Here is a 72,089-nt window from a genome sequence, read left to right as displayed (position 1 = left end):
GTCTGGCAGCATGGGTGCTGTGAGGCACCGGGCCGCCCGCCCTGCTGGTGCATTGTCGCTGCGGCGGTGGGTGGCGCACGGCTCCGCTCCCGTTCAGGCAGGAAATGTTAGGACCCTCTATGAGGTTTGCCGTGACGTGGCAGTGGGCTTCATACAGTCTGATCATTACATCAAATGGATGAGTTTTTGGAGGTGCGCTCCATGCTCCTTTTTTTTACATTTCTGTAAAGACTTTGTAACATTTTAAATAAACCCAGGCGAAGACATAAAATAGACTTTACAAAAGGGGCAAATTAAAAACGTATAAGGCCGAAATGAGAAACAGCCAAAAACACAGAAAACCACACAAAAATGTGCAAATGAAAACATGGATTGAGCCCAAAGTTTATTATTATAGAGGGATTGATGCCTTTACTTATAAAAAGGGACTTAAAATGGGAGTTGCATCACATCTCAATACAACCTACTTTATATTTCAGCAAATACATTAATGTAATTATAGCGGTGCATGGTATGGATGGTGTATATAAACATGCAGACAAGATGGCGGTATATTATCGTACCTATAGCGGTGCATGGTATGGTATGGATGGTGTATATAAATGTAGCACCCTGAGGATTCGGCTGCTACAGGGGTATTGCACCTCAACCCAGAGGTGTGATATTCCACTCCCGGGTAAGGATGGAGTGTGGAACTGAGCTCGGTAGGCTGCATGCACTACATACATCCCATTTCCGAGGAACAGGCCGACGGTACTCCCACTTAGAAATGTGCAGGTACGACCGAGTCTGTTCCTGGCTGGAGTGGGAGGGGGGTGGTACATCCCAGTAGTGTAGGGGCAGATAGGGGGAGCGGCCTGGGTAAAGATAGGAGCTCATTGGGTGCTGGTCACCTGAGCTCACACATAGAGGGTGTATATAAGGTGGGCACCATCAGAGAACAGGGTCAGTCAGTCAGTCTTTGCAGAGGAAGAGGAGCAGAGAAGCCCTAGAGAGAGAGGAGAAAGAAGGAAAGACCCAGAGAGGGGACAAAGAGAGGACTCTGAGAGCCCAAATCCAATCTACGGGTGAAGAGTCGGCATCAGGGTACCGGAACCCAAGCTGGTGGGGGCAAAAACACACCCCAGCCAGAGACCGGAGGCCGTGGGCAGAGTCTGCCACGGCCACCCACCACATCCACCACGAAGGCATACCACGTGGAGGGTCAGGGAACCCAAGGCCAAGGGTCACCCAACAGAAGGCCCGAGGGAGCTGGACCTGGGTGGATCAATAGTGGGGACGGCCAGAGAAAGGACAGAAGGAGAGCTCAGGGTCACGCTCCGGACTCGCTTGGGGGTTGGCTGGATCCAGGACCTGGTGGACGCAGCACGGCTCGGGAGGTCACTTGAAGCTGGAGTGACCGGAACATCAGCAGTGAGTAAATACCCTAAACTGCACAACCCGACTCTGTCGTCCTTTAACACCTATGCTGCACCACCACAACCCCCATCCTCTGCACCTGACCCCCTGAGGCTATACCCCACCCGTTGGGGGTTATACCACCAAAAGCTGCACCTACACCATCAGCCTCAGCGGACCCTGCTGCAGCGGCGGCCATAGTGACCGCAATACAACGGGTGGCGTAGTCGACAATAAAGAACTTAATAACATCTGTAGGGCTGCCACATACAACTGAGTTTGACACCCTGGGCACGGACCGGGTCACAGCCACTCGGAAGACTACAACCCCCATCTGATCCGGCTCCGGATATTCCCACTAAAGAATATGGCCCAGGGGGCGCGTCAACTTTGGCGTAGTCGGCAGGATTACGTGCCCGCAACACCCGGGTACTGCGTGCCTGAAGAAAAGTGCAAGTTTACCTCAAAAAGAAGTCTCCTGCCGGTTCCGGAGGGTCCCCGCCATCGGACTCCATCACAGGTCGATTCCCGCCGGTTGTCCGCCATTAACAGCGTTTTCCCGCCATCTGCAGAGTTACCCGCCACTGGGAAGCGATTCCCGCCATTTCCAAAGGTTTCCCGCCTTGTCAGAGCGGACGCCATTATGGGCGTGCCAGAGGGTGGCGAGAGGCCACCTCCCATCGTGGGCCAGGACCGAAAATGGCGCCAAAAGTGGAAACCGCCCCCACCAACAGAGACTGTGATGCTAGAGGTGTCTGTCAGCGTGAAAGAACAGCCCCTGGAGCTGACAGTCATCAAGTGGCCCCGGGACCGCCCTCGAGGTGGGAGGAGACGAAAGGAGAGAACAAAGATGGGTGTCGCTTGGAGCAGTCTAGAGCGAGCGCACCCGGAGGCAAGAAGCCGGGAGAAGAATATCGGAGGAGCTTACCCGGAGATGGCGAGAAAGCAGAGCAGCACCGGCCCGTTGGCCAGGAGCCTGCTAGAAACAGAGGAGGGAGAGCAGAGCAGCACCGGCCCGATGGCCAGGAGCCTGCTGGAGACAACTGTAGGAGAGCAGAGCAGCACCGACCCGTTGGTCAGGAGCCTGCTGGAAACAACGACCCCACTAGGCCTAGTGGAGGTCCTAGCACAGCTCCCCCGAGACCGGGAGTATGCGCAGACCGCTCTGGAGGGCCTCGCAAGGAGGATGGCCCTGGTGCAGCGAGAGACGTTGGCGGAGTGGAGCCGAGAGATGGCCCAGCAGACCGAGACCCGTCAGCGGAGCACGCCACCCAAGACGAGGAGACCGACCGCCTCTGAGGATGGCGCGGGAGGACTGAAGGCCGGAGACGGCGCCGAGAAGGGAGCCGAACGAGTGGAGGCAGGTAAAGGGGACGTCTATACCCCAAACCGGGAAACCGCGAACCTGCCCCAGCTCCCCGTCGCAGAGCCCGAAGTCTATCCTGCCGTGCCCGTCGCTGCAACGTCACCGCCGCAGACTAGGCCTCAAACGGGAGCCGCGACCCCTGTGACGTCACACGCCTCGACCCCGGGCGTGACCAAGCAGGAAGTACCACCAGCCTGGTCGCAAGGCCTAGTACCCCCGGGCGCCGCAATACCAACAGCGCCCCCTACCTCCGCGGAGCCCCCGGCCTGGTCGCAGGGCCAAGTAGCCCAGGGCGCCGCCGTCCTTACGGTGCCCTTCACCTTCCAGATACCCCAGGCCTGGCCGCAAGGCCCGGGCAACCCGGGCGCTAACACCACCGCGCCCATAAGACCTAAAGTGCCGCATCTGGGAGAGGACCTGTACGCCCAACACACGTGCCCGGATGGGCAGCCATTTATATGGCCACCGGAGTTCCACCATCCCCGACTCCGGACAGAGAGACCCCTGGATGAACCCCTGATCCCGGCTCCAAAGCCCGTAAAGAGGATCTCGCCCCCGCTAGCAGAAGCGCAGTTCGAGTGGGACCCCACCGGAGAAGATCTCATGGGGTTCACTCAAGAGACTCGGGCAGCTGCAGCGGAGCGTGCTGAGTGCTGCCGCCAACAGCTCGAGGACTTTGAGAGGGAGCGGAGAGAGAGGCGGGTCCGGGAACAGCAAGCTCAAGTAAGGAGCGCGGAGCAGAAGAGCCGGGCCAGGAGAGACCCCCGTGCAGCGCATAGTCCCCGCACCACCGGGACTGTGATAAAGTTTAATATGCAGCATGGGTGGGGCTTCATCCGAGACCACCGCACCCTAGGCGACGTCTTCGTGACCAGGAGAGACGTTGAGTCCCACCTACCGGAGGGACACAGAGGTCGTGACCTTTACATCGGGGACGAGGTCACCTTCACCCGGCACAAGTGTGCCAAAGGACCCTACGCCCTCCATGTGCATCGTCTGACGGAGGAAGAGCTGCGGTGTGAGGAGGAAGAACAAGAGGACCCGGACGGGTCTGAAACTAGAGCCAAAGGTAACAATAAAGAAAGAGCAGGAGGACGCCGTCGTTAAGTACAGCGAAGCAGGAGCTGTATATAGTTGCCCGTCGGGGCACCATAAACTGAAACTGAAACTGTTACTGCTGCTAATATAGTCCCCGTTGGGACCAGCATCTGTGAACTGTTTACCCGTTTATCCCTTTAATCCCACTGGCCGAGGACTGAGAGCGGTCATCCCTATTCCCATTACCTGGCCGAGGACTGAGAGCGGCCACTACCCCTGTATATAGTTGCGCGTCCTAAAGCGCCCCCTACCGGTTTTATAGGAAAACCATTTTTCTAAGAGACTGTCGCACTTTTCCCGGACACACGTTGCACAGTGTCCGGAGGAGGAACCAGAAAAAGAAGAGAGAATGTTTATATGAAAAGTTTTTATATGATGTTTTATTATGTTGTTTTATGAAAAAAAATGTATGTTTGTGGATGTTTTGTCTTACAGCCCGAGGACGTGCTGTCATTTACCAGGGGGGAATGTAGCACCCTGAGGATTCGGCTGCTACAGGGGTATTGCACCTCAACCCAGAGGTGTGATATTCCACTCCCGGGTAAGGATGGAGTGTGGAACTGAGCTCGGTAGGCTGCATGCACTACATACATCCCATTTCCGAGGAACAGGCCGACGGTACTCCCACTTAGAAATGTGCAGGTACGACCGAGTCTGTTCCTGGCTGGAGTGGGAGGGGGGTGGTACATCCCAGTAGTGTAGGGGCAGATAGGGGGAGCAGCCTGGGTAAAGATAGGAGCTCATTGGGTGCTGGTCACCTGAGCTCACACATAGAGGGTGTATATAAGGTGGGCACCATCAGAGAACAGGGTCAGTCAGTCAGTCTTTGCAGAGGAAGAGGAGCAGAGAAGCCCTAGAGAGAGAGGAGAAAGAAGGAAAGACCCAGAGAGGGGACAAAGAGAGGACTCTGAGAGCCCAAATCCAATCTACGGGTGAAGAGTCGGCATCAGGGTACCGGAACCCAAGCTGGTGGGGGCAAAAACACACCCCAGCCAGAGACCGGAGGCCGTGGGCAGAGTCTGCCACGGCCACCCACCACATCCACCACGAAGGCATACCACGTGGAGGGTCAGGGAACCCAAGACCAAGGGTCACCCAACAGAAGGCCCGAGGGAGCTGGACCTGGGTGGATCAATAGTGGGGACGGCCAGAGAAAGGACAGAAGGAGAGCTCAGGGTCACGCTCCGGACTCGCTTGGGGGTTGGCTGGATCCAGGACCTGGTGGACGCAGCACGGCTCGGGAGGTCACTTGAAGCTGGAGTGACCGGAACATCAGCAGTGAGTAAATACCCTAAACTGCACAACCCGACTCTGTCGTCCTTTAACACCTATGCTGCACCACCACAACCCCCATCCTCTGCACCTGACCCCCTGAGGCTATACCCCACCCGTTGGGGGTTATACCACCAAAAGCTGCACCTACACCATCAGCCTCAGCGGACCCTGCTGCAGCGGCGGCCATAGTGACCGCAATACAACGGGTGGCGTAGTCGACAATAAAGAACTTAATAACATCTGTAGGACTGCCACATACAACTGAGTTTGACACCCTGGGCACGGACCGGGTCACAGCCACTCGGAAGACTACAACTCCCATCTGATCCGGCTCCGGAAATTCCCACTAAAGAATATGGCCCAGGGGGCGCGTCATAAACATGCAGACAAGATGGCGGTATATTATCATACCTATAGTGGTGCATAGTATGGATGGTGTATATAAACATGCAGACAACATGGCAGTATATTATCATACCTATAGCGGTGCATAGTATGGATGGTGAATATAAACATGCAGACAACATGGCGGTATATTATCGTACCTATAGCGGTGCATAGTATGGATGGTGTATATAAACATGCAGACAACATGGCGGTATATTATCGTACCTATAGCGGTGCATAGTATGGATGGTGTATATAAACATGCAGACAACATGGTGGTATATTATCATACCTATAGCGGTGCATAGTATGGATGGTGTATATAAACATGCAGACAACATGGCGGTATATTATCGTACCTATAGCGGTGCATGGTATGGTATGGATGGTGTATATAAACATGCAGACAAGATGGCGGTATATTATCATACCTATAGCGGTACATGGTATGGATGGTGTATATAAACATGCAGACAAGATGGCGGTATATTATTATACCTATAGCGGTGCATGGTATGGATGGTGTATATAAACATGCAGACAACATGGCGGTATATTATCATACCTATAGCGGTGCATGGTATGGATGGTGTATATAAACATGCAGACAACATGGCGGTATATTATCGTACCTATAGCGGTGCATGATATGGATGGTGTATATAAACATGCAGACAAGATGGCGGTATATTATTATACCTATAGCGGTGCATGGTATGGATGGTGTATATAAACATGCAGACAAGATGGCGGTATATTATTATACCTATAGCGGTGCATGGTATGGATGGTGTATATAAACATGCAGACAACATGGCGGTATATTATCGTACCTATAGCGGTGCATAGTATGGATGGTGTATATAAACATGCAGACAAGATGGCGGTATATTATCATACCTATAGCGGTGCATAGTATGGATGGTGTATATGAACATGCAGACAACATGGCGGTATATTATCATACCTATAGCGGTGCATGGTATGGATGATGTATATAAACATGCAGACAAGATGGCGGTATATTATTATACCTATAGCGGTGCATGGTATGGATGATGTATATAAACATGCAGACAAGATGGCGGTATATTATCGTACCTATAGCGGTGCATAGTATTGATGGTGTATATGAACATGCAGACAACATGGCGGTATATTATCGTACCTATAGCGGTGCATGGTATGGATGGTGTATATAAACATGCAGACAAGATGGCGGTATATTATCATACCTATAGCGGTGCATAGTATGGATGGTGTATATAAACATGCAGACAAGATGGCGGTATATTATCGTACCTATAGAGGTGCATGGTATGGTATGGATGGTGTATATGTACATGCAGACAAGATGGCGGTATATTATCGTACCTATAGCGGTGCATGGTATGGATGGTGTATATAAACATGCAGACAAGATGGCGGTATATTATCGTACCTATAGCGGTGCATGGTATGGTATGGATGGTGTATATAAACATGCAGACAAGATGGCGGTATATTATCGTACCTATAGCGGTGCATGGTATGGTATGGATGGTGTATATAAACATGCAGACAAGATGGCGGTATATTATTATACCTATAGTGGTGCATGGTATGGATGGTGTATATAAACATGCAGACAAGATGGCGGTATATTATTATACCTATAGCGGTGCATGGTATGGATGGTGTATATAAACATGCAGACAACATGGCGGTATATTATCGTACCTACAGCGGTGCATAGTATGGATGGTGTATATAAACATGCAGACAAGATGGCGGTATATTATCGTACCTATAGTGGTGCATAGTATTGATGGTGTATATAAACATGCAGACAAGATGGCGGTATATTATTATACCTATAGCGGTTCATGGTATGGATGGTGTATATAAACATGCAGACAAGATGGCGGTATATTATTATACCTATAGCGGTGCATGGTATGGATGGTGTATATAAACATGCAGACAACATGGCGGTATATTATCGTACCTATAGCGGTGCATAGTATAGATGGTGTATATAAACATGCAGACAAGATGGCGGTATATTATCATACCTATAGCCGTGCATAGTATGGATGGTGTATATAAACATGCAGACAAGATGGCGGTATATTATCGTACCTATAGTGGTGCATAGTATTGATGGTGTATATGAACATGCAGACAACATGGCGGTATATTATCGTACCTATAGCGGTGCATAGTATGGATGGTGTATATAAACATGCAGACAAGATGGCGGTATATTATCGTACCTATAGAGGTGCATGGTATGGTATGGATGGTGTATATGTACATGCAGACAAGATGGCGGTATATTATCGTACCTATAGCGGTGCATGGTATGGATGGTGTATATAAACATGCAGACAAGATGGCGGTATATTATCGTACCTATAGCGGTGCATGGTATGGTATGGATGGTGTATATAAACATGCAGACAAGATGGCGGTATATTATCGTACCTATAGCGGTGCATGGTATGGTATGGATGGTGTATATAAACATGCAGACAAGATGGCGGTATATTATTATACCTATAGTGGTGCATGGTATGGATGGTGTATATAAACATGCAGACAAGATGGCGGTATATTATCGTAGCTATAGCGGGTGCATGATATGGATGGTGTATATAAACATGCAGACAAGATGGCGGTATATTATCGTACCTATAGCGATGCATGGTATGGATGGTGTATATAAACATGCAGACAAGATGGCGGTATATTATCGTACCTATAGCGGTGCATGGTATGGTATGGATGGTGTATATGTATATGCAGACAAAATGGAGGTATATTATCGTACCTATAGCAGTGTATGGTATGTATGGATGGTGTACATGTACATGCAGAGGACATGACGGTATATTATACCTACAGCAGTGCATGGTATATATGCACATGCAGAGAATATGGTATATTATTGTACCTATGGCGGTGTATGGTGTATAGGGACATGCAGAGGACGCGGTGGTATATTCTACCTATAGCGGGTGCATGATATGGATGGTGTATATGTACATGCAGACAACATGGCGGTATATTATCGTACCTATAGCGGTGCATGGTATGGATGGTGTATATAAACATGCAGACAACATGGCGGTATATTATCGTACATATAGCGGTGCATGGTACGAATGGTGTATATAAACAAACAGAGAAGATGGCGGTATATTATCGTACCTATAGCGGTGCATAGTATGGATGGTGTATATAAACATGCAGATAACATGGCGGTATATTATCGTACCTATAGCAGTGCATAGTATGGATGGTGTATATGAACATACAGACAACATGGCGGTATATTATCATACCTATAGCGGTGCACAGTATGGATGGTGTATATAAACATGCAGACAAGATGGCGGTATATTATCGTACCTATAGCAGTGCATAGTATGGATGGTGTATATGAACATACAGACAACATGGCGGTATATTATCGTACCTATAGCGGTGCATAGTATGGATGGTGTATATAAACATGCAGACAAGATGGCGGTATATTATCGTACCTATAGCGGTGCATGGTAGGGTATGGATGGTGTATATAAACATGCAGACAACATGGCGGTATATTATTATACCTATAGCGGTGCGTGGTATGGATGGTGTATATGAATATGCAGACAAGATGGCGGTATATTATCCTACCTATAGCGGTGCATAGTATGGATGGTGTATATAAACATGCAGACAACATGGCGGTATATTATCGTACCTATAGCGGTGCATAGTATGGATGGTGTATATGAACATGCAGACAACATGGCGGTATATTATCGTACCTATAGCGGTGCATAGTATGGATGGTGTATATGAACATGCAGACAACATGGCGGTATATTATCGTACCTATAGCGGTGCATAGTATGGATGGTGTATATGAACATGCAGACAACATGGCGGTATATTATCATACCTATAGCGGTGCATGGTATGGATGGTGTATATGAACATGGAGACAACATGGCGGTATATTATCGTACCTATAGCGGTGCATAGTAAGGATGGTGTATATAAACATGCAGACAACATGGCGGTATATTATCGTACCTATAGCGGTGCATGGTATGGATGGTGTATATAAACATGCAGACAACATGGCGGTATATTATCGTACCTATAGCGGTGCATGGTATGGATGGTGTATATGAACATGCAGACAACATGGCGGTATATTATCGTACCTATAGCGGTGCATAGTATGGATGGTGTATATGAACATGCAGACAACATGGCGGTATATTATCGTACCTATAGCGGTGCATAGTATGGATGGTGTATATGAACATGCAGACAACATGGCGGTATATTATCATACCTATAGCGGTGCATAGTATGGATGGTGTATATGAACATGCAGACAACATGGCGGTATATTATCGTACCTATAGCGGTGCATAGTATGGATGGTGTATATGAACATGCAGACAACATGGCGGTATATTATCGTACCTATAGCGGTGCATAGTATGGATGGTGTATATGAACATGCAGACAACATGGCGGTATATTATCGTACCTATAGCGGTGCATAGTATGGATGGTGTATATGAACATGCAGACAACATGGCGGTATATTATCGTACCTATAGCAGTGCATGGTATGGTATGGATGGTGTATAAAAACATGCAGACAAGATGGCGGTATATTATCGTACCTATAGCGGTGCATAGTATGGATGGTGTATATAAACATGCAGACAAGATGGCGGTATATTATCGTACCTATAGTGGTGCATAGTATGGATGGTGTATATGAACATGCAGACAACATGGCGGTATATTATCGTACCTATAGCGGTGCACAGTATGGATGGTGTATATGAATATGCAGACAACATGGCGGTATATTATCGTACCTATAGCGGTGCATAGTATGGATGGTGTATATGAACATGCAGACAACATGGCGGTATATTATCGTACCTATAGCGGTGCATGGTATGGTATGGATGGTGTATAAAAACATGCAGACAAGATGGCGGTATATTATCGTACCTATAGCGGTGCATAGTATGGATGGTGTATATAAACATGCAGACAACATGGCGGTATATTATCGTACCTATAGTGGTGCATAGTATGGATGGTGTATATGAACATGCAGACAACATGGCGGTATATTATCGTACCTATAGCGGTGCACAGTATGGATGGTGTATATGAATATGCAGACAACATGGCGGTATATTATCGTACCTATAGCGGTGCATAGTATGGATGGTGTATATGAACATGCAGACAAGATGGCGGTATATTATCGTACCTATAGCGGTGCATAGTATGGATGGTGTATATGAACATGCAGACAACATGGCGGTATATTATCGTACCTATAGCGGTGCATAGTATGGATGGTGTATATGAACATGCAGACAACATGGCGGTATATTATCGTACCTATAGCGGTGCATAGTATGGATGGTGTATATGAACATGCAGACAACATGGCGGTATATTATCGTACCTATAGCGGTGCATAGTATGGATGGTGTATATGAACATGCAGACAACATGGCGGTATATTATCGTACCTATAGCGGTGCACGGTATGGTATGGATTGTGTATAAAAACATGCAGACAAGATGGCGGTATATTATCGTACCTATAGCGGTGCATAGTATGGATGGTGTATATAAACATGCAGACAAGATGGCGGTATATTATCGTACCTATAGTGGTGCATAGTATGGATGGTGTATATGAACATGCAGACAACATGGCGGTATATTATCGTACCTATAGCGGTGCACAGTATGGATGGTGTATATGAATATGCAGACAACATGGCGGTATATTATCGTACCTATAGCGGTGCATAGTATGGATGGTGTATATGAACATGCAGACAACATGGCGGTATATTATCGTACCTATAGCGGTGCATGGTATGGATGGTGTATATGAACATGCAGACAACATGGCGGTATATTATCGTACCTATAGCGGTGCATGGTATGGATGGTGTATATGAACATGCAGACAACATGGCGGTATATTATCGTACCTATAGCGGTGCATAGTATGGATGGTGTATATAAACATGCAGACAACATGGCGGTATATTATCGTACCTATAGCGGTGCATAGTATGGATGGTGTATATGAACATGCAGACAACATGGCGGTATATTATCGTACCTATAGCGGTGCATAGTATGGATGGTGTATATGAACATGCAGACAACATGGCGGTATATTATCGTACCTATAGCGGTGCATGGTATGGATGGTGTCTAAGAACATGCAGACAACATGGCGGTATATTATCGTACCTATAGCGGTGCATAGTATGGATGGTGTATATAAACATGCAGACAACATGGCGGTATATTATCGTACCTATAGCGGTGCATGGTATGGATGGTGTATATGAACATGCAGACAACATGGCGGTATATTATCGCACCTATAGCGGTGCATGGTATGGATGGTGTATATGTACATGCAGACAACATGGCGGTATATTATCGTACCTATAGCGGTGCATGGTATGGATGGTGTATATGAACATGCAGACAACATGGCGGTATATTATCGCACCTATAGCGGTGCATGGTATGGATGGTGTATATGTACATGCAGACAACATGGTGGTATATTATCGTACCTATAGCGGTGCATGGTATGGATGGTGTATATGTACATGCAGACAACATGGTGGTATATTATCGTACCTATAGCGGTGCATAGTATGGATGGTGTATATAAACATGCAGACAACATGGCGGTATATTATCGTACCTATAGCGGTGCACAGTATGGATGGTGTATATGAACATGCAGACAACATGGCGGTATATTATCGTACCTATAGCGGTGCATGGTATGGATGGTGTATATGAACATGCAGACAACATGGCGGTATATTATCGTACCTATAGCGGTGCATGGTATGGATGGTGTATATGAACATGCAGACAACATGGCGGTATATTATCGTACCTATAGCGGTGCATGGTATGGATGGTGTATATGAACATGCAGACAACATGGCGGTATATTATCGTACCTATAGCGGTGCATAGTATGGATGGTGTATATGAACATGCAGACAACATGGCGGTATATTATCGTACCTATAGCGGTGCATAGTATGGATGGTGTATATGAACATGCAGACAATATGGCGGTATATTATCGTACCTATAGCGGTGCATGGTATGGATGGTGTATATAAACATGCAGACAAGATGGCGGTATATTATCGTACCTATAGCGGTGCATAGTATGGATGGTGTATATAAACATGCAGACAACATGGCGGTATATTATCGTACCTATAGCAGTGCATAGTATGGATGGTGTATATGAACATGCAGACAACATGGCGGTATATTATCGTACCTATAGCGGTGCATAGTATGGATGGTGTATATGAACATGCAGACAACATGGCGGTATATTATCGTACCTATAGCGGTGCATAGTATGGATGGTGTATATGAACATGCAGACAACATGGCCGTATATTATCGTACCTATAGCGGTGCATAGTATGGATGGTGTATATAAACATGCAGACAACATGGCGGTATATTATCGTACCTATAGCGGTGCATAGTATGGATGGTGTATATGAACATGCAGACAATATGGTGGTATATTATGGTACCTATAGCGGTGCATGGTATGGATGGTGTATATGAACATGCAGACAACATGGCGGTATATTATCGTACCTATAGCGGTGCATAGTATGGATGGTGTATATGAACATGCAGACAAGATGGCGGTATATTATCGTACCTATATCGGTGCATAGTATGGATGGTGTATATGAACATGCAGACAAGATGGCGGTATATTATCGTACCTATAGCGGTGCATGGTATGGATGGTGTATATGAACATGCAGACAACATGGTGGTATATTATCGTACCTATAGCGGTGCATAGTATGGATGGTGTATATGAACATGCAGACAAGATGGTGGTATATTATCGTACCTATAGCGGTGCATAGTATGGATGGTGTATATAAACATGCAGACAAGATGGCGGTATATTATCGTACCTATAGCGGTGCATAGTATGGATGGTGTATATAAACATGCAGACAACATGGCGGTATATTATCGTACCTATAGCAGTGCATAGTATGGATGGTGTATATGAACATGCAGACAACATGGCGGTATATTATCGTACCTATAGCGGTGCATAGTATGGATGGTGTATATAAACATGCAGAGAACATGGCGGTATATTATTATACCTATAGCGGTGCATAGTATGGATGGTGTATATAAACATGCAGACAACATGGCGGTATATTATCGTACCTATAGCGGTGCATAGTATGGATGGTGTATATGAACATGCAGACAACATGGCGGTATATTATCGTACCTATAGCGGTGCATAGTATGGATGGTGTATATGAACATGCAGACAACATGGCGGTATATTATCGTACCTATAGCGGTGCATAGTATGGATGGTGTATATGAACATGCAGACAACATGGCGGTATATTATCGTACCTATAGCGGTGCATAGTATGGATGGTGTATATGAACATGCAGACAACATGGCGGTATATTATCGTACCTATAGCGGTGCATAGTATGGATGGTGTATATGAACATGCAGACAACATGGCGGTATATTATCGTACCTATAGCGGTGCATGGTATGGATGGTGTATATGAACATGCAGACAACATGGCGGTATATTATCGTACCTATAGCGGTGCACAGTATGGATGGTGTATATGAACATGCAGACAACATGGCGGTATATTATCGTACCTATAGCGGTGCATGGTCCTGGCTGTGCAGGGATATGGACTGTTGCAGCTTCTCTACTGTGGCAGCACTGAGAGATAGGAGACAAATCGTCAGTGATGTGAATGGCTTCTAGAGACATAAGTGAAACATGACAGGACTCGGCTCTGCACAGATGCACAATATGATCTAGAGAGCAATTACAATGCCACCTTGGGCCATGGAGCCAGTGTCAGTCACTATCTTTGTCTTTCCTAGGCTTCTTCGTGCAGTCGTTGTATAGGTGCACTATAGGTGCATCAGTGACTGCCAGTCATACTGAGATAACACAGGAGGACATACAATACAAGAGGGCTGTATCCAGCACCAGATCGGAAGAAAATCATTGTAAAAACAACCATTTATTGAAAAGTTTTTAAAACTGACGCACTTCAGACTCTGCGCTCTTAATCCTAGTATGGCGCAGTTCTCCAGCGCTAGGTCGTGGTTAAATAATGGAGGTATAGGATATGATGTAGACAGATCATTAGTTCTCTGAACTGAATATATAGACATTTGTTTCTCCAATCAATGATTTATTTAGTTAATATCCATTAAATCAGTTCCAGCATGCATGCCATCTGGTTCTCTGATCTTTAATGTGAGGAGCCATGACGCCTCTATGTTTTCTACTACGTGATCCATCGCCTCCTCTCTTGGGTGGAGGAACTTTCTCAGCCGCATTAACCCCGAGGCTTCTGACATCACCATTGTGCTGATGTGGAGAGGCACCGGATACCCTATACCTTCATTATTACCCCCCACCTAGCGCTGGAGAGCTAGAACATACTAGGAGAACACATGGTGTGAAGCGCGGCAGTCGTGCATGCCTCGGAGAAATGCTTTTTTTATTAGATGAATTCTTTGTAACATTTTGTACAATAAATGGTTTTTACAATGATTTTCTTCGGACCTGGTGCTGGGTGCACCCCTCTTGTAGCCATTTTGCCCTGCTGGGGGGAGTATGCACAATCAGCAGGGGAGCTGGATTAACCTCTTCTTTCCTCTCTAGGAGGACATACAATGTGGGGTCCATGGCTTCCCGCTCATCGGTACAAGCCGTGTCCGCTGCTCCACCAGATCCAGACCGCAGATAACATTCGCTCTATGGATCCAAGGCTGACCAGCCCAGATACTGAGTCATTAATGGCAGCAATTCCCTGTATACAGACATATCTTAGGGAACTGCTATTCATGCAATTCCCCAGTATAAGGCGCACCACTATTAAACCAATACCACAGCACTTACTCTTCTCTTTTCCATGAACAGAGTTAAAAAATCATCTATTTCTGTTTTTCCCTCAAGGAAATTTTGGGCAAAATTGTCAGCCTCCTCTTCAGCTTGGTGGGCAGCGACCTTTAACCTGGCCTGTAGTGCGCTGAGACTGCAGCTCTGCGAGGGGGGAAGGAGCAGGACGTTACACCTCATCCCATATGGCACAGGGACTCACCTATTCTACTAGCGGCAGTAGGTTTCCCCAGCAAATGGGGCTCATTTACAGATCGTCCATTGCAGCCAATCATAATGCAGCTTTCATTCCTCAAACTGTTCCTAAAAAATGAAAGCCAAGCTCTGGTTGGCTGCTGTGAAAGCATCTGGTCATGTACCATTCACATGCTATAACCTCACAGTACTAATCATCAGGATTAAATACAAGTCTGGACAATTGGACCTATCGTCTGTCTAGTAGAAAAGATCAGCTGATATAAAAATGTGTATTATATGGAAAACTGGGCGAGATGATGCTGAAAACATTGTATAGGACTATAGTGGCAATCTGGGAACATGTAGCGACTAGTGATGAGCGAGCGTGCTCGTTTAACCCTTTAAACGAGCACACTCGGGTACTCGCTGAGTAGTTTCGTCGTGTTCAGCATTTCCGTTGCAGCCGGAGCGGCTGCATCTATCGCGGCTGTTACACAGCTGTGACACATGCAGGGATTGCCTGTTTGTTAGCCAGTCTCTGCATGTGTCACAGCTGCTGCGGCTGCAACCGATATGCACAGCACGCTGAAACTACTTGGCGAGTACCCGAGCGTGCTCGTTTAAAGGGTTAAACGAGCACGCTCGCTCATCACTAGTAGCGACATCATACATATAGTAATATTTCAATATTCAGCCAATTCTTGCATGGCCCCCTTACAGTGCACGCCGTCCATATCCCCCCGCACTGTAAACCTTTCAGAACGTTCCCTTTGTTCTACTGAACAATAATGTCATTTGTGGCTTCAGCGGCTTTCTGCAGATTAGAAGTCCAGTTTCCACAGGACACATAAAGGGCTTTTATTACCCTTTAACTTATCAAAGAGATCTACTGACAGCACAGTTCTGCAATTAAAGGGAATGTGTCATCAGAAAATGACCAGGACTTTATGTTAAAGGTAACCTGTCAGCTCCCCCGAGATCACAAACCGTCACCATGTATTTATTTCTCACTTTATACCCGTCCTAACAAACCCCTTTTAGTGGCTTTCTGATTTCTGCATTTGGCGAAAATCTATTTTATAATTGTGGTGGCAATTTGCTAATTAGAGGGTGACTAGTGGTGGGGCGCGTTGCAATGCCCCCACAAATATTCACCTACTTATTATCACGGCCGCAGTTATAAAAATGTTAGAAATCAGTAAGCCACTATTAATGGGCTCTTTACACAGGGTACAAAGAGATCAATAAATACATGGTGGCGCTTCGGGAGGCATGAGAAAGCTGACAGGTTCTCTTTACATGTTATTTTTAACTACTGAGTTTTTTTTCGATTTTCCATAACACAATCTAGATAAAAAAAAAATGCAAACTGGCCATTAATCCTAATACTAGACTCAAACTTCTTATTCTGTTCACAAGGCTTTGCATCAGTCTCATGATCATCACAGACAGGATAATAATGAAAGGTAACAATCAATATAGAATAGAATCCACCATTCACAAGAGGTGATATCACTGTCCCGCAGGCGCCATCTCCTCTAGCCCCGTATCCGCCACATTACCTCGCTCAGCTCATGCTGTCTTTGCTGGTTTTCATTTGAGTCAGAAGCTCATACTGGAAGAGAAGAAAAACACAAGGAAATGAGGATGAATTCACGCGGGCCGCATTTGCTGCAGCTTTTACGGCCAGATCAGAGCAGGTTTATAAGGTAAGTGGATGAGACTTTACAAATCTCATCCGCAAACTGTAAAGATTGTCCATATAGAAAAATGAGAACGCCAAAGATGTTCCAAATCCCGGCATGTCATTGTGGGGTGAAAATACAGCAGATTATCAATGTGAATTTCACCAACTTCAATATAGCAAGGGTGAGATCGTCAGAATTCCTCAGCACAATCCACAAATGACCCAAACCTGCCGTAAAGACTGCGCCTGCCATGTCAGCCCCATCCACAGTGGCTTACCTTATCTAATAATGCTTGTCGCTTTGACTCCAGAATTGGCTCAATTTGAAGATTCTTTTCTGGATTAAAAAAATGAAAAAAAATTCTATATTAATATACACATACAGAGGATGAAATAAGTATTGAACATGTCACCAATTGTCTAAGTAAATATATTACTAAAGGTGCTATTGACATGAAATTCTCACCAGATGTCGGTAACAACCCATCCAGTCCACACAGGCAAAGAAATCAAATCATAGATGTCCATGAATTATGTGTAATAATGAGAAATGACACAGGAAAAAGGTACTGAACACATGAAGAGAGAGAGAGGCAAAAAGCCATGGAAAGTCATGACACCAGCTGAAATCTATCAGTAATTAGAAACCCATCCTGCCACTTAGTGAAAAATAATATTAGGTGGTTCAACTGATGGCCTATAAAAAGGTGTCTCGTTAGCAAGATGCCACACAAGAAACATCTCATGATGGGTAAATCCAGTGAGCGGCCTCAAGACCTCCGCAACCTAATTGTTGCAAAACATACTGACGGTATTGGTTACAGAAGAATTTCTAAATTACTGAAGGCTCCAGTGAGCACTGCTGGGGCCATAATCCAGAAATGTAAAGAACATAATTTCATAATAAACCGGCCACGACCAGGTGCTCCCCGCAAGATTTCAAACAGAGGAGTGAAGTTAATTATCAAAAGAGTTGTCCATGACCAAGGACCACCTGTGGAGAGTTACAGAAAGACCAGGAATCAGCAATTGTTTCAAAGAAAACTATAAGTGATGCACTCAACCTCCATGGTCTGTATGCACGCTTAGCACGCAAGACTCCATTGCTGAACAAAAAGCATGTTGACGCGTGTTTAACGTTTGCTCAACAATATTTAGACAAGCCTGTGAAATACTGGGAGGATAGAGTCTGGTCAGATGAGACCAAAATTGAGCTCTTTGGATGTCATAATACACACCATGTTTGGAGGCCAAAAGACACTGCATATCACCCCCAAAACACCATACTAACAGTGAAGTTTGGAGGTGGGAACATCATGGAATGTGGCTGTTTTTCAGCATACGGCAATCTTCATATTAATGAAGGAAGGAGGAATGGATAAATGTACGAGACATTCTTGATAAAAATCGGCTGCAATCTACCAGGATGATGATGAAACAAGGGTGGACATTTCAGCAAGACAATGATCCCAAACACACAGCCAAGGAAACGCTCAATTGTTTTCAGAGAGAGATAATTAAAGCTGCTAAAATGGCCCACCCAATCACCTGACCTGAATCCAACAGAATATTTATAGAAGGAACTGAAGCTCAGAGTTCATAGAAGGAGCCCAAGGGATCTTCAGGATTTGTAGCGTGTTTGTGTGGAAGAATGGGACAAAATCACACCTGAGCAATGCATGCGACTAGTTTCTCCATACAGGATGAATCTTGAAGCTGTCATCACCAACAAAGGCTTGTGTACGAAGTATTAAATACATTTCAGTAAGCATAGTCAATACTTTTTCCCCGTGTAATTTCTCATTATTACACATAACTTAATCTATGGACATCTATTGTTTGATTTCTTTGCCTATGTGGATTGGATGGTCTGTTACTGATATCTGGGGAGAATTTCATGCCTATAGCACCTTTAGTAACATAGTTACTTAGAAAATTGGTGAAGTGTGAGTATTTCACCCGCTGTGTATATCCAGTGGGGAAAATAAGTATTTGATACACTGCCGATATTGCAAGTTTTCCCACCTACAAAGAATGGAGAGGTCTGTATTTCTTTTTTTATCGCAGGTATACTTCAACTGTGAGAGACAGAAGAAGAATCCAGAAAATAACATTGTATGATTTTTACATAATTAATTAGCATTTTATTGATTGAAATAAGTATGTGATACAATAGAAAAACAGAACGTAATATTTGGTACAGAAACCTTTGTTTGCAATTACAGAGGTCAGAAGTTTCCTGTAGTTCTTGACCAAGTTTGCACACACCGCAGCAGGGACTTTGGCCCACTCCTCCATACAGATCTTCTCCAGATCTTTCAGGTTTCGGGGCTGTCGCTGGGCAACATTGGAGTTTCAGCTCCCTCTAAAGATTTTCTACTGGGTTCAGGTCTGGAGACTGGTTAGGCTACTCCAGGACCTTGAAATGCTTCTAGCAGAGACACTCCTTAGTTTCCTTGGCTATGTGTTTCGGGTCATTGTCATGGTGGAAGACCCAGGCACGTCCCATCTTCAATGCTCTTACTGAGGGATAGAAGTTGTTGGACAAAATCTCGCGATACATGACCCCATCCATCCTCCCTTCAATATGGTGCAGTCATCCTATCCCCTTTGCAGAAAAGCACCCCCAAAGTATGACATTTTCCTCACCATGCTTAACGGTTGGGACAGTGTTCTTGGGGTTGTACTCATCCTCCTTCTTGCTCACGGCGAGTGGAGTTGATACCAAAAAGTTCTATTTTGGTCTCATCTGACCACAAGACCTTCTCCCATGCCAGATGGTCATTGGCAAACTTGAAATGGGCCTGGAAGACCATTTCCGGTGACTACCTCTTGAAGCTCATCAAGAGAATGCCAAGAGTGTTCAAAGCAGTCATGAAAGCAAAAGGTGGCTACTTTGAAGAACCTAGAATATAAGACATATTTTCAGTTGTTTCGCACTTTTTTGTTAACTATATAATTCCACATGTGTTAATTCATAGTTTTGATGCCTTCAGTGTGAATGTACAATTTTCATAGTTATGAAAATACAGAAAAATCTTTAAATGAGAAGGTGTGTCCAAACTTTCGGTCTGTACTGTATATCTATCTATCTATATTTTTTTTCCCAAGAACCAGAAAAACTCTTCATTCCTCAAAACCGTATTCAACTACCATCCACCAAATCTTACTTACCAGCTCCTCGGTATTTTTCACCAGCTCCTCTTTACCAGATATAATCTGTTTTAGTTGTGGAAGATTTACAAACTGCTCCAGAAGAACATCCTCTTGCTCCATCATATCGGTGAGCTGTGACACGCTGAAGTAGAAAAAAAGAGAAACGTGCGTCCAAGACTTTCATGGAAATGTTACAACAGGGTACAGAGAAGCTAGTGTGCAGAATAAGCCCCCACAGACTTATCTATAGGGGTGGCCCTGGGGAATACTAGGATGGATGTCATTTTATCATTAGAACTAATATAGAATTCAGAAATTTTTTTTTGACAAATAAAAATTAAACTTTTTATTTTTTATTTTAGTTGTAAAAATACAAACCTCAAATCTGACAGCTCAGGAAACGTTTCAGGGAGATCAGGCATCTTATATGTAAAGCCGTTCACACCCATCTAAGAAATATATACAGGTACTGGTGAGAGACTACAGAAACAGAAATGTTCGGTGCCTAGGTTACCGGCCACTGCTGCAGTCTATCAGTGGTGGCCAGTCTCCTAGGCAAGGAAAGCAGTTTGCTATACAGCTTGCAAGTGCAGCTCTGAAGTTGGCCGGATCCCTGGATTCAGTACCTCTGTGCTCCTCCGACGCTGCAAAGTCAAAGCGGTCTCTGCCGACAGCAGAGGAAAGTGCATAGTTCAGACCAGCGGCGCGACCATGCCGCTGGTTGAAACTGTCCATCTTCAGGAGATCACTGACCCCAGCAAGGAGGTAGCCAGCAAGACAGAGGAGCAGTGTGCTCCTGATGAAACAAGATTAGACAAGCTCTTAAAGGGGTTTTCTGATCCGACATGACACTGACTGCAGACTTGTGAATTCTCACATAGTGTGCACTGCTGTCTGCAAGTACGCGCTATGCATACTCCCAGCCAGAATCCAACTACAGTTCAAGGCCTCGCACAATACACTTGCATTGAGCGCGCTGGAAACAGTGTAGCCAGATTGTGGCCGGAAGTACGCATATTGTAAATGTAGCACCCTGAGGATTCGGCTGCTACAGGGGTATTGCACCTCAACCCAGAGGTGTGATATTCCACTCCCGGGTAAGGATGGAGTGTGGGACTGAGCTCAGTTAGCTGCATGCACTACATACATCCCATTTCCGGGGAACAGACCGATGGTACTCCCACTAGAGAAATGTGCAGGTACGACAGTGTCTGTTCCTGGCTGGAGTGGGAGGGGGGTGGAACATCCCAGTAGTGTAGGGGCAGATAGGGGGAGCAGTCTGGGTAAAGTTAGGAGCTCATTGGGTGCTGGTCACCTGAGCTCACACATAGAGGGAGTATATAAGGTGGGAACCATCTTAGATCAGGGTCTTTGCAGAGGAGTCTTTTGTAGAAGGCTGGTCAGTCAGTCAGTCTGCCAGTCTTTGCAGAGGAAGAGAGCAGAGGAGCAGAGCAGCCCCAGGCCAAGAGAGAGGAGAAAGAAGGACCCAGAGGGGGAGAAAGAAGGAACTCTGAGAACCCAAACTAAACCACAGGGTGAAGAGTTGGCAACAGGGTACCGGATCCCAAGCTGGTGGAGGCTACAGCACACCTCAGCCAGAGACCGGAGGTCGTGGGCAGCATCTGCCACGACCACTCACCATATCCGCCCGGAAGGCAGACCACGAATAGGGTCAGGGAACCCAGAGACAAGGGTTTACCACCAAAAGGCCCGAGGGAGCCGGACATAGGTGGATCCCTGGTGGGGACGGCCAGAGACGAGGACAGGACAGAAAGGGAGCTCAGAACCACGCTCCAGAACTACTTGGGGGTTGGCCGAGTCCAGGACCTGGTGGACGCAGCACGGCTCGGGTGGTCACTCAAGGCCGGAGTGACCGGAACATCTGCAGTAAGTAAAAACCCTGAACTGCACAACCCGACTCTGTCTCTGATTACCATCCTCCCTGCACCTCCACAACCACCATCCTCTGCACCTGACCCCCTGAGGCTATACCCCTCCCGTTGGGGGTTATACTACCTAAGCTGCACCAACACCATCAGCCTCAGCGGACCCTGCTGCAGCGGCGGCCGTAGTGACCGCAATACAACGGGTGGCGTAGTCGACATAAAGAACTTTAGTAACATCAGTAAGGACTGCCACACACTGAGCTTGACACCCTGGGCACGGACCGGGTCACAGCCACTCGGAGACTACAACCCCCATCTGATCCGGCTCCGGGTATTCCCCTAAAGAATATGGCCCAGGGGGTGCGTCATATACTTGTGGCCACCTGACCGCCTTTCCCGGTGTGGACACCACAGAATCCTCACTGTGTGCAGTGTGCTCTATGTGAGGATTCACAAGTCTGCAGTCATACACAGTGACTGCAGACTTGTCGTTTTAGACTAGACAACCCCTTTACAGAAACATCTTCCCTGCCCACCTATTAAAGTTTAATTGACATTTTTTGGCTTTTTCTGATCACGGCTGCGCACTTACTTCAGACGTGGGGACAACCACCGGCAGATCTGTAATTAGGCCGTATGCGGGGGCGGCAGTTTTGGCAGAGTTGTATGTGGAAGGAACAGGTTCAGATACTGGCACTGATCTATTGTTATCTTGTGTAGGGAAAGGTGGAAACAAAGAAAAGCCAGAAAGAGGGTGCGGAGGCCTCCCTGCGGGATTGCTGTACAGGCGGAAAGACAAGAAAGGGTTTCCCTCATTAGATTAGTATTCTCCCAAGCACCATCGTAATGAAATAGGACATACAATATCTGTAGGTAGATGCTGTGTCGCCAACATGCCAGCAGATAGATCAGCCTATTATGTGCTGTAATTCTGCAGCTCTGAACATACTGTGTACGGACAGATACACACTATTAACACACAGTTACCCTGCAATCCTATTAGTATACCAGAGATGTTAATCTGCAGATAAGGTTACTGACAGGCTTCATGAGGACACAATGTAGCCCGTACTCCACATGGGCTGCCAGATGATCACCTCTCCTCTACTGCTAGTGTAGCCGCCATGCAAGGTGCACAATGGGAGAGAACTGTCCGGGCCCTGCTTACCGGCAGCAGCAACATACAGCACATCCACGGACAGAAAATGTACAAGAGAAGTAAGAGGAGCCGTCTGGATGGTATATAGCACACTGTAATGCTGGGTTTAGTCATTATACCCATTCTGCCCATCAGCAGCATCATATCCATAGGCAGTCACTTCTGGAGATGTGTAGACAGGCGAGCCGCACTTCTGTCCGCACAGAACGATGGTTAATATGATAGAATCTCAGCAGCACACGATCTGATCACACAGGGCGATGATGTGCTGCCAATAACGCTACAGCTTAAGCAGTCTTGAAAATGACCGCCCCATCGCACCAGCTTTGTGCTCCAAGTCTCTTCTATTCACCGCCACAGATTTCTGATAAATTGACATCACTGTGACTCCAACTTGTCACTACAACTGAAGACTTCTTTGGTCTCTGAAGTGTAAATGATTGTGAACACACCGCCATTTCCACAGCTCCCATAGCGTTAGCCTATGTTCACATGTCCAGTAATCATCAGTTAGGATGGATCCAGCAGCGATCCATTCACACACACAAAAAAATAATTGACACAACTTTTTTGTCCACCTGAAAAGAAACTAATTTCAACTCGGTCCATTTTCTTAACACTGACGTCTATGGAAAACGGATCCGTTTATTAGCCATCTGTTTTCTTCCTTTTGAAACTGATCCAGTAAATAGAACAATTAACCTGTTGCAAAATGAAAAAAAAAATGGATGGAAAATTAACAAATCAGTTTTCCATAGGGTTCAATGTTACAAAATGGATCAAATTGAAATAAGTTGTTTTTTTTTGACACATAAAAAAAAGTTGGGCCTGCACAACTGTTCTGTTATCAGATTGCTGCTGGATACGGACTATGTTCACACATCCAATAATCATGTTAGAACGCTCTAATGGATGATTACTGACGTGTGAACATAGTCTCATGTGCAGCGGCATCATGCAGAGTTTCCCCGACACACCGTGTCTGCAAATTGAGAATCTGGTTTGGCTTTTATCACAAGTCATATAGCAAGGCTCGTTAAAGGGTCGATATTGACTTTTAGGATTACTTCCAAAAGGTGGCGCTAAAGTTCTAATCCTCTTCCTCTCTGAAGAGACAATTTGCATATTTAATTGCCCAGAGGAGCATGCACGGCTTATATGTAGCACCCTGAGGATTCGGCTGCTACAGGGGTATTGCACCTCAGCCAGAGGTGTGATATTCCACTCCCGGGTAAGGATGGAGTGTGGAACTGAGCTCAGTTAGCTGCATGCACTACACACATCCCATTTCCGGAGGGCAGACCAACGGTACTCCCACTTAGAAATGTGCAGGTACGATCGAGTCTGTCCTTGGCTGGAGTGGGAGGGGGGTGGACCATCCCAGTAGTGTAGGGGCAGATAGGGGGAGCAGTCTGGGTAGTGCTAGGAGCTCATTGGGTGCTGGTCACCTGAGCTCACACATAGAGGGAGTATAAAAGGTGGGAACCATCTAAGATCAGGGTCAGTCAGTCAGTCAGCCACAGTCAGTCAGTCAGTCTGTGAGAAGTAAGTCTTTGCAGAGCAGTGGAAGAAAGCAGAGGAGCAGAGCAGCCCCAGGCCCAGAGTGAGAGAGGAGAGAACGAAAGACCCAGAGGGGGAGAAAGAAGGAACTCTGAGAGCCCAAATACAACCACAGGGTGAAGAGTTGGCAACAGGGTACCGGATCCCAAACTGGTGGGGGCTACAGCATACCTCAGCCAGAGACCGGAGGCCGTGGGCAGTATCTGCCACGGCCACCCACCATATCCACCCGGAAGGCAGACCACGCGAAGGGTCAGGGAACCCAGAGTCAAGGGTTTTACCAACAGAAGGCCCGAGGGAGCCGGACATAGGTGGATCCCTGGTGGGGAAGGCCAGAGACGAGGACAGGACAGAACGGGAGCTCAGAACCACGCTCCAGAACTACTTGGGGGTTGGCCGAGTCCAGGACCTGGTGGACGCAGCACGGCTCGGGTGGTCACTCAAGGCCGGAGTGACCGGAACATCTGCAGTAAGTAAAGAACCCTGAACTGCACAACCCGACTCTGACTCTCATTACCATCATCCCTGCACCTCCACAACCACCATCCTCTGCACCTGACCCCCCTGGGGCTATACCCCTCCCGTTGGGGGTTATACTACCTAAGCTGCACAAACACCATCAGCCTCAGCGGACCCTGCTGCAGCGGCGGCCGTAGTGACCGCAATTCAACGGGTGGCGTAGTCGACATAAAGAACTTTAGTAACATCAGTAAGGACTGCCACACACTGAGCTTGACACCCTGGGCACGGACCGGGTCACAGCCACTCGGAGACTACAACCCCCATCTGATCCGGCTCCGGGTATCCCCAACAACACTGGCCCAGGGGGCGCGTCATATACGTCTCCTCACTCTGACATGCCAGGCTTGGCTTGGCATTCTCCACAAGGAGAAACGCTAGCCCTTAGACCCCAACCACTCGGTACAAAACTCTCATCAGTGGTGTACAGTGGGTATTCCCATCAAACAATATGGAAAGGAGGGGACCCATAATTTGTAAAGTCTGAATTTTGATAATGTTAAAAGTCTAAAGGAGAGAAAAAGAAAAGTTCAGGTACAAGTTAAGGTACAACTCTACAAAGAAACCTGCAGTCAAAATTAGAACTTACTGTCATTTGCTACATGGAACCACAAATTCAGCCGCAATGTGAGGGTAAACAATCGTTCAGATGAGCAGAAATAAGTGCTAAAAGCGGATGTGCCATCTTATCAAGTAGAAGTGCACCGCTCCCCAGCCTCCTCGCTTCCCGATTTATGGGGAGCAGTGCGCTCCTGCTTGATTGACAGCTTGGTGCAGCGGCATGTGTTGTGCGGCTTGTCCGAACTATGCGCTCTCTGGTGCTGCAAGCAGAGATCATTTTGCCTTTGCAGCATCTGGGAAGCAGCGACACTGAAGCCGGCAGTGCGCTCCAGCCATCCAGCCAGCTTCGGGCAGTGCTTACAAGCTCTACTGGGAAGGACTTGTATTTTGCCACCGCAGAAGCAGAAAAGAATAAAATTAAATATACTTCCATTGTTGAGAATGGAAAGGATTTTTAATAACAAGTAAATTACTAAATTGCTTGATTTTACAAGAATTTTGCAATTTCACCACTTTAAGAATATTGGAATAACCCTTTAAACTTAGATGATATTCCACCATAACAATGGAAGGATCTGAGATCTCAGGACAATATAATTACTTACTAGGGGAAAGAGCCAGAGGTTGGGGCCAGGGTTGGAGGGCTTTTCCAAAACTCTTCTAGTAAATTCTGGACTATTTTCCCAAGATCTGAGTGCATAGTAAACTAAAAAAGGAGAAAATTGTTAAGATGTTAACAGCTGTAAACTCTCATCAGAAAGAATCATGTGGCTAATGCCATAATAACACCTAACATGATCAGAGATTCCTGGCTTTACACTGTGTTCCAAATTATTATGCAAATAATATTTTCTCAGATTTTCCCAAATTACCTATATGAATTGCAGTCATTGTAATTTTCCAGTCAAATAACTATTAGAGTACAATTGAAAGGTTTTTGTACAAACTGCCTATGATAACAATATATTTAAAAAAATAAAAAACTCAAACTGCACTCAAAATGCATGTTCCAAATTATTATGCACAGCAGAGTTTTCAACCTTTTCATTTTAATAAAGAACAAAAAAAATGTCTTTTTTGAAATTATAAGCATTAGCAGGTTATTACAAACTGAAATCAAACAGTTTTCAACTCAAAACTTTATTCTAGGTGATGTTACATTTGCACATAGGACCGCTTGTTTGAAAGGAGCTTCTGAACTCTCTCGTCCATTGAATTTGTCAGGTTTTGGATGGTTTCTGCTTCAATTGTTTTGCATGAGGACAGAATACCCTCCCAGAGCTGTGAACTGCCTCCCGCCATCATAGACACTCCTTTTGATGATGCTCCAGAGGTTCTCAATGGGGTTGAGGTCAGGGGAGCATGGGGGTCACACCATAAGTTTGTCCCCTTTTATGCCCATAGCAGCCAGAGATGCAGATGTGTTATGTGCAGCATGAGACGGGGCATTATCATGCATGAAATGATCTCGATGGTCCAGATGGATGGAGTGGAGGATGGCTGGTTGATGGACACCCCATGCAAACACGGCTACGGCGCCAACAAGGAGGAGGTGGAGTAATGTCTTGGGCTGGAATCATGGGGAGAGGGATTGTCGGCCCTTTTAGGATCCCTGAAGGGGTAAAGATGAACTCCATAATGTATGTTGAGTTTCTCAAACAGCACTTCCTTCCATGGTTCAAGAAGAAGAACCGTGCATTCCGCAGCAAGATCATTTTCATGCATGATAATGCCCCGTCTCATGCTGCACATAACACATCTGCATCTCTGGCTGCTATGGGCATAAAAGGGGACAAACTTATGGTGTGGCCCCCATGCTCCCCTGACCTCAACCCCATTGAGAACCTGGAGCATCATCAAAAGGAGCGTCTATGATGGCGGGAGGCAGCTCACATCTAAGCAACAGCTCTGGGAGGGTATTCTGTCCTCATGCAAAACAATTGAAGCAGAAACCATCCAAAACCTGACAAATTCAATGGACGAGAGAGTTCAGAAGCTCCTTTCGAACAAGCGGTCCTATGTGCAAATGTAACATCACCTAGAATAAAGTTTTGAGTTGAAAACTGTTTGATTTCAGTTTGTAATAACCTGCTAATGCTTATAATTTCAAGAAAGACCATTTTTTTGTTCTTTATTAAAATGAAAAGGTTGAAAACTCTGCTGTGCATAATAATTTGGAACATGCATTTTGAGTGCAGTTTGAGTTTTTTTATTTTTTTTTAAATATACTGTTATCATAGGCAGTTTGTACAAAAACCTTTCAATTGTACTCTAATAGTTATTGACTGGAAAATTACAATGACTGCAATTCATATAGGTAATATGGGAAAATCTGAGAAAATATTATTTGCATAATAATTTGGAACACAGTGTATACAGACCACAAAGTATGGCAGTATCAGCGATCAAGCAGACAAGGGCTGGAGAGAGCAGGAGAGACGTTAGAAAGACGCTCGAGAGAGAGAGAGCAGGAGAGACGCTAGAAAGACGCTCGAGAGAGAGAGAGAGCAGGAGAGACGCTCGAGAGAGTGAGAGCAGGAGAGACGCTAGAAAGACGCTCAAGAGAGAGAGAGCAGGAGAGACGCTCGAGAGAGAGAGAGCAGGAGAGACGCTAGAAAGACGCTCGAGAGAGAGAGAGCAGGAGAGACGCGCGAGAGAGAGAGCAGGAGAGACGCTCGAGAGAGAGAGCAGGAGAGACGCTCAAGATCAGGAGAGACGCTCGAGAGAGAGAGAGCAGGAGAGACGCTCGAGAGAGAGAGCAGGAGAGACGCTCAAGATCAGGAGAGATGCTCGAGAGAGAGAGAGCAGGAGAGACGCTCGAGAGAGAGAGAGAGCAGGAGAGACGCTCAAGATCAGGAGAGACGCTCGAGAGAGAGAGAGCAGGAGAGACGCTCGAGAAAGAGCAGGAGAGACGCTCGAGAGAGAGAGAGCAGGAGAGACGCTCGAGAGAGAGAGCAGGAGAGACGCTCGAGAGAGAGAGCAGGAGAGACGCTCGAGAGAGAGAGAGCAGGAGAGACGCTTGAGAGAGAGAGAGCAGGAGAGACGCTCGAGAGAGAGAGCAGGAAAGAAGCTTGAGAGAGAGAGAGCAGGAGAGACGCTCGAGAGAGAGAGAGCAGGAGAGACGCTCGAGAGAGAGAGAGCAGGAGAGACGCTCGAGAGAGAGATCAGGAGAGACGCTCGAGAGAGAGAGCAGGAGTGACGCTCGAGAGAGAGAGCAGGAGAGACGCTCGAGAGAGAGAGCAGGAGAGACGCTCGAGAGAGAGAGAGCAGGAGAGACGCTCGGGAGAGAGAGAGCAGGAGAGACGCTCGAGAGAGAGAGCAGGAGAGATGCTCGAGAGAGAGAGCAGGAGAGACGCTCGAGAGAGAGAGCAGGAGAGACGCTCGAGAGAGAGAGCGGGAGAGACGCTCGAGAGAGAGAGAGCAGGAGAGACGCTCGACAGAGAGCAGGACAGACGCTCGAGAGAGAGCAGGAGAGACGCTCGAGAGAGAGAGCAGGAGAGATGCTCGAGAGAGAGAGAGCAGGAGAGACGCTCGAGAGAGAGAGCAGGAGAGACGCTCGAGAGAGAGAGCAGGAGAGACGCTCGAGAGAGAGAGAGCAGGAGAGACGCTCGAGAGAGAGAGAGCAGGAGAGACGCCCGAGAGAGAGAGAGCAGGAGAGACGCTCGAGAGAGAGAGAGCAGGAGAGACGCTAGAGAGAGAGAGACGCTCGAGAGAGAGAGCAGGAGAGAAGCTCGAGAGAGAGAGCAGGAGAGAAGCTCGAGAGAGAGAGCAGGAGAGATGCTCGAGAGAGAGAGCAGGAGAGACTCTCGAGAGAGAGCAGGAGAGACGCTCGAGAGAGAGCAGGAGAGACGCTCGAGAGAGAGAGCAGGAGAGACGCTCGAGAGAGAGAGCAGGAGAGACGCTCGAGAGAGAGAGAGCAGGAGAGACGCTAGAGAGAGAGAGATGCTCGAGAGAGAGAGAACAGGAGAGAAGCTCGAGAGAGAGAGAGCAGGAGAGACGCTCGAGAGAGAGCAGGAGAGACGCTCGAGAGAGAGCAATAGAGACGCTCGAGAGAGAGAGCAGGAGAGACGCTCGAGAGAGAGAGCAGGAGAGACGTTCGAGAGAGAGAGAGCAGGAGAGACACTCGAGAGAGAGAGCAGGAGAGACGCTCGAGAGAGAGCAGGAGAGACGCTCGAGAGAGAGAGCAGGAGAGACGCTCGAGAGAGAGCAGGAGAGACGCTCGAGAGAAAGAGCAGGAGAGAAGCTAGAGAGAGAGAGCAGGAGAGACGCTCGAGAGAGAGAGCAGGAGAGATGCTCGAGAGAGAGAGCAGGAGAGATGCTCGAGAGAGAGAGCAGGAGAGACGCTCGAGAGAGAGCAGGAGAGACGCTCGAGAGAGAGAGCAGGAGACACGCTCGAGAGAGAGAGCAGGAGAGACGCTCGAGAGAGAGAGCAGGAGAGACGCTCGAGAGAGAGAGCAGGAGAGACGCTCGAGAGAGAGAGCAGGAGAGACGCTCGAGAGAGAGCAGGAGAGACGCCCGAGAGAGAGAGCAGGAGAGACGCTCGAGAGAGAGCAGGAGAGACGCTCGAGAGAAAGAGCAGGAGAGAAGCTAGAGAGAGAGAGCAGGAGAGACGCTCGAGAGAGAGAGCAGGAGAGATGCTCGAGAGAGAGAGCAGGAGAGACGCTCGAGAGAGAGAGAGCAGGAGAGACGCTCGAGAGAGAGCAGGAGACACGCTCGAGAGAGAGAGCAGGAGAGATGCTCGAGAGAGAGAGCAGGAGAGACGCTCGAGAGAGAGAGCAGGAGAGACGCTCGAGAGAGAGAGAGAGCAGGAGAGACGCTCGAGAGAGAGAGCAGGAGAGACGCTCGAGAGAGAGCAGGAGAGACGCCCGAGAGAGAGAGCAGGAGAGACGCTCGAGAGAGAGCAGGAGAGACGCTCGAGAGAAAGAGCAGGAGAGAAGCTAGAGAGAGAGAGCAGGAGAGACGCTCGAGAGAGAGAGCAGGAGAGATGCTCGAGAGAGAGAGCAGGAGAGACGCTCGAGAGAGAAAGAGCAGGAGAGACGCTCGAGAGAGCAGGAGAGACGCTCGATAGAAAGCAGGAGCAACTGTCAATCACTTCATCACTATATGACTCAGTAATGATACCTATAGCATATTACTCAGGGTGACAACATGGCAGCTCACAGAGTTACTTTCATGATCTAGATTTGCTAAATTGGAGACATATCATGATACAGAGCCCATGTCCATGACTTATGTCAGCTCCAAAGTGAAATATGTATTGAAAAAAAAAAAAAAAAATTATATATATACACACACATATACATACACTGCTCAAAAACATAAAGGGAACACTCAAATAACACATCCTAGATCTGAATGAATGAAATATTCTCATTGAATACTTTGTTCTGTACAAAGCTGAATGTGCTGACAACAAAATCACATAAAAATCATCAATGGAAATCAAATTTATTAACTAATGGAGGCCTGGATTTGGAGCCACCCCCAAAATTAAAGTGGTAAAACACACTACAGGCTGATCCAACTTTGATGTAATGTCCTTAAAACAAGTCAAAATGAGGTTCAGTATTGTGTGTGGCCTCCACGTGCCTGTATGACCTCCCTACAACGCCTGGGCATGCTCCTGATGAGGTTGCGGATGGTCTCCTGTGCGATCTCCTCCCAGACCTGGACTAAAGCATCCGCCAACTCCTGGACAGTCTGTGGTGCAACGTGACGTTGGTGGATGGAGCGAGACATGATGTCCCAGATGTGCTCAATCGGATTCAGGTCTGGGGAACGGGCGGGACAGTCCATAGCTTCAATGCCTTCATCTTGCAGGAACTGCTGACACACTCCAGCCACATGAGGTCTGGCATTGTCCTGCATTAGGAGGAACCCAGGGCAAACCTCACCAGCATATGGTCTCCCAAGGGGTCTGAGGATCTCATCTCGGTACCTAATGGCAGTCAGGCTACCTCTGGCGAGCACATGGAGGGCTGTGCGGCCCTCCAAAGAAATGCCACTCCACACCATTACTGACCCACTGCCTAACCGGTCATGCTGAAGGATGTTGCAGGCAGCAGATCGCTCTCCGCGGCGTCTCCAGACTCTGTCATGTCTGTCACATGTGCTCAGTGTGAACCAGCTTTCATCTGTGAAGAGCACAGGGTGCCAGTGGCGACTTTGCCAATCCTGGTGTTCTGTGGCAAATGCCAAGCGTCCTGCACAATGTTGGGATGTGATCACAACCCCCATCTGTGGACGTCGGGCCTTCATACCACCCTCATGGAGTCGGTTTCTAACCGTTTGTGTAGACACATGAACATTTGTGGCCTGCTGGAGGTCATTTTGCAGGGCTCTGTCAGTGCTCCCCCTGTTCCTCCTTGCACAAAGGCTGAGGTAGCGGTCCTGCTGCTGGGTTGTTGCCCTCCTACGGCCCCCTCCTTGTCTCCTGGTGTACTGGCCTGTCTCCTGGTAGCACCTCCAGCCTCTGGACACTACGCTGACAGACACAGCAAACCTTCTTGCCACAGCTCGCACTGATGTGCCATCCTGGATGAGCTGCACTACCTGAGCAACTTCTGTGGGTTGAAGAGTCTGTCTCATGCTACCACGAGTGTGAAAGCATAACCAACATTCAAAAGTGACCAAAACATCTGCCAGAAAGCATTGGTACTGAGATGTGGTCTGTGGTCCCCACCTGCAGAATCAATCCTTTGAGGGTGTCTTGATAATTGCCAATAATTTCCATCTATTGTCTATTCCATTTGCACAACAGCATGTGAAATTGATTGTCAATCAGTGTCGTTTCCTAAGTGGACAGTTTGATCTACTTGGAGTTATATTCTGTTGTTTAAGTGTTCCCTTTATTTTTTTGAGCAGTGTATATATACAGTACAGACCAAAAGGTGGACACACCTTCTCATTTAAAGATTTATCTGTATTTTCATGACTAAGAAAATTGTACATTCACACTGAAGGCATCAAAACTATGAATTAACACATGTGGAATTATATACTTAACAAAAAAGTGTGAAACAACTGAAAATATGTCTTATATTCTAGGTTCTTCAAAGTAGCCACCTTTTGCTTTGATGGCTGCTTTGCACACTCTTGGCATTCTCTTGATGAGCTTCAAGAGGTAGTCGCCGGAAATGGCTTTCACTTCACACGTGTGCCCAGTCAGGTTTAATAAGTGGGATTTCTTGCCTTATAAATGGGGTTGGGACCATCAGTTGTGTTGTGCAGAAGTCTGGTGGATACACAGCTGATAGTCCTACTGAATAGACTGTTAGAATTTGTATTATGGCAAGAAAAAAGCAGCTAAGTAAAGAAAAACGAGTGGCCATCATTACTTTAAGAAATGAAGGTCAGTCAGTCCGAAAAATTGTGAAAACTTTGAAAGTGTCCCCAAGTGCAGTTGCAAAAACCATCAAGCGCTACAAAGAAACTGTCTCACATGAGGACTGCCCCAGGAAAGGAAGACCAAGAGTCACCTCTGCTTCTGAGGATAAGTTTATCCAAGTCACCAGCCTCAGAAATCGCAGGTTAACAGCAGCTCAGATTAGAGACCAGGTCAATGCCACACAGAGTTCTAGCAGCAGAAACATCTCTTCAACAACTGTTAAGAGGAGACTTTGTGCAGCAGGCCTTCATGGTAAAATAGCTGCTAGGAAACCACTGCTAAGGACAGGCAACAAGCAGAAGAGACTTGTTTGGGCTAAAGAACACAAGGAATGGACAGTAGACCAGTGGAAATCTGTGCTTTGGTCTGATGAGTCCAAATTTGAGATCTTTGGTTCCAACCACCATGTCTTTGTGCGACGCAGAAAAGGTGAACGGATGGACTCTACATGCCTGGTTCACACAGTGAAGCATGGAGGAGGAGGAGTGATGGTGTGGGGGTGCTTTGCTGGTGACACTGTTGGAGATTTATTCAAAATTGAAGGCATACTGAACCAGCATGACTACCACAGCATCTAGCAGCGGCATGCTATTCCATCCGGTTTGCATTTAGTTGGACTATCATTTATTTTTCAAAAGGACAATGACCCCAAACACAACTCCAGTCTGTGTAAGGGCTATTTGACCAAGAAGGAGAGTGATGGGGTGCTACGCCAGATGACCTGGCCTCCACAGTCACCAGACCTGAACCCAATCGAGATGGTTTGGGGTGAGCTGGACCGCCGAGTGAAGGCAAAAGGGCCAACAAGTGCTAAGCATCTCCGGGAACTCCTTCAAGATTGTTGGAAGACCATTACCGGTGACTACCACTTGAAGCGCATCAAGAGAATGCCAGGAGTGTGCAAAGCAGTCATCAAAGCAAAAAGTGGCTACTTTGAAGAACCTAGAATATAAGACATATTTTCAGTTGTTTCACACTTTTTGTTAAGTATATAATTCCACATGTGTTAATTCATAGTTTTGATGCCTTCAGTGTGAATGTACAATTTTCATAGTCATGAAAATACATAAAAAGTCTTTAAATGAGAAGGTGTGTCCAAACTTTTGGTCTGTACTGTACATACACACACACACACACACATATATATATATACATACACGCACGCAGTAGGGAAAATAAGTATTTGATACACTGCCGATTTTGCAAGTTTTCCCACCTACAAAGAATGGAGAGGTCTGTCATTTTTATCATAGGTACACTTCAACTGTGAGAGACAGAATCTAAAAATAAAATCCAAAAAAAAATCACATTTGATGATTTTTAAATAATTAAATCGCATTTCATTGCATGAAATAAGTATTTGATCACCTACCAACCAGCAAGAAATCTGGCTCTCACAGACCTGTTAGTTTTTCTTTCAGAAGCCCTCCTACTCTGCACTCCTCACCTGTATTTATTGTACCTGTTTGAACTCGTTACCTGTATAAAAGACACCTGTCCACACACTCAATCAATCACACTCCAACCTATCCACCATGGTTAAGACCAAAGAGCTATCTAAGGACACCAGGGACAAAATTGTAGACCTGCTCCAGGCTGGGATTGGCTACAGGACAATATGCAAGCAGCTTGGTGAGAAGGCAACAACTGTTGGCACAATTATTAGAAAACGGAAGAAACACAAGATGACTGTCAATCTTCCTCGGTCTGGGGCTCCATGCAAGATCTCGACCCGTGGGATAAGGATGATTCTGAGAAAGGTCAGGAATCAGCCCAGAACTACACAGGAGGACCTGGTCAATGACCTGAAGAGAGCCGAGACTACAGTCTCAAACATTACCATTAGTAACACACTATGCCGTCATGGATTAAACTCCTGCAGGTCCCCTGCTCACACCAGCACATGTCCAGGCCCGTTTGAAGTTCGCCAATGACCATCTGGGTGATCCAGAGGAGGCATGGGAGAGGGTCATGTGGTCAGATGAGACCAAAATAGGACTTTTTGGTATCAACTCCACTTGCCGTGTTTGGAGAAAGAAGAAGGATGAGTACAACCCCAAGAACACCGTCCCAACTGGGAAGCATGCTGGGTGAAACCTTATACTTTGGGGGTGCTTTTCTGCAAAGGGGACAGGACAACTGCACCCAGCAACAGTCCCGAAACTTGAAAGATCTGGAGAAGATCTATATGGAGGAGTGGTCCAAAATTCCTGCTGCAGTGTCTGCAAACTTGGTCAAGAACTACAGGAAACGTCTGACCTCTGTAATTGCAAACAAAGGTTTCCGTACCAAATATTAAGATCTGTTTTTCTATTGTATCAAATAATTAATTTGCATAATTGCATGAAATAAGTATGTAAAAATTATAAAATGTTATTTTCTGTTTTTTATTTTTAGATTCTGTCTCTCACAGGTGAAGTATACCTACGATAAAAATTACAGCCCTCTCCATTCTTTGTAGGTGGGAAAACTTGCAAAATCGGCAGTGTGTCCAATACTTATTTTCCCCACTGTATATACTTTGTTACTAAAAAAGAAAAAACCCACCGGTCTTCTATGTGAACATAACAAAGACTATAACTAAAAATCTTATATATTAAAAAAAAAAACTAAAACAAGGTTGACCACATTTTCTTATGGTATTTTTATCTGAAACTTCCTTGGAAAATTCACTGGAGATATCAGAAATGTCTGAAGTGGGGACCTCAATGTAAGACCCCCACCCATTAGATGTAAGGTGGCTCCCAAACCTCAGGTGTCGATGCAGCACAGCCATCTGCAGCCACATTTTACGTAGAGCACACGCAGAACCGGGTCATTAACACATACATTAATCCTTTCATTTCGTTCTCCTTTGCTGAAGATGTGTTTGACAAAGACCTCATCTACCAAAATAAAGAGGTGTATTCCCTATGAAGTAACAATACCGTGGCATCTCTTCTTCCCAGGTCCTCTGCGTTGTGCCAATCTTCTGGAAATGTGTGGATACATTGACAACTGGCCACTGCCAGGCCCCTGGTCGTAGTGATTATGCCTACTGTCCAAACTGATTAGACATGGACAAGGAGTAAGGTAACACCCCATTGTCAATTAGATGTAAGGCTATGTTCACACTAGGCGTTTTTTCACTACACATTACTTTCAATGGGTGAAATACACTGAAAGAAGTGACGTGCTCTATTCAGCAAAAAACAATGCAAATCACAAAATACTGATCATACACAAACCAGGGTGTGAGCGTGAGATTTCTGAAATCTCATAGACTTTGCTTGTACTGTAAAACACAGCTGAAAATTTGCATTAAAAAAACGCTGAAAAAAATGCAATGTGTGAACATAGCCTTCAAAGGCACTGCACAGTGGTCTGAAACACAAATTCTGCACATTTGTGATTTTATAGGGTTTATAAGATTACTAAAACAGATGTGTCAGGAGACCACACAGATCCACTTTATAAAAACAAAAACACCTCAGTCATTGAAAGGTTAAATGACAACATTCCTAAGTCCAGTGCTCACAATCTCCCAAGTCTCCTTACATTATGTAGTAAAGGACAGGTGACATTGGGGCCTTGCTTGTCCACCAGGTGATGTCTTATCGGTGGAAAGACTGTGATGAGAGGTTTGTCTTGAGGAAATTGTGGCGGAAGTAAACTGCAATAAAAACAAAGTATTAGAGCAAGACGCGGGATACATGACTGCAGCCTACAGAAACGTGACAGGTCCGGGGAAAATACCCAACACCCTCATCTCATCTCAATGGAAAATCCATTTAGGTGGCACGTAGCGTAAGGCATAAAGGGACGTCAGCACCTTGACATATGATCGTAATGGTGTTATAAGAGATCTGATGAGTCCATCATGACAAATCTAGTGTGGAAAACATCTGCAAATCCGTCTGGAAGTGCACTGGGGCGTATCACTGCACTTAGACAGCTCCTTTCAAGTGCACGGACACGCCCCTCTGCACTCCCACACCAATCTGCAGACACTCCATTTCCTTTTGACTGGCACATCGGAGCTCTGCAAAAAAAAAAAAAGGATCATTTTTCTGGGGAGGGACAATCGACGATACTGTTCTACCACTACTTCCATATGTAAAAGGAAGCTGAGAGGACCCTATAAGCCTCCATATTGATTTAAAGTGATTTCTTATTAGTAGCAATTAAACAACTTGCATTAATACACATCATCTATAGTGACGTCATGAGCCGCCAAGCAACATCATTTAATGGCTCCAGTGCTACAAGACATGACTATGGATGACAAGTCATTGTAGGGTACCGATTACACGCGGTGGGGTCTATCAACAGCATGGGACAACGATATTCTAGAAGTACCTAATATGGTCTGCTTTCTTTAAGGGGTTGCCCACTACCTTGATATTGATCACTTACCCATTGGATAGGTCATTAATATGGAATCAGTGGGGGCCATCTTCACAAGTGAATAGGAGCATGCGGCTCCCTCTCTGGGGGGCTGTCAGAACCCCATCGATTTGATATTGATACCCAATGCTGATGTTATCAATATCAAAGTAGAGGACAATCCCTTTAATTCCCATTAGGTTCACATTTAATAACCCCAACAAATGCAACGTAATCTCTCAACTAAGACAATAGCACCCCGTGTCACTTACATATTGATGCTGATGGTGAAGTTCTTAAAGGTGATTGGCAGTCTGTACTCCACATCTTTCTGAATTTCAGTAATACTGGAAAGATAAAAAAAAAGAAAACATTAATGATGACAATTCTACAAACTGCTGTGTCCCAAAAGAAAACACAACAGGTGGATATGTGAAAACCTAACCGATGCTCCAGTATTGTGGGTGCTGGAGCGTGCAGTCTCACAAGACACGATTTGTCTACCGTCTTGAATTGGAGGTGCCCCAGCCCCCAATAATGATCTAGGGCTGATTCGGCAGAACAGCATGAGGTCCGGCAAATCTGACCGCTTTATGGATACAACATGCTCCATATTACGACCACAAGAAAAAAGCCAAATAAAGAAGTGTGAGAACAGGATGGCGATGGGTGTACGGAGGATGGCAGAGAGATGACTGCAGAACGCAGCATAAAGCACTCAGACATTAATCATCCCTGACAAAACATAATACAAGTCCTGCTTCATGCTGGGTACGCTTCTCAGGTAACCCTATACTGAAGGACTTGTACTGTTCATAGACCTAACATACAACACATTACATACAAGTTATCCCGCATCAAGAGACACATGACATAAAATAATAACCATCCTAGACATCAAGTTCCCCTTTGAGAGGTCACAAGGTAATATCCGATGGCTCTAAAATGGAATCTGCCACCAGGTTTTGCTATCCCATCTGCATGATGTAAGGGCAGAAACCTGATTCCAGAAATGTGTCCCTTATTTCGCTGCAGTTTTGATAAATTTTAGTTTTATCTACTGCAGATCTAGCAGTGCTCTGAATGCTGAGCTCCGTATAACCGGCTGCACCACTGATTGGCAGCTTTCTGTGTACACTGTGCATAGGCAGAAGGCTGCTATACAGACCTTGTGAAAAATGAGAAAAGAGAAAGGGAGAAAAAGCGCGCCATGTACCACCTGAGGAAGATAGTTCACTATCGAAACGCTTTGTGGAAAGGGCTCATTAAATTTATTTTTTAGTCCTAAAATTTTTTTCACTTCTAGTGTTCATTCTTTTAGCGCCCTATAGACCGCTTTTTTATTTAATTTGGACCACTCCTGAAAAATGAGGGATACCTGGTTGCAGGTTTACTAGTCTTCTAGTCACAACCTCCTACTGATAAAACAAAGATTTTATCAAAACACCAGCAAGCAGCCCAGAAAGTCACACATCGCTGGAATCAGGGTCTCTGTCTCTACATCATGCTGCTCTCGGAATATATGGCAAAAACCTAGTGACAGATTCCCTTTAAGCTCTCATCTCTAGTGATCAGGACCCTAGAATTTTCTTCTGAGGTGGGTTTCCCTTTAGCGCTGCACCTACCTAGCGTCACTGCATGGCTGCGGAAATAAAAAAAAAAATAAATAAAAAAAAAAATCTTTCTGAATTCTGAAGAGAAGGAGCAGTTGTGGAGTGTCTATATAATAGATGTAGAGAAGTGGGATGACGGCGGCCTGTGCTGAGCATTGCCCGGCTGATCGGGTGATGACTGATGGGTCACATGAATGAGTTATTACAGCAGAAACCGCACCCGTCCTGATAACTATTCCTGCAAGGAAGCGGCCGTCCCTAACCCTGCAGCTACATAATAGAGATGCAAAGAAACAAGGAGAAAGAAAGGAGGCAATGACCGGGATCACCAAGGAATAGCAAAAATATAGAATTTTATTAAAGACTAAACATACAAGACATGTTAAAAAAAAATAACTAAAAAGCAACAATTGCGCCAATGAATAACAAAACCATTGCAAGGTACTGATATGGTTAATCCTCACATATATATGCCCAACTAGTCACAGAAAATCTCAATATATGACTACAGACTGCCCACCACAATATAATAAAGAGCAAGGTAGCAGCAAAGTATCTATTCACAAAGGCATTAATATCCAAATAAGCCTATAAAAATAGTGCCCATTATATAACCCCACAATGAAACCTGCTGCGGACACAATCGCCCCAAATATGAAACAATACAATTGGATTGCTAAAAGAGCAAGCGAACGCTGTTAGGTCGGGCAGTAGAAAAAAATGATGTAAATACACCTGAACCATCAGGCAACCTACAGAAATGTGCATGGAGGATATTGTTTTTACATGAGTTATGTATACAGAAAAGCTATATGTCCTATACAGGAAAAGTGTGGGATGAGGAGCTTACAAGACCACTAAAGTAAGACATTCACAAGTTCCTTCTGTATACTCCCTGGTGCCGGGGGTCCGACCCCACTGATCTTACACTGAGAATGTATGGGACTCCTGTAATGTCACCCTTCTTTTCTACAATGTAATCAAGGCATATTTATATGTCTGAACAAGACTTGTATCGACCCATAAAAGAAAAGAGCCGCAGCTCCACCATACTGAATCCCTGCACAGCGACGCTATCAGCCGTGCAGGGACACAACGCAGCTGCCGTCACTTATATAATGGCCGAATGTGCAGGGAAAAGCCACAACGGAGCTCATTGTTCTGAAGGCTGCAGCGTATCCGAGCTATATGTGACACTACTCTGACATAGGGAAAGGGACAAAAACCCTTCAAATAGCAGGGAGTGACGTCTGATTAATATTTAGATTGAACATAAAAGCACAATCTTAGGACCATTACATACATTACCAGACTACTTTATAGATGATCAATTGCCAGCACAAGTTATATTACGCCCAAAATATCTCTGCAGCACCACCAAATTGCTGTATGAAAAATATGAGGAGTTATAGAAGTGTGCGCCCACATATTATCTGTACAGGTCCATATATCAGCCACTATTATGTGAAATATGTAATAAAATTCACTATTATACATTATTAATGTTCTGTCCCTTTAAAATTCTGTCACCATGGTAGCGACAGTCATACTCAGCCAATAGGATTGCTCGGTTTGAATTTGAAAAAAAAAAAAAAACCTCCTATGTGGTCAGTTTGTTCCATCTGATCTGAGTGTGAAGACAGACACCTGCGATCAGCGAGAGATTATAGGTATAAGACGTGATATAATATAATGGACGCAGCCACATCCCATCACACGCACTCAGCGACCACAACTGACAGCAATCAGCCCATTTACCAGAGGAGAAGTCATTATTCCCCAACACATGATACGCTGAGACACCAGTGGGGGGCGCCACACTCATCACATCTCCCATCTGGAAGGATCCAGCCATCACTTCTAATGGGGGTCACTGCCCTTTTTTGGTGATTGCTGGAGTTTCCCGCGGTCGGACCCCACTGATCTATCAGTCGTCACCGAGCCCAGGGATAAGGGGGTGACTTGTTCCATCTGATAATTCCCCTTTAATGAAGCTCAGATACAGAACAGTAAATATCCTCCACATTTCCCAATTTGCCCTTTCCCCAGCAGAGCCCCCGAATTATCTATAGCCAATGTTTCTAAGACCAAAGAAATATCAGCCAATCCCCAAACCCTCTGCTGACGCCTCCTGAGGTTTTATAGATTTTGGAGACATTTCTACAAGAGAAGATATCAGCGGACACCATGGGGATGGAGTATTCTGCCAGCGTTGGAGCAGGTAGTATCCGTCACTCACTCACCGTTCTCTATACTCTCGTTACATGGCTTTCTGGGGCTTTCATTAAACAGACTCATCTGTGGGGACATTTTCTTTCCTTTAATGCATATACTTGGTGGTAAATATTTTTCTGAGTTTTATTGAAAATTGTGCACAGTTTGCCTCCTGTACCCTCTGTGCTGTACTGTCTATTGCTGGCTGCAGAACTAGTTAACTGAGAATCCATCAGTGAGCTCCTTCTGACAGTCTTAACATACATACGTCCTCTTTGTACGGTGAGGATTGCTCCTAATATCTGGTTGTGTTTTCTGCAGATTACATCAGTCCTGAGGAACAGCTGAGGAGACTGGCGTATTGTGTGAAGTTTCTCCCTTCTCCCCTCTACAAGAAGGAGGTCAGTGAGACGACTCAGGGCAACGCTACGGCCTCTTCTATAAGGTAGCTGTGTATTCGGATCTTCCTTGTAGCCTCCTAACTTCATCTCTTCTCTTCCAGCGCCTTATGCCGACCAACCCCATTGCCCAAAGAAGATGCATCGAAGAGTATAAAGCCAGGGAGAAAAGGAAGAGGGAAGAAAGGCGCAAGGAACTAAAAGAACGGCGCAAGTACCTGGATGAAGAGGAAGACGAGGAAGAAGAGAAGGAAGAAGAGGAGAAAGCAGCAAAGAAGATAAAGCTGGACATCATGGATTTAAGACAGAAGACACTAAAAGAACTGTGCGCCTACCTGGATGAAGAGGAAGAAGAGAAAGAAGAGAAAGAAGAGAAAGCAAAGAAGATGAAACTCCACATCAAGATCCCTAGGGGGGAAGTGACGGCCAAAGGCCAGAAAAGAAGACAACCGATCCCAACAACAAGAAGGAAGAAGGAGAACCAGACCAACTTCCGCCAGTACATCAACCGGTATTTGAGAGGAAAGAGGAACATCATGTGGACCATCCTGCTGGAACCTCTCTGCCGATAACATCACATACGGCAATACCGGCTGGTAAGTATCAGACCACCAAATAACAGCAGGATAGTGTAATATAGTGGTAGTGTATCAGTATTAGTGTAATAAGAGTAATAATACTAGTGATAATAGTAAGAAATAAATAAAATAGTAATAAAATAACAGTAGTAATAGTAGTAGGTAGAATACCAGTGTGATCCAGGGTCCTAGGACTGATCGCCTTTTCTCGGGGTCAAGAAGGAATTTTTCCCCTGTGACACAAATTGGCTGAAGGTGTCCAGGGGTTTTTGCCTTCTTCTGGATCAATACTGTAGTTATAGGGTAGTATTAGTAGTGATAGGAAAGAATAATAATAATGTAAAAATATAGCAGGTTATTAATAATAATAAGAATATTAAATAGCTATATTTATAAAAATAAAAACATAAATTAAATTAACTCCAGTAGTACAATAAGTAATATATTAATTATACAACTAATAATAACATTATTAGGTATGATCCAGGGTCCTAGGACTGATCGCCTTTTCTCGGGGTCAAGAAGGAATTTTTCCCCAGTGACACAAATTGGCTGAAGGTGTCCTGGGTTTTTTGCCTTCTTCTGGATCAACACTCCAGGTATAGGGTAGTATTAGTAGTGATAGGAAAGTAGAATAATACTGTAATAAGATAGCAGGATGTTAATAATAGTAAGAATATAAAAATAATTATAGTGTTGTTTTGATTATTTTAAGTAGTTATAGAAAAGTTAGAATAGCAAAGTAATAAGATAGCAGGACATAAATAATATATAATCTATAAAAAGTACAAAAACCTAAATTAAAATACTAATAACTACAGTAGCAGTACAATTAGTTGTGTAATATTAATAAGAATTATTAATAACTAGTAATAACATTATTAGATTTGATCCAGGGTCCTAGGACTGATCGCCTTTTCTCGGGGTCAAGAAGGAATTTTTCCCCTGTGACACAAATTGGCTGAAGGTGTCCTGGGGTTTTTGCCTTCTTCTGGATCAACACTAAGTATAGGGATTTTAGTAATACCATTATCATAAACACAAGAGTAATAAAAAATTATAAAACTAATTAAAAAAATGAATTATAACAGGTACAATTGATTGCATTAGTACAGTAATAATAAACATTAAAAATGGTGGTCCCAGTTAGTAAGTTAGTGTAGTGTTAGTGTAGGGACCCATCTGAAGAGGTCGCCTTGACGTTGGCAGATGGGCTCGCACAATTTGCTCAAAGTGTGCGCTAAGAACCTCATATTTCTATGTACAGGAGATCTAGCAGTAATACCATTCAGGAGATAGGTATTTGTGTACACACATTTTGTTATATACTTTTGCGCCGCACACAGGGCAGGTATACAGGTACAGGACGCTCATATGTAGTGAGAGTGTTGCATTAATATTATAACTGGGCCTTAAGGGTAAAATGTTGATAACTACAGGTCCTGGAAACACATCAGAAACTAGAACCTGTAAGTAACTGGTTCCCAGCTAGTGATTAATATGTAAAGGGCAGTCTGGTATCAGGACCCGCGTTATAGGACACATTATCATCAGGCAGGTGCAGTCAGGGGTCTTACAAGATCTGCGGCAGTCGTGTGGCGGTATAACACAGTCCCGCTCCTGCCTCAGGCGCCAGCAGTGGAGCCAACCCTGATCCTGGCAGCTTAACCCCTTATATGACACAGTCAGTGGCTTTCACAGCATTTAGGCACTTAAGACCGGAGAGGGAGGCGCGATCATGGTGCCGATGAGTTTCTATGGCAGCCGAGATCTAACAATGGACCCCATGACGGCCATCTTACTGCTCTTATTAGACTCCGGCTGAGGAGAGGTCTATGAGGACACCGGTCAGAGTTATGTCGCCTGCTCTGCAGCTATTAGAAATATCTAGGGATGATTAGCTTGCTATCTGTAAATCGGATGTAGCCCTGCCCCCCCCCCCAGCAGCACTGGGCTACCACTGGTGTGATCAGGGCTATTGGGCTCATAGATTGGGCAGAGGAGCTCAGTCTTCAGCAGGAGCTGGCTGAGGAGAGCGGAGCGACTTGCATGGGGCTGCTGCACAAGAAGCAGCTCACAAGGTGGAGATTTATCCGGAGACGCGGTACCCGGGCTGTGATCTGCTTTGCAGGCTGCATAGTCGCTGCCTCCTAGGACCCGAACTTCACCCCTAACAGGCACAGCAGAGCTCGGACAGCTGCAAGTGCCGGAGAGTGGCTGATTAGTGACTGCTGTGTCTCCTGCACTCAGATAAGAGCGGTACAGAGAGGGGGCTCAGTAATGGTGAATACGGGAAGTGTCCACCCCTCACATGCCCTATATGTGGCCCCCAGAGGTAAAGTCTTCCCTGTACCCAGAGCCTCCTCCCGCCTTCACTGCTGGCGTGCGCCATTGCTTAGAGGGGATGTCTGAAGATAACAAGTTACATACATAGTAACATAGTTTTTAAGGTTGAAGGAAGACTAAGTCCATCTAGTTCAACCCATAGCCTAACATGTTGATCCAGAGGAAGGCAAAAAAAAACCCTGTGGCATATACTAAGCTCCACATTGGGGAAAAAAATTCCTTCCCGACTCCATACGACAATCAGACTAGTTCCCTGGATCAACGCCCTATCATGGAATCTAGTTTTTGTAACCTGTAATATTATACTTTTCAAGAAAGGCATCCATGCGCTTCTTAAATTTTAACAGTGAATCACTCATTACAACATCATGCGGCAGAGAGCTCCATAGTCTCACTGCTCTTACAGTAAAGAATCCCTGTCTGTGATTATGATTAAACCTTCTTTCCTCCAGACGCAGAAGATGCCCCCTTGTCCAAGTCTCAGGCCTCAGAGTAGAAAGATCAGTAGACAGGTCTTTGTACTGTCCCCTCATATACTTGTACATAGTAATAAGATCACCCCTAAGCCTTCATTTTTCCACAGTAAATAACCCCAAGTGTAATAACCTGTCTTGGTATTGCAGACCCCCCAGTCCTCTAATAACCTTGGTCGCTCTTCTCTGCACCCGCTCTAGTTCAGCTATGTCTTTCTTATACACCGGAGACGAGAACTGTACACAGTATTCTAAGTGTGGTCGCACTAATGACTTGTATAGAGGTAAAATTATCTTCTCCTCATGAGCATCTATGCCTCTTTTAACGCATCCCATTATTTTATTTGCCTTTGCAGCAGCTGCCTGACACTGGCCACTAAACATGAGCTTGTCGTCCACCAATACACCCAGGTCTTTTTCAGTGACAGATTTATCCAGTGTTTTACAATTAAGCATATAATTATACATTTTATTTCCTCTGCCCAAGTGCATTACCTTACATTTATCCCCATTAAAGCTCATTTGCCATTTATCAGCCCAAGCTTCTAGTTTACATAGATCCTCCTGTAATATAAAATTGTCCTCCTCTGTATTGATTACCCTGCAGAGTTTAGTGTCATCTGCAAATATTGAAATATTACTCTGTATACCCCCTACAAGGTCATTAATAAATATGTTAAAAAGAAGGGGGCCCAATACTGACCCCTGTGGTACCCCACTGTTAAATGAGACCCAGTCTGAGTGTTTTCCATTAATAACCACTCTTTGTTTCCTATCACTGAGCCAATTCTTAACCCACATACATATATTTTCCCCTATCCCCATTGTTCTCATTTTATGTATCAACCTTTTGTGTGGAACCGTATCAAAAGCTTTTGAAAAGTCCATATACACAACATCCACTACATTTCCTTGGTCCAGTCCAGAACTTGCCTCCTCATAAAAACTGATCAGATTAGTCTGACAGGAACAGTCCTCGTAAACCCATGTTGATATTGGGTCATGAGGTTATTCTTCTTCAGATACTCTATTATAGAATCTCTTAGGAAACCCTCCAGGATTTTACCCACAGTAGAGGTTAAGCTTACCGGCCTATAATTTCCAAGTTCGGTTTCTGTCCCCTTTTTGAATATTGGCACCACATTTGCTATACGCCAGTCCTATGGTACAGACCCTGTTATTAAGGAATCTTTAAAGATTAAAAATAATGGTCTATCTATGACGTTACTTAATTCCTGCAGTACTCGCGGGTGTATCCCATCCGGGCCTGGGGATTTGTCAACTTTAGTTATCACTTATCCACAGGCTCAGTGATCACTTACTGATCGTGGGGTCTGACCACTGCGAACCATCGTCTGATCGGGAAGGAACGGAAAGTCAGGGAACAACTGCAGCTCCATTCATTCTCTATGGGGCTCTGGAAAAAGCCGAGCTCAGCGCTTGGATGCCACATAGGGAATGAATGGAGCAGATCCTGGAGTAATAACATGTCCTCCTCAGCTTTCTGTCTGTGTAAGTGGCTCAGCCCTCGTCTCCCCTTCGGTTCCCGACTTCTGTTTTGTTCCCTGTGGACTTTCTCTCAGTCCTCTGCAGCCATTATGTGTGTAGACAACTTCAAAAAGAAAAAGTAGCAGAACATCAGTCATCTAATAATCCACGATATTCAGGGGGGAAAACAAAACGGTGATGTTCTTACACAGTCGCCTCCTCCTGAGCTGATGAAGATGTCGGTGGCAGCACATTGCGGTTTGTGTTCTCTGCCTGAATAGCGCGGATTATGTGACGTCCCGCAGCTTCTCATCATCCATGTTGGGCTGTTGGACGACGTGTGGACGCTCGGCTTGTTGGATTCTTGTATTACTACCAGCACTGACTTTATATTGTGACTCCTGTGCCGATTCCCATTTCTAATTGCAGCGTGTTATACCAGCACGTGACGGCTGCCACAATCACATGACGGCTGCCACAATCACGTGACGGCTGCTACAATCACGTGACGACTGTAGCGTCGGCGTCCCTGCCTCCTGCTAGGCAGGGACGCCGTTCCCCTCACCTCTCCGCTCCGTGCCCAGCGTCTTCCTCCCGCTCTGCTGGCAGCGCACGCTGCTTCCCGGTCAATGTGCTTAGGGCGCGCGCGCTCCCTCTCTCTTAAAGGGGCCGCGCTTGCCGTCCTAAGGAGTCCCCGGCCAAAGGCCGGAGGACCTCACCATATATAAGGCACCTCCTCACAAAATGGAGGTGCCCGAGCTCTGTTGTTGCAAAGCCTTTCAACTCTGCTTCAGCCCTCAGGTCCCGTTGCCTGATACCTGCCTGATACTTGCCTGATTTCTGTCTACCTGCTTGCAATCCTGTGGTCCGACAGTCTGCCTACCAGCACCTGCCAGTCTGTCTATGGATCAGTCCGCCTGCGGACAAGGAACTACCTGCCAGATACCTGCCTGCCTGTCCAGAGACTCTTACCCGCTCACCTGGGAGCGCTCACCTGCTACCCGCCTGCTAGCCTACCTGGAGGCTTAGCCGTCACTTGCTGTGACCACCTGCCTGTCCAGAGACTCTCACCCGCTCACCTGGTAGTGCTCTCCTGCTACCTGCCTGCTAGCCTACCTGGAGGCTTAGCAGTCACTTGCTGTGACCACCTGCCTGTCCAGAGACTCTTACTCGCTCACCTGGGAGCGCTCACCTGCTACCTGCCTGCTAGCCTACCTGGAGGCTTAGCCGTCACTTGCTGTGACCACCTGCCTGTCCAGAGACTCTTACTCGCTCACCTGGGAGCGCTCACCTGCTACCTGCCTGCTTGCCTACCTGGATGCTTAGCCGTCACTTGCTGTGACCACTTGCCTGTCCAGAGACTCTTACTCGCTCACCTGGGAGCGCTCACCTGCTACCTGCCTGCTAGCCTACCTGGAGGCTCTGCCGTCACTTGCCGTGACCCCCTGCCTGCCTAGAGACTCTTACCCTGTTGTCACTTGCCGTGACCAACCGCCTGTCAAGAGACTGTCCCCGTCACTTGCCGTGACCACCCGCCTGTCAAGAGACTGTCCCCGTCACTTGCTGTGACCGCCCTGCCCTTCTACCTTGAGACTGTCCTTGTCACTTGCAGTGTCTACCTACCCGCCTTCCCTGGGAGCCACCCGCTTCCTTACAAGGACTGCCCTTTGTATAGTAGCTCAGAGGTTCCACCTCCCACACCCGTTACAGTTTGCTCGGGCCATGGAACCCGGTGGCACCCAAGCTCCCTCGCTCTCGGACCTATGTCATGAACTTTCCCGTCAGAGGTCCCAACAGGAGTCCATCCTGAGTCACCTGCGTAGTGTTAACTCTCGCCTGGACACACTGACTGTCTCATCGGGAGCTGCTTCCACTCGCACACTTACTACCCCGGCACCGCCGCTGCCCATCAATACCATAGCATCCCTTCCCGGTCCCCGTCTCTCCGCCCCGCCTCGTTTTGGCGGAGATCCCGGTCAGGCACGGGGCTTCACTAACCAGTGCACTCTGCACTTCGAACTTTTGGCACACCAGTTTTCCACCGACCGAGCCAAAGTAGTCTTCATCATGTCCCATCTCACGGGGGAGGCGCTGGCTTGGCTAAATCCTCTATGGGAGAGAGGAGATTCCCTGGTGTCCAACCTGTCAGCCTTTCTCACGGCTTTCCGGAAAGTCTACGACGAACCAGGACGGAAGACTTCATCCGCCTCATCTCTGCTACGCCTCCGTTAAGGAAGTCTCACCGTGGGCCAATATGCCATACGGTTCCGTACCCTTGCTTCGGAGCTTGCCTGGGATAACGATGCCCTGGTGTCCGTCTTCTGGGAGGGTCTGTCCGGCCGTATTAAAGATGAACTCGCCGGTCGGGACATTCCTACCACTCTCGACGACTTAATAACACTCGCCACCCGGATTGACATCCGGTTCCAGGAGCGTACCAAAGAGGTCACCCGTGAGAGGAGGTTTCCACGCCTTGCCCCTACCTTTCAGAAACCCGTCACTTCCTCCGTTCCTCCGTTCCTCCTCAGGCGCACTCACCCGAGCCTATGCAGGTCGACCAGACCAAGATGGTCAAAACCCGTCAAGAATTACGCCGTGCCGAGGGGAGCTGCTTCTACTGTGGCAGTAAGGAGCACCGGATCCGTTCCTGCCTGGAGAGGTCGGGAAACGCCTGTGTCTAGGATCGCTCAGAGAGGTCGTCCTAGACAAGAGTAAACCCTCTCCATCTCTGATGCTGTCGGTCTCTATCATCTGAGGGGAGAACAGTTTCTGTGAACTAGCTCAACTTGACTCTGGAGTTGCCGGAAATCTCATTTCTCTATCCCTGGTAGAGAAATACCACATTCCCACCAAACCCCTGGCTGTACCCTTATCTGTCGCCTCCGTGGATGGGGGTCTCTTACCGCATCCCATTCAACTCATCACCGAATCCATAACTCTGCAGGTGGGAATGCTGCACTCTGAGAGCATCTTCTTCCATGTTCTGCCTGGACTATCTCACGCCCTCTTGCAAGGCCTACCTTGGCTCCAGAAACATGCACCCGTGCTTGATTGGCAGACCGGAGAAGTCCTTCGCTGGGGAGAGGACTGCCATAAGACTTGTTTTGTTCCCGTTCTTCCTGCCCGTCCTTCTCCTACCCCAGCCAATCTACCCGGCCTACAGGTTCCCTATTGGTCTTATGCGGACGTCTTTAACAAAAGAGAAGCAGAGACATTACCCCCTCATAGACCATACGATTGCCCAATCGACCTGATACCCGGCGCTACTCCTCCCCGTGGGCGTATTTACCCTTTGTCCGCTGCTGAGACCCGGTCCATGTCTGAATATATTGAGGAGAATCTGGCCGGGGTTTTATCCGGAAATCTACCTCCCCGGCGGGAGCAGGCTTCTTCTTCGTCAAAAAGAAAGACGGCTCACTCCGTCTAGACATTAGAAACGTATCGTCACATTTAATGTCGGAGGTGTAGATCACTTTAAGAGAACTTCCGTCCCGTCCTGTAATGAGCTATGTGAGCTCCTTGTCTGATCAGGATAACAGAGGGGTGGAATGTATTTGTACACCGGACAGATTAGTTGTTGGCTTCTCGGGTTTGGGCTTTGGACGCTGTAGGCCTCGTCTTTACAATGTACTGCCTCCTCTCTGTTTACAGCCTGGGAAGACACATGATAAGTTCAGGTAATATGATCTGTAGGAAAAAAATGGGTGAAGCCGGACTGCGGGACTAAGTTTAGATCAAGTGCGTCAGTAACCTTTATCTCACCAAACAGGTCACAGTCGTTCACGTTCATTTCAGATCTCACATGTACAAATACACATGAATGAGCACGGTCATGCACTGTGGACTGAGGCCACGGCCCCACTATCAGTATTCGGTCAGTATTTTTTCTCAGGAGTGGGAGCCAAAACCAGGAGTGGGTGATAAATGCAGAATTGGTGACTTGTTTCTATTAGACCGTTTCTCTGATTGTTCCTCACCTGGTTTTGGCTCCCACTCCTGAGAAAAAATACTGACCGAATACTGATAGATAGTGTGGCCAATCATCAGCGTCAGGCCACAGCCCCACTAACAAGTCCACCGGTGCTCATATAAAGCCTTTTCAAAAGGGCCGATACAAAGTGTACCAAGATGGTTGCTTATTGTCGGCAGCACGTCCTGTTTACATGGGCAGATGAGATGACTATAAACAATCCAATCAGGCGATGGATGAGTCTTTTTCTAAATAATACATTGTTCCTGGTTAATAATATTTTTTTAGGACTTGGACCTCCTAAAATTAGGACTTTAAAAATCCTAAATATTTTCACCGTGATAGTGATGCTCATAGTCAGTCTCCTCTCATATGCCACAGCAATTCCAACAGTAAAGCGTTGTCCCAAACACAAGAGTACTTCAGCCGAGTGTCTCTGTGTTCTCTATAAGAGAACCGCAGTCCTACATCTTTGGTGATAAGTTATCTCCAGGGAAACAGAAGGATCAATAGTTCAAAATCGGACATGTCGGACACTTTAGAGGTATTCTCATCTCCAAAATCCTATCCCAATATGTAGTAGGTGTAATAATATTAGCAAATACCTATAATTATAAATGTAGGATAGTTCTTCTGATTAGCTATGTCACTTACCCCATGTGCAGGGCATTGCAGTAGCTTAGGTATTCATTGTTACGACCACTAAGCGTAACTATGTGTGGTCGTAACCATGGATGCCTAAGCTACTGCAATGCCTTGCACATGGGGTAAGCAACATTGCTAATCAGAAGGACTATACTACATTTCTAATTGGAGGTATTTGCTAATATTATTATTACACCTACTACATATTGGGATAGGATCTTGGAGATAGGAATACCCCTTTAACTTCCCCAACAATCAGTTGTCTGGGCCCCCATACACATTTGAGTTTCAGCTGAATCTGTCAAAATCGGTGGGATAGGTCAACATTAGTCTAATATGTATGGTGGGCCTCCAGTTAGATATTTTGGTTCTAATACAGCTAAATATACCAGTAGAGTTTATACAATTGGCTCTGTGCTGCTTTATAATGGTCACCCCAGAGTTTGAAGCCCCCGTAGATCCCAGTATACCACACAATAGAACATTTGCTGCATTTTACAACAGTTTGGCTTTTGTAGATCCTTATTTCCATAAAGAACGGATGCAGCCAAATATCCCAGAATACTAAGAATTATTCAGGAATGGTTCCTTGAATAGTCAGGTATTTTCTTTTTTCCCTCGATGTCCTGGAAAGAGGTGAAGGCTCAGCAGGAGAAGCTCCGAGATGATCATTCCATCATAATGTGTCATTGTCGAGTCTTCAGATGTGGTCCTCTCCCCGCGTGGGGTTTTCCTTTTAGGAGGAAGCTTTAGATTTACCACGTCAGTGTTCTGCATTGTTACTTATTTTTATGTTATGTGAATGTTTTATACACGAGAACATTGACCACTGAGCCTTTATTATAGAATTCTCGGTAAAGCTACTAAATATAGCCTAATGATAATATACAATCACGTTTGTTGTACTTGCGGAATTTTATTCTAGTGGTTTCCTGCTTCCTGACTAATTGTGATTTAGATGAAATACTATCTGACCGCGGTCACTTGTGAGGTCCGAGTACTATCTACGTCTTATACGAGTGTTGATCATGTTAAGGAATATATCAGCTAGAAATTTCTGTAATTATTAAAACCAGACATTTATATTCTTTTTTATCAATAGGTTTTTAATTTCTGATTGTCAAGATTTTTCAAATTGTATTCTCTGTAAATGATCAGGCGGCAATATTACCTGAGCTGATAAGCCTTACAGTGGATATATGGACCACTTTAGACTGTGGATGTTCACTGGGTTATAGGCATGCTCTCTGACCTGTGCAGAGGTCATTGTGCAGAGAGGGGGGAGAAGGTCAGCTGAGACCATCACCTTTTGTGAATGGTGGATCCTGTATTATCTATATGACAAGATGTTACCTTTTATTTTAATCCTGTCTGTGATGATAATAAGATGGCTGCTGAGAATCTCTACAGAACAGGCAGGGTAAGCCAATGCTGAGACTTAATATGCATTTACACTGACAGATTATAAACGAGAGCTGCTGAGAAGTGGAGTGTAAATAGGCTATAGGGTAAAACGAGAAAAAGACGGATTTTGGTAAGACCTTACCTGTAAAATCCTTTTCAGCGAAGGAAGGAAGGGAGACACAGATCCATTACTAGTGGGGGTAGGCGGAGCCCCACAGGATAGTTCACCTCAGATTTAGAAAAAGTGACAACCGGCCCCTCCAGCTTAGGCTCCTCCTACTCCCATGTTCTCCAGTCCGTACACAAGCTAAGGAAGAGCAGACAACACCAGGGGAACAACACAACCCCTTCTGAAAATTCAGAAATGTGAGAGAACAGGTTATGTATATAACAGCATGAAAACACACAGTCCCAGGCACTACTTACTGGACCTGACAACTGCGATGAGCTGGCAATGCTGGAACAGAGCCCTAGTGCGCCAACCCCAGACCAGATGACCGCCATCAGGAGGGAGTCGCGCCACATCTAGAAAAACCATAATACACTTCTGCCATGGGAGGGTGCTGTGTCTCCCTTCCTTCCTTCGCTGAAAAGGATTTTACAGGTAAGGTCTTACCAAAATCCGTCTTTCAGCAGCAGAAGGGAAGGAAGGGAGACACAGATCCATTACTAGTGGGGGTAGGCGGAGCCCCACAGGATAGTTCACCTCAGATTTAGAAAAAGTGACAACCGGCCCCTCCAGCTTAGGCTCCTCCTACTCCCATGTTCTCCAGTCCGTACACAAGCTAAGGAAGAGCAGACAGCACCAGGGGAACAACACAACCCCTTCTGAAAATTCAGAAATGTGAGATAACAGGTTATGTATATAACAGCATGAAAACACACAGTCCCAGGCACTACTTACTGGACCTGACAACTGCGATGAGCTGGCAATGCTGGGACAGAGCCCTAGTGCGCCAACCCCAGACCAGATGACCGCCATCAGGAGGGAGTCGCGCCGCATCTAGAAAAACCATAATACACTTCTGCCATGGGAGGGTGCTGTGTCTCCCTTCCTTCCTTCACTGAAAAGGATTTTACAGGTAAGGTCTTACCAAAATCCGTCTTTCAGCAGCAGAAGGGAAGGAAGGGAGACACAGATCCATTACTAGTGGGGGTTGGCGGAGCCCCACAGGATAGTTCACCTCAGATTTAGAAAAAGTGACAACCGGCCCCTCCAGCTTAGGGTCCTCCTACTCCCATGTTCTCCAGTCCGTACACAAGCTAAGGAAGAGCAGACAGCACCAGGGGAACAACACAACCCCTTCTGAAAATTCAGAAATGTGAGATAACAGGTTATGTATATAACAGCATGAAAACACACAGTCCCAGGCACTACTTACTGGACCTGACAACTGCGATGAGCTGGCAATGCTGGAACAGAGCCCTAGTGCTCCAACCCCAGACCAGATGACCGCCATCAGGAGGGAGTTGCGCCGCATCTAGAAAAACCATAATACACTTCTGCCATGGGAGGGTGCTGTGTCTCCCTTCCTTCCTTCGCTGAAAAGGATTTTACAGGTAAGGTCTTACCAAAATCCATCTTTCAGCAGCAGAAGGGAAGGAAGGGAGACACAGTGGGACGTCCCAAAGCAGTCCAAAACTCAAGGGTGGGAAACAGTGGCAGAATCGCCAACATCCCAACAACTTAGGCAAGTGCGCAACAAGCGCCGAACAAAAAATAAAGAGATAATGTGTCACCCTGGCCTGGATGCCACAAGTGTAATTAAAGCTGTGTCTGAGAGCAGGGGGGAGGTTCTCTAGTCAGGGGAACATTAGCATGCAATGCCTCCTGTCTCAGGCCAGTAGGGGGAGCAGGCTGCCCCTATAAAAGCTGGTGCTGGGGGCAAGGTTAGAGAGAACTGGATTGCCTGTCTCAGCACTGAGACGTGTCCCAGAGTGGAGCAGGGACAGAAAGTTGATTGCACCTAAGAGGAAGTGTGGCAGCAGGAGAGCCACAAGCCAGAGACAAGAGGCGAAGAGAGCCTGTCTTGGCAGAGAAAAGACTTAACTTTACCAGACTTTGGTGTCTGAGGCTGAGAGGATTCTACATCCTCCAGCAGAGAACCAGTCCGCAAGGGACTGTATATTCCTTGGCCTAAGAAGCTTGGAGGCCCTGCCACAACCGAAGGGACCAGTAAAGCCGCACAAGGCTGGAAGCAGAAAGGAACCCACGTCGCAGGCCATACAGGCGAGAATACACGGAAAGCTTGGAAACGTGGGCTGTTACCCTATAACAAGGAGATAGCCAGAAGGAGCGCAGAAAGCGCGGTAGGCCTACACCCTCACCCTGACCAGGGCCAATTTCCCCGTTGCTCTCAGACATCCAGGTCTCCTCCTAGTCGGGACTGTTTGTGGGTCAGTTTACCTGTTTAGTAAAGACCCTGGACTGCAACCTGTTGTCTGTGTGCTCCTTGCTCCTCCAGCACTATCAGCACTGGGACTCTCACTACCATCACTCCCACCATCCATTATACTGCCCTGGGGCCGCACTCTTCCCGTGGGGAGTCACACCATCCCAGCTGCATACATCATCAGCCCCAGGGGTCTGCCTTGCAGCGGCAGTTCCTAATGACTGCAAATCCACGGGTGGCGTAGTCGGACATAATCAACAGCACATAAAGGACTACCACTGGCCTAACCACCCTGAGCCACGGAACCGGGTTGCCACTACTACTCCCACCGTTTCCCTAATTGCCCGGATCCGAGTGCCCCACGGCCCAGGGGGCGAGTCAGCTTTGGCGTAGTCGGCAGGATTTCGTGCCCGCAACCACCGGGTACTGCGTGCCTGAAAAAGACTTTTGTAACTTACCTGTGGCAAAGTTTCCCGCCGTCCGGAGTCGTTTCCCGCCATCCGGAGCCGATTCCCGTCATCGGACGCCATCTTGGACCGTTTCCCGCCGTCTTTTGCCGCCTTCCCGCCATCCGCAGCTGCTTCCCGCCATCGGACGCCATCTTCAGGACGCCGCGCGGGAAGAAGAGGGGCGTGGACGTCAAAACCGCGCGAGATCCGAAGCTCCGCCCCACGCACCGACGCTGCGCAAGGTCCTGGGAGAGGGAGCGACGCTGACGTCATCAGGACGCGACGCCAGGTCCTCGTCCATAGCAGCAGCGGAGCCGCGGCCTACAGAAGAGGATCGTCGGAAAGTAGGCCACGCTTAACTAGGGGGGAGGAAGATGTCGGACACAGAGGCCCCCACTACCACCAATGCAGCTGCAGCAGCGGTGATGACCTTTTCCCTGCCCTACATCCCTGGAGCGGCCTGGCTGCCCAAATACTCAGGGGAGCCCCATGCCCTAACTGACTTCAAGGAAAGGCTATACAGTTTGTTCCACGTTTACCCCCTGACAGAGGAACAGAAGGTCAGCATATTAACAGGGCAGTTAACTGGCGCAGCCCAGAGGGAGGTAAAATCATGGCCCACTGAGGAGAAAAGAACTGTGAAGGGTATTCTGGCCCGGCTGCGGGGTACCTTTGACACACGTACCTCCGCTGAAATTAAAATGAGGTTCTATGGATGTAAGCAGCGGGCACAGGACAGCATCAGAGACTATGCCTTAAATCTGCAGGAAGCCTTGAGGGCTATTCAACAAACTGACCCTGGCAGTGTGCAGGAAACCGATAAGCTGCTAACAGAACAATTCATAGAGGGTCTGCTGTCTAGCGCCCGCAGGGCCCAACTGCGCCTCATGTTCTTTCAGAACCCCGACCTGACTTTTGCCCAATTTAAGGACAGGGCCATAAGGGTGCTCCGTGAATCTGCAACCAGTGGCGCTATAAACCCCCGGCGCCCTGCTATCACCTACCACCAGGAGGCGGCGCCCTCCTCTATGGACTCCGTGGAGGCTGATGCACAGGCCCTGAACCAAGCCCCGTCGAAAGGCCTGCACTACCAAGTCCAGGAGCTAACCAGGAGCGTCGCGGCGTTGACCAGGACCGTCCAGGCGTTGCAAGTGGACCCGACAAGACCCATCGAGCTGGCTTCAAGTCCGGAGGATGTCCCGTGGCGTCGACAGAGGAGGATCCCGTCGTTCCGAGGGAGGCCCACAGACCGCTACGCAGAGGATGGACAGCCCATTTGCCGTCGATGCAACCAGCCCGGACACCTTTCCAGGTACTGTAATTTAAACGGGTCCAACCTGGGGCAGAGGGCCGACCCCCAGGCATAAGATCACCAGGCCCTTATAATTGGCGTGATAAGTACGTTGGGGGGCGCCCGGTTTTACCCGTGGTGCTGGACGGTATCCCCATGAGCGCCTTGCTGGATACTGGGTCGCAAGTAACCACAATCCCTTATGTACTTTTTAAGCAGTATTGGACTGATGCTGATATCACACGGTATCCAGACAGTAACTTGAGCATCATCGCCAGTAATGGCTTACCCGTGCCGCAGATGGGGTTCAAGGAGATGACCATTAAAATTGGTAAAGTTGAACTGCCAGCACAGGGAGTGATTATTGTGGACATTGACCGTCATGAAAGTCACCCTAAGCTAACTGTGGGTACTAACATAATTGAAAATTGTCTTTCAGAGGTAATTGTAATTCTACAACAGGTGGCGGTGAATGCTAGTTCCAGCCAACAGAGAGTCCTCAACAAGGAGATAAAAGCCCTGATGAGACGGCAGCAGGTAGAACTGTCTGGTGGTGAGATCGGTAGCGTAAGACTCAGTGATCCATTCCCCATTTCCATGCCTCCCAAAAGTGAAATGATGAGCTGGTGTCGGACTGCAATCGGGTTGAGAGGTAGAGACTACCAAGCCATGGTAGAACCCGTGTACTCAGACAGCAGGCCCACCATTTTGACAGCCCGGGGGGGTGGTTGATGTCCGTCATGGGAGGGTGCCCGTCCGCATCCTCAACATTGGGGAGAGGGAAGTACACTTACCCAGGTACGCTACACTCGCCAAACTGTTTGTTGTCGAACACAAAGCTATCAGGGCCGTGGAACCCTTGCCTCCATCTCCACAGGCGGAGGGTAATGGCTCCCAGAAACAAAAGGAGGACTGGTGCCAGAAACTCCACGTGGGTGCTGACTCCACTCCCCTGCACCAAAAACAAGGAGTCTACCGGGTGGTACAGGAGTACGAGAGAGTCTTTAGTAAGCACCCGCTAGACTTCAGCAGAGTAAAGGGGATAGAACACCACATCCCCACAGGGAGCCACCCACCGATAAAAGAAAGACACAGACCTGTACCCCCTGCACATTATCAGAACGCAAAGGGCATGCTAAGAGAGATGAAAGAAGCTGGGGTTATTAGAGACAGCTGTAGCCCCTGGGCAGCCCCCTTGGTTCTGGTTAAAAAGAAAGACGGCACCATGAGAATGTGCGTGGACTATAGACAAATCAACCGTATCACCCACAAAGACGCATATCTGCTGCCTAGAATAGAGGAGTCTTTAGCCGCACTAAAATCAGCTAACTTCTTTTCTACTTTGGACCTTACTAGCGGGTACTGGCAGGTTCCTGTGGCAGAGGCTGACAAGGAGAAGACCGCCTTCACCACCCCGATGGGACTGAGTGAGTTCAACTGTATGCCTTTCGGGCTCTGCAACGCACCAGGGACCTTCCGGGGCCTGATGGAATGCTGTCTAGGGCACCGAAACTTCGAGACGGTCCTCCTTTACCTGGACGACGTGATCGTCTATTCGAAGACCTACGAGGACCATCTCAAACACCTGGCTGAGGTGTTCGAAGCCCTGGCAGGCTATGGCCTGAAGGTAAAACAATCGAAGTGTCACCTGCTGAAACCAAAGGTCCAGTACCTAGGGCACGTGGTAAGCACGGAAGGAGTGGCCCCCGACCCTGACAAGGTCACGGCAATCAAGAGCTGGCCAAGCCCCTCGAACATCAAAGAGGTGAGACAGTTTCTCGGGTTGGTAGGCTACTACCGAAGGTTCATCCCCGGGTTCACTAAGATGGCAGCTCCTATGCAGGACCTCCTGATTGGACAGTCTAAGTCCCGAAGTCAAAAGCCACCCTTCAAGTGGGATCAACCGGAAGAGGAGTCCTTCCGCCTGTTGAAGATGGCCCTCAAGGGGGATGAGATCCTGGCCTACCCTGACTATGGCCAGCCTTTTATCCTCCACACAGACGCCAGTAATGTGGGACTGGGAGCCGTACTGTCCCAAAACCAACAGGGCAGAGAAAGGGTGATCGCGTACGCCAGCCGGAAGCTGAGACCCACCGAGAGGAACCCGGAGAATTACAGCTCCTTCAAGCTAGAATTCTTGGCGGTGGTGTGGGCCGTGATGGAACGCTTCAAGCATTACCTGGCCTCCGCAAAGTTCACCATGTACACGGACAACAACCCGTTGACACACCTGGACAATGCAAGACTGGGTGCCCTGGAACAGCGGTGGATGGCCCGTCTCTCCAACTATGACTTCGTGATCAAGTACCGGGCAGGAAAAACCAACGCCAACGCGGACGCCCTATCAAGGATGCCTCACTTACCTGAAGGTGACGAAGACCCAGAAGAGCTGGAGGAGGTAGAACTCCCCGCGTTTCACCGGTATGGAGCCGCTCAACACTCCCACCGCGTGAAGGAGGAGGATCTAACAACCGCGATGATCAACCCCCTACCTCACCACAGCTGGGCTGAGACCCAAGATAGTGACCCTGCAGTCCGCCTGGTGAAAGAACTGCTGACCCAGGAAGACGCCCGCATGAATCCGGATGCTCCAGAGGAAGCTAGACAGCTATGGAAGGAGAAGAGCAAGCTGTTCCTCTACGAAGGCAAGTTGTGCAGAAGGATTGTCAACCACCGGACACACGAGCTGACCTGGCAAGTCGTGGTTCCAAGGCGGGATGCAGCTATGGTCCTGGGAGCTTACCATGACAGAGCGAGACACTTCGGTTGGAAGAAACTGGAGTTCCTGCTAAGAGGAAGGTTCTTTTGGGTCGGCATGAGAGGAGCTGTAGAAAAGTGGTGCAGAGACTGTGGCCCTTGTCACCTAAGGAGGAAGGACCGCACCAGCCAGAAGACACCCTTGAGGCCCATCGTCCCCACGCAGCCTCTTGAGCTGGTAGCTCTAGACCACGTCAAGTTGGCTCCAAGCCGGTCAGGGTACATCTACGCCCTGACAATCGTGGACCACTATTCCCGTTTTCTCGTGGTGGTCCCGGTAAAGGACTTGACAGCCCAAACAGCGGCCAGAGCCTTCCAGCAATACTTCTGCCGTCCGCACGGGAATCCGGAACAGGTCCTGACAGACCAGGGTCCAGCGTTCGAGGCTGAAATCTTCCAGGAGTTCTGCAACCTCTATGGCTGTAAGAAGATTCGTACAACGCCTTACCACCCCCAAACCAACGGGATGTGTGAGAAGATGAACAATATAGTCATTGATCTCCTGAAGACGTTGCCCCTGGAGGAACGCAGCCTGTGGCCAGAAAAACTGCCGGACCTGATAGACCTATACAACAATATCCCGGTGAATGCTACAAACTGCACCCCGGCTTACCTGATGCGAGCCAGACCGGGTAAGCTGCCCGTAGACCTGGAGATGGGAGTCCTAATACCTGAGGACACCTCCCCGGATGCGGACTGGGATACGGAAAGGCAACTGCAGTACAAGAAGGTACAGGAGAGTGTGGAGAAGAGCCTGGCCCAGGTGAGAGAGAAGCAAGAAAGACTCTTCAATCAACACGCCCCTGCTGGTACCCTAGAACCTGGTGAGCAAGTCCTAAAGCGAAAAAGAAGGCTACATAAGTTGGACGACCAGTGGGAAAGGGAACCCTACACCGTACTGCAGTCTGACCACGACAACCCAAAGGTGTGCGCAATCACCAAGGACGGAGGAGAAACCACTAGTGTCGTCTCCAGAGACCACCTCAAAAGGTGCCCCGAGCAACTCCGTAGTGCAGAAGAGGATCAGAGTGACCTTGAACCCGCAGAGGACAAGGAAGAAATGATCAGCACCGTTCTCGGAGAGTTCCCTCAGTCCTGGACTCGCATAAATGATGCCATAGTGGTACCCGTCCTGCATTTCTTGCAACCGTCACAGCAACAACCAACACCAGAGCCGGAAGGTGAAGAGGAGCAAGCGGTTCCAGGGGCAGAAGAGCCTGTTCCAGCAGCCCAGGAGAGTCAACCCTCTGCTGACAGTGAGCCTGCCATGCCTGCGGTAAGCCAAAGAACCCGCAGACAGCTGCCTGCCCTACCTGTACACCCAGCTGGTAGCTGTACCCCTAACGCTAGTGGGGAAAGCCAGGTTGGTCCACCACCAGACAGTGGGCTACGTAGGTCAACCAGGAGCACAAAGGGGCAGATACCCGCTCGCTGGAGAATATAGGATGTACTAAAAGTGTAAATAACCTTGTTGCCAAATGTTGAATTGTTTGCCAAAGTTACCTGCATGTTTATTAATAGTGTGTTTCAGTTTCTTGCAGCTACCGTAAGGACTCAAAGGTTATGGACTTTTTATAACCGGGACCTCGCATGGACTGCGTTCGGAGCTTAACCCAGGAATGAACTAAGACTGTAAAGGACTTGGGGTAGGACAGACCCCCACCTGGTTAAGGCTCCCCGTTGTATTGGTGATATGGACACCCGGTCACAGGCCACACTGTGACCTTAAGAACTCAATTTGTGCGTCGTCTGTCTATTAATGTTTTATTGTTATGCATATTGTCTTTGTTTACTGTTTAGTCCCGGAGTACTAAATTTCACTAGGGGGGAATGTGTCACCCTGGCCTGGATGCCACAAGTGTAATTAAAGCTGTGTCTGAGAGCAGGGGGGAGGTTCTCTAGTCAGGGGAACATTAGCATGCAATGCCTCCTGTCTCAGGCCAGTAGTGGGAGCAGGCTGCCCCTATAAAAGCTGGTGCTGGGGGCAGGGTTAGAGAGAACTGGATTGCCTGTCTCAGCACTGAGACGTGTCCCAGAGTGGAGCAGGGACAGAAAGTTGATTGCACCTAAGAGGAAGTGTGGCAGTAGGAGAGCCACAAGCCAGAGACAAGAGGCGAAGAGAGCCTGTCTTGGAAGAGAAAAGACTTAACTTTACCAGACTTTGGTGTCTGAGGCTGAGAGGATTCTACATCCTCCAGCAGAGAACCAGTCCGCAAGGGACTGTATATTCCTTGGCCTAAGAAGCCTGGAGGCCCTGCCACAACCGAAGGGACCAGTAAAGCCGTACAAGGCTGGGAGCAGAAAGGAACCCACGTCGCAGGCCATACAGGCGAGAATACACGGAAAGCTTGGAAACGTGGGCTGTTACTCTATAACAAGGAGATAGCCAGAAGGAGCGCAGAAAGCACGGTAGGCCTACACCCTCACCCTGACCAGGGCCAATTTCCCCATTGCTCTCAGACATTCAGGTCTCCTCCTAGCCGGGACTGTTTGTGGGTCAGTTTACCTGTTTAGTAAAGACCCTGGACTGCAACCTGTTGTCTGTGTGCTCCTTGCTCCTCCAGCACTATCAGCACTGGGACTCTCACTACCATCACTCCCACCATCCATTATACTGCCCTGGGGCCGCACTCTTCCCGTGGGGAGTCACACCATCCCAGCTGCATACATCATCAGCCCCAGCGGTCTGCCTTGCAGCGGCAGTTCCTAATGACCGCAAATCCACGGGTGGCGTAGTCGGACATAATCAACAGCACATAACGGTCTACCACTGGCCTGACAACCCTGAGCCACGGAACCGGGTTGCCACTACTACTCCCACCGTTTCCCTAATTGCCCGGATCCGAGTGCCCCACGGCCCAGGGGGCGAGTTAATAACCTAAACCACCGCCGCCTGCAGGACCCTGCGTCCCAAGGCCGCATTGGCGGAAGCACTCACGTCCACTTTATAAAATTTAGTAAAAGTGTGAACGGAGCACCAGGTAGCCGCCCGGCAGAGCTGCACTGCCGAAGCCCCCTGACGAAAAGCCCACGACGAACCAACAGCTCTCGTGGAATGAGCTTGAACCTTAACCGGACAAGGCTCGCCCTAGAGCCGGTACGCCTCCAGTATAGCCGAACATATCCACCGAGCTATAGTGTCCTTGGAAGCCTGCTGACCACGGCGACGACCAGCAGGAATCACAAACAGAGAATCCGATTTTCGAAACCCTTGTGTGATTGAAAGATAGAACTTCAATGCCCGCACCAAATCCAACGAGTGCAAGGCCCGCTCCTTCGGACTCTTTGGTTTCGGACAGAGGGAAGGCAACACGATGTCCTGATTGAGGTGGAAAACGCGACACCACTTTAGGTAAAAAATCTCCACGGGTACGGAGCGCCACACGATCCGGGTGGAATTCCAGAAAAGGGGGCGAGCAAGACAGTGCCGCCAACTCCGAAACCCTTCTTAAAGAGGTGACCGCCACCAGGAAGGCCACCTTCCAAGAAAGCAAGTAAAGCGTAGCTGAATCCATAGGCTCAAACGCCCCATGCTGAAGAGCCTCCAAAACTAAATTGAGCCGCCAAGGAGCCACAACCGCCCTCCGAGGCGGAAACTGACGTGCAACCCCGCGAAAAAATGAACGCACATCCCTGCGTGAGGCAATAGCCTTCCGAAAAAGCCCGGATAGTGCAGAGACCTGACCCCGCAAGGTACTAACTGCTAGACCCTTGACCAGACCACATTGCAGAAAGGCCAAGAAGTTGGGAATGGAAAAAACCCTCGGGTTCCTTGACGATCCAGAACACCATGAATAGAAGGCCTCCCAAGTTCTGTGATAAATCCTAGTCGTAGCTGGACCTCTGGCTGCCCGCATGGTGGCAATGACCTCGGCCGAAAACCCACGACGGGTCAAGATTTCGGTCTTAAGAGCCACGCCGTCAAACGAAGTGACTTCAGGTCCGGATGACGAATGGGCCCTTGGGTTAACAGGTCCGGGCGAAGAGGCAGTGGAAACGGAGGCGCCGCCAGAAGAGACACCAGTGTTGAATACCACACCCTCCGCGGCCAATCCGGCGCCACCAAAATCGCCGATACTCGTTCGAGATTGATCCGCCTGATCACCAGAGGAAGTAAGGATACCGGCGGACACACATAGATCAGCTCGAACTGGTCCCACTGGGCCACTAGAGCATCTACCGCCACAACCTCCGGGTCCCTGTACCTGGACATGAATGTCGGAATCCTGGCGTTCAGCCTGGATGCCATCAAGTCCACTTGGGGAGTCCCGCAACGGGAGCACAACAGAGCAAAAACCTCCAGATGAAGACTCCATTCTCCGGGATCTACCCGCTCGCGACTGAGGAAGTCCGCCGAGATATTCAGCACACCCGGGATGTGAAACGCGGAGATGACTGGAATCCTGGACTCGGCCCAAACCAGGATCCGAGAGACCTCCATCATGAGTCTGGAACTCCTCGTCCCGCCCTGATGGTTGATATACGCGACAGCTGTCGCATTGTCCGTCTGAATCCGGACCGGCAGACCGCTCAAAGGGACCGTCCAATGTCGGAGGCAGAGAAATATTGCTCTCAACTCCAGAATGTTGATTGGCAGAGACGACTCCTCTGACGACCAGACCCCCTGAACCCAGAGGTCGTTCCAAACCCCCCCCCAGCCAGTCAGGCTGGCATCGGTGGTAATCACCGACCACCGTGGGAGAAGAAGGGATTTCCCCAGGGATAGAGCCTCCAGACGTAACCACCATCCAAGAGACTCTCGCACCCTGCGGGAGATGACGACACAGCGATCCAGCGAAGTCGGCGATCGGTCCCAACGGGTCAGAATAAGATCTTGGAGATCCCGGGAATGAAATTGTGCAAACGGCACCGCTTCCACCATCAGACCCAGAAGGCGCATGCACTTCCGAAGGGACATCGCCCTCACCGACCTCATAGCCTGGACGTGGTGACGAAGGTTCGCTTGTTTGTCTGGAGGGAGGGACACCACTGCCCGTACGGTGTCGAAATGCATCCCCAAGAACAGGATTGACTGCGACGGCTCCAATGACGACTTCTTCCAATTGACCAGCCACCCGAAGTCCTCCATGTGCTGAAGGGAGAGATCGCGAGCTGTCACTGCCTCCTCCGCTGTGGGCGCCACAATTAACAGGTCGTCCAGGTAGGGGAGAATCGTAACTCCTTGCTTTCGAAGGAACGCCATGAGCGGCGCCAGAACCTTTGTAAAAACCCTGGGCGCCGAGACCAGCCCGAATGGTAGGGCCACAAATTGGTAATGGGCCTGCCCTACGGCGAAACGCAGGAAGCGCTGGTGAGCCCTGCCGACAGGGACATGCAAATAGGCGTCGCGGATGTCGATCGACACCAAAAAATCGTATTGCGACAAGGCCGCCACGACGGAGCGAAGAGACTCCATACGGAATTTCCGGATTCGGACATGAAGATTCAAATCCTTGAGGTCCAGAATGGGACGAAACTTGTCCTCCTTTTTTGGGGACCACAAAAAGGTTGAAGTAAAAACCCCCTTCCCCGGTCCTCCGGCGGAACCGGAACCACTACACCCTGCTGCAGAAGAGAGTCGACCTCCCGCAGCAGAGCGGCAGCCAGCTTGGGCACGGACGGGATGCGAGACTGACGAAACCTGTCCGGGGGTAGAGAGTGAAACTCTATGAAATAGCCCGCTGACACAACCCGCGTCACCCAGGCGTCCGATACTTGGGACGCCCCCAAACCGACCCGAATTGTAGCAGCCGACCTCCCACCCGAGAGCCCTCGAGAGGGATCCTGGCGTCAGTCCGCCTTAGCGGGCTTTTTGTCAACCTCCCTTTTGTCCCGACGGAAATGCTGTTTCCAGGGAGTACGGGATTTCTGGGTGGACTTCTTACCGGAAGACGAGGGACGACCCGATCTCCAAGAGGGCTGATCGAATCGTCCCCTGGGTCGAATGGACCGACGACCACTACCGGCACTTGACATGTCAGACGTAGAAGCCGCTGCTTTCCGCTGTGGCAAAGCCATATCCTTGGCCTTAGCAATCAGCTCCGTGAGGTCCGAACCAAAAAGCTGACCGCCCTTGTACGCCAGAGTAAGCAAACCTTGTTTGGATACTGCGTCTCCAGTCCACTGTTTGAGCCACAGTGCTCTCCTGACTGTGACGGCCGAGGCTTGAGCCCTGGACAGAACCGAAGTAGTATCCAGCACTGCGTCTCTGCTATATCGGGCCGCCTCTTCCAACAGCTGGAAGAGCCTTTCCACGTCAGACAGCGGAGTCCCATCTTGCCATGCCGACCGCAGCTGATCCAACCATCTCAGGGAAGCCTCACCAGTATAATGTTAGGTGTCAGGCATGTGCTGGGCATGAAATTGGGTCAGAATCATCTGCGGATTCTGTGGACTCCCATTCTGGTCCAGCCAAGGCAGACGCTGCTCAGCATCACCATCTGGCCCAAAGCCTAACTAGTGCACTAGATGTACAGGCTATCCCCACATGGCCCCCAAGGCCGCTCGGAATCCATGACCCGCGGCCTCGTAGATGGACTTCGCCGCTAACTCCGTCCTTCTGTCCAGCGGATCCTGTAGACTCGCCTTCCCTTTAACCGGAAGCAAAGAAGATTTGCTCAGCTGAGACAATGGCACGTCCACTTCAGGAGAGGGGACCCAATTAGCGATTGTCTCTGTGGAGCAGGGATACAGGGCATCCAAAAACCGCATCCCTTGGAAGCGTTTATCCGGACACAGGCGTTCTTTCTCCACCGCCTCGTTAAGTTCATCGTGCGCCGGCAGTGTCGAACGAGCCCGACGCGACTCCTGATACAGCCGGGCCGACTTGCCCGGCCTCGTCACCTCTTCAGACAGCTGTAACACTTCCCGCATGGCTCCAATAAGAGTATCCACGCGGCCTGAAAGCGAAGCCGGGCGACCCTGCCGATCATCTTCATCAGCAGAGCTTGTCGGTGAATCCGAAGCCTCTGATGCGCTGCGCGGAGGAGACAGCGCCACCACAGGCCTGTGGCGCTTCTTGCCCCGCGCCGGTAGGGACTTAGCTGATACCCAGTGACCCAGGAGGTCAGACAGACTGTCAATAGAGCGAGTGAGCGCTTTAACATCACTGAGGCCCCTGACCAGAGACGAACCTGACGCCGTCAACCCCGGCATATCAGATACGCGTGACCGATCCTGAAGCAGGCCGGGAGAGAGGTCCGCGCCGCCTGGACCCTGATCCGACATGCCCCCTACTCAGTAGCGAGCGTCGCGGAAAGAGCAGTAATAACCCCTTACAAGAGCACAGTAACCGGGGAAGTGAGATCCTGCTATCACAGCCTGTTCCCACAAAACAATTTACCAAGCACTGAAGGGTTAAAGCTTCTCCTTAGAGGGAGAAAAGCTACCCCAGCACTGCAGAAAAAAGGTTTTCTGATGATGGCCAGAAGGGGTTAATGCTGCTGAACACGCAATGCACCTTGCCTTAAAAGGACTAAGGTGTGCATGCAGCAGAGAAGACAGCAGCGCTCTGTGCTGTAGAGATGAGACAAACAGATGACTCACCAGCTTCCTGGAGCCTGTGTGTGAGAGCGGAGAGCAGGGGGGAGGGAGAGGACAGCGCTGAGCTCCGTGAGGCAATGGCCGTTTGCAGAGCCGAAGAGAAGTAAGGCAGGAGGGGGGCGGGGACTGCCCAGCGCGCACTTTCCAGGCGCTTCCTGTCTGCACAGACGATGGCAGCCAAGAACATAAGCCACGCCCCCCCGCTACACTAACGGAGCCCGCGCTCCTCTGACCCGCTCCCCTGCTAACAGCAGCGGTGATGTGCATTCTCCAGTATTACACTGTCAGGCAAAAGGTATTTTTGCCCGAGTTTTTAAAAATGAGAGATGTTTTAAAAAAGGAAAAAAAAAACCCCACCCCCTATCTGTTTGTAAGTGAAGACATAGAACTCACTTTTGCTTTTCCCCAAACCAGGAATTTTTATGACCCGCCATAAAACCTCAGTCCAGGGCAAGCGCTGGTACAAACCGGAAAATCCCTCCAAAAAATCCCATTGTTTAATTGTACAAACGTTTTATGCCAATTTTAATCACGCACAGGTCTGACAGAAACATCGGAACCACGTTTTTTGAATGCTCACCTTTTTCCCATTACAATAGTATAACTTGCATAACTGAGGAAGGACCGGGAACTGAGATAATGGATTCTGAGCGTCTGAGCGTCATAGAGGTTTCATATTTAATATCTATCTTCATGAATATTGGTGACGGTCAAGATGATGTCTCCCTCTTGGATGTGGGACCCCCCCACACCAAGATATGGAATCTGAAGGATTTTTTAGGTCTTCTGCAGCCGGGTGGGCTCGCAAAGCCGAGCCCCCTTGTAAGGTAAATAAGGGGTGTTCCCCAGAGTTTTGGCTGCTTGCTAAAAACCAGATCGGCCATTTTTCAACCCATTCCAACCAGGGACGCCGACGCATGCACTACACGCTGCGTGAAGGAATCAAGTCTAATTTCTGGGGAGCCGTCCCCCCCACAGAATCTGAGACCATCACCTTGTGAAGCAGGTTTTGCTATTACTTATCCCTTTTATTTTAATAACTGTTTATGCATACATGTAAATTGTCTCCTTTATAATATCTTGTATATATTTTGTAAACACTGCCCCCCTTTTGGGAGTAAATCATTAATTATTTACCAGTTTCTTTCTTCTTGTCCTATGTCGAGCAAACACGTTCCTCACCCGCTAATTCACGTTACCTACCAGGTACCCGATCCACCTGTTAAGCGATCGGTGGTGGCAGTATTCCAGTATTTATGTGATATTGTGGTTTGAGGGTGGCTGGTTGGAGGTATATATACGTTCCTGGAAGGAACTGGTGGTATATATACGTCCTGTCACATCACGTGCCACAATAGTCGACATAAATTAGAGCAGCTGCACCCGTGCTTATCCTCTGTCAATACCGTGTTTGACCAGCAGGATAAGGGGGCGCCAGAGAGCTGCAAGGTCTGACCCAAGAGTGGGTGTTGTTTTCATGACATACACCTCTGCCTGAAAAGACAAAAGGTGCGGTCACCATAAGACAGTAACACACACACAGGGCACTTACCCAGCTGAGCGCCACAGGGACCCTCAGGGATGTGTGGCGCCATGGCCCTTCGCTCCCCCCCCACGGCGGAGCTCGCAGGGACCCCTAGATGCAGTGTGCGTCTCCGCCAGGGAGCGCCCTGTATCCCCCGGGGCCGGCAGGCTTCTGCGGGGACCTCCTTAGGGGGTAAGCAGATCCGCCAGGGGAGGGCCAGGGGTCCCAGCAGCGCTGAGACCCCCTGAGACCTCTAGACCACGGGGGATCCAGGTCTCCTGGTAAAAAAAAAAAATTCTTCTGAGGAGCTGCAAAGGCAGCGACTATCCTCTGCGACCTCAAATTTTAGACTGGAGAACATGGGAGTAGGAGGAGCCTAAGCTGGAGGGGCCGGTTGTCACTTTTTCTAAATCTGAGGTGAACTATCCTGTGGGGCTCCGCCTACCCCCACTAGTAATGGATCTGTGTCTCCCTTCCTTCCCTTCTGCTGCTGAAATGCTTGTTCGTAGGGTGAAATTATTTTTAAATCATTAAAAATCATTCTTCTTGGCGGCGCATCATCCTGTATAAACAGGACTTGCACTGCCAAGAACAATGGTAAGCTTACGCCTTCTGAACGTTCAACGCACATCATTTAGCATGGTTTTCCTGTGTAAACAGGCTTCTAAACCTCCGACAATCAGTAAATAGTTACCAGTTAGTGGTAGTTTACTGCCACTAATCTGTCTGTGTAAATGGAGTATTAGTGGGCAAAGCAAAAATTCCAAGATTTTAGGATTTTATTTTTATATGTAACCTCTCACCGCATTAGGATGTGAATGAACATCCTGAGAAGGAGCCTGCGTGTGTGGAGGTGGCTCAGGAACTCCACAAGAAGCTGATGGTGTCTGTTAACTATTTTGAATGTGCGCTGTTAATCGATGGGTTACCACAGCAGCCGGGGGCCAGCTTAAGCAGAGGCGTTCATAGAAATCATGAAGCCCCATACCAAGAGTCTATATTGATGGACTAGGCAGGGTTAAAACATATTGATGCAGTCACACAAGGGCCTACTTTCCAACTTTTAAATACAGAGAGAGGACATGTTTTGTGGCTTGGACACAGAAATAATGCCCCTGCTACTGATTCCTCTTGTTTGCACACACTGATACCATTTTAATAAACCCCATAGAGTATGCTGCCCTCCACACACGGTGCGATACCTCGGAGTGAATCTCCTGTCATCATTTTCTCCCACAGTAGTCCTTACATGGACAACATGATGACCCTATGGCAAACCCCACCAGTATAATGCACCTACACTACTCCCCCCACACACACACACAGTATGATGCTCTTACAGCCCCCCACACATATACACACACAGTATGATGTCTTCCACAGTTCGCTCACACAGTATGATGGCCCCCAACAGTTCGCTCACACAGTATGATGGCCCCCAACAGTTCGCTCACACAGTATGATGGCCCCCAACAGTTCGCTCACACAGTATGATGGCCCCCAACAGTTCGCTCACACAGTATGATGGCCGCCCCACATCATGTATGATGGATCCCACGGTATACGCTTTTCTTGTTGCCAAAATAAAAAAAAACTCCACACAGAGGGCCCGATCTAGTGACGTCATTGCACCTGCAGTGCTGAGACTTCGAGCACAGACGTACAGGCTGAATGATGGGGAACAAAGGCCATCTTTTAAAGAATGATATGCGGAAGAAGAAAGCCCTGTAGCATCAGGCTTTCCCAGCTAATGAGCGCCATAGTGGCCACGTGGTCTACCGCTATGGGCAAAATGCCTTTACCTTTAAGGCCCATCTTAGTACTTTTTACAGCAGACTGAGTGCCATAGGAAACCATGATTTCCAGTAAATACCGCAATACTGTGGTATTACAGTATATATAAGCAATCCAAGGATCACATGTTTAAGTCCACTAATGGGTACAAAAAAAATGTAAAAAAATTAAAAAGTCAAAATATAAAAAATAGATAATTTTTAACTATCCCACGTTTTCCCTATTAAAAACAAAGAAACGGAAAAAAAAACATTTGGTATCGCCACATCCGTAAAAGTCAGATGTATCAAAGTATGGAATTATGGTAATTAACCTTTACGGTAAACATTGCAGAAAAAAAAAATCAAAATGCCAAAATTGTGGGTTCTTTGTCACCTCACTTAACAAAAAAAATACAATACAAAGCTAGCAAAACGTTATATGTACTCCAAATTGGTATCAATAAAAACGTCAGCTCCATAAACACAAAAAGCGCTTAAATAAAAAACTCCCTGGTTCTTAGAGAGTTAAAATAGCGATCACAAGACGTTATGTCACCAAACTCATTAAGGCCTAGTACATTAATGGTGCCACAGGAACGGGCAACAGCGAAAAATGTTATTCCAAATCTCCTTTCAGCGTATGTATGTTGGCCCTTGAGGACATTGCACACGCTGCTGCCAATTTATAGTTTTCCATGAACGTTTATTTTGTGCATAGGGTAAAAGAATACATAAAAGATATTTCTTATAGATGGCAGCTAGCGTTATATTACTCCTGGTTTAGGAGCTGTGACTCTCACAATCCCTCCAGGTGAGCACCTCAAATTATTTCTTTCCCCCTCCACTGTTTTTTTTCCCTATGTTCTGTGCGCTCTATTCCCTAAACAGCTCCATTTTCAATGGACAAATCATGATGTCTAGAGATCTCAATATTCTCCTTGTCAGAGGTGCCCCCATGAGGGTTGTCAGAAGATCTCAAAAACAGCAGGTGTTGTGGGGTGTGCCTGGCATACAATAGTTAGTGTCTACCAGGGTAGAACATCCAGTGAGCAGGTGGCAAAGTCATGGGCGCCCAAGGCTCATTGATACTTGTGTGGAACGAAAGGTACAGTAGCCCCAGCTGGTCCGGTGCTGCAGAAGAAATACTGTGGCACATATTGCTGAAAAATTAACTTTTGGCTATGAAGAAAAGATGTCAGGATAAAGTATT

General features: G+C 47.7%; 1 pseudogene; it reads right to left on the bottom strand.

The window, feature by feature from the left end:
• Positions 1 to 14,297: 14,297 nt before the first annotated feature.
• Positions 14,298 to 40,927, bottom strand: LOC141198585 (vacuolar protein sorting-associated protein 37A-like; annotated as a pseudogene).
• Between the last annotated feature and the right edge of the window lie 31,162 nt (positions 40,928 to 72,089).

This window comes from Phyllobates terribilis, unplaced genomic scaffold (assembly GCF_046119375.1).
Source record: "Phyllobates terribilis strain yellow unplaced genomic scaffold, ASM4611937v1 Scaffold_98__1_contigs__length_5973952, whole genome shotgun sequence".
NCBI classification, from domain to species: domain Eukaryota; kingdom Metazoa; phylum Chordata; class Amphibia; order Anura; family Dendrobatidae; genus Phyllobates; species Phyllobates terribilis.
Note: the sequence above shows the minus strand (reverse complement) of the source record. Positions and strands in the feature narration are given on the sequence as shown.